This window comes from Mytilus galloprovincialis, chromosome 6, assembly GCF_965363235.1.
Source record: "Mytilus galloprovincialis chromosome 6, xbMytGall1.hap1.1, whole genome shotgun sequence".
NCBI classification, from domain to species: Eukaryota; Metazoa; Mollusca; class Bivalvia; order Mytilida; family Mytilidae; genus Mytilus; species Mytilus galloprovincialis.
In genome coordinates this window covers 76,609,076-76,681,164 of record NC_134843.1, presented here as the reverse complement: position 1 = coordinate 76,681,164, position 72,089 = coordinate 76,609,076, and the positions used below count along the sequence as shown (strand labels likewise).

General features: G+C 32.2%; 3 protein-coding genes and 1 long non-coding RNA gene across 7 annotated transcripts in view; 1 reads left to right on the top strand and 3 right to left on the bottom strand.

Moving 5' to 3' along the window:
• The window catches only part of LOC143080363 (uncharacterized), an 18,228-nt gene extending 15,071 nt beyond the window's left edge, over positions 1 to 3,157 (top strand). Inside the window, exons 10-12 of one of the 3 annotated variants that reach the window (XM_076256178.1) lie at positions 1 to 98; positions 2,390 to 2,428; positions 3,001 to 3,157. The exon at positions 1 to 98 is cut by the window's left edge and continues 66 nt beyond it. In XM_076256178.1, the coding sequence (XP_076112293.1) occupies positions 1 to 98; positions 2,390 to 2,424 (133 nt within the window). In that variant the 3' untranslated portion in view covers positions 2,425 to 2,428; positions 3,001 to 3,157. Of the gene's footprint in view, positions 99 to 2,389 lie in introns of all 3 variants that reach the window. The other 2 variants (XM_076256179.1, XM_076256177.1) reach the window with 2 other exon arrangements.
• A 12,130-nt stretch (positions 3,158 to 15,287) lies between these two features.
• Positions 15,288 to 17,420, bottom strand: LOC143080360 (uncharacterized). The gene has a single exon (XM_076256174.1). The coding sequence runs from the start codon at positions 17,187 to 17,189 to the stop codon at positions 15,471 to 15,473; it is 1,719 nt and encodes a 572-aa protein (XP_076112289.1). The 5' UTR covers positions 17,190 to 17,420; the 3' UTR covers positions 15,288 to 15,470.
• Positions 17,421 to 18,942: 1,522 nt separating this feature from the next.
• LOC143080361 (selenoprotein S-like) lies at positions 18,943 to 57,856 on the bottom strand. Of its 2 annotated transcripts, XM_076256175.1 has the most exons (6): positions 57,687 to 57,854; positions 55,268 to 55,405; positions 51,303 to 51,409; positions 50,817 to 50,900; positions 22,484 to 22,541; positions 18,943 to 20,207 (listed from the first exon to the last, which is right to left on the bottom strand). In XM_076256175.1, the coding sequence occupies exons 1-6, from the start codon at positions 57,775 to 57,777 to the stop codon at positions 20,134 to 20,136; spliced, it is 552 nt and encodes a 183-aa protein (XP_076112290.1). In that variant the 5' UTR covers positions 57,778 to 57,854; the 3' UTR covers positions 18,943 to 20,133. The 2 variants fall into 2 exon arrangements, with proteins under 2 accessions (XP_076112290.1, XP_076112291.1); XM_076256176.1 differs by lacking the exons at positions 18,943 to 20,207; positions 22,484 to 22,541 and adding an exon at positions 37,870 to 39,893 and having other exon boundaries at positions 57,687 to 57,856.
• A 3,743-nt stretch (positions 57,857 to 61,599) lies between these two features.
• LOC143078328 (uncharacterized) lies at positions 61,600 to 63,435 on the bottom strand. The gene is made up of 2 exons (XR_012979175.1): positions 63,178 to 63,435; positions 61,600 to 62,907 (listed from the first exon to the last, which is right to left on the bottom strand). It is a non-coding gene; the product is annotated as an uncharacterized LOC143078328 (long non-coding RNA).
• Positions 63,436 to 72,089: the final 8,654 nt, after the last annotated feature.

Here is a 72,089-nt window from a genome sequence, read left to right as displayed (position 1 = left end):
TGATATGCCATTTAAGCAAAGGAAGTTACCAGCTTTTATTTCAATATTATCTGAAAACAAGGAAAAGTCTGACAATGCTAAAAAGAATGAAATTGCAGGCAAGTATTTTTCCATTTGGTTTTTAACAAGATATAAGTTTTAACATGTGTAACATGTATTATTTTAAAGTAAAACAACTACAGAAACTACACAAGCAGGTGTTTTTACATCATAAAAATTTATATATAATGGATCTTCTTATGAATATTGATTCTTTAGTTTCATCCTCTGTTCTTTTTTTACAACCATGGTCGTAATGGGGGTACCTTCATTACTAATAACGGGAAAATTCTTGCCAAATGATGTTAACGGTAATTTGTGATACATGGCGATAAAATGTACACTTTCTTCAGACGATAAAAAAATCAACTGGTTTTGACAAATCCAGGGATCTCCATGGCCTGTTTAACGATGGCGCTCCGCCATCGTTCAAATGTCTTGCGCCATCGTCAAATGACCTGCGCCATCGTTCAAATGTCTTGCGCCATCGTCAAATGACCTTCGCCATCGTTCAAAATTGTTATCGTTTTTATAGCCCGACTCCATTTTTTTAGCAACTATAATCAAATGCATGTAATTGCATAACCCTCAGGCTTTTTTTATATTATAATCCAATACAGTTCTAACGCCTGAGGGATATCCGGAGTAAGATCGCTAATCACTTGTACCTGAGCTTGTACAGGTAGATCAACAAACCAGACAGGAGAATACTATCTGAAGATAAACGATTCATCTGTCGAATTATTCAACCAAGTTTCCGCAAATTCTATGATAATATAGATTAAATAAATAAATTAATAATCCAGTTACAAAGAAAACAGTTTAAGAAGTCGAACACGTGCTTTTATTTTGACTTACGCAATCAGCATCCCCCTTTTTTGAGAAGTATAAAATAAGACGTAAAACAGTAATTATTATTTCATCGCAAATAACTCAAGTACTGCTGTATTGGAACGATAATATAGAATAACTTTAAAAGTTAAAAAGTAAAAACTTTTATTTTCTGTAAAGAAATGTCGTATCGTAATTCCGAATTCATTTCGTAGTTTACAATCAAATTGATACATCCGCGTTTCCGGTTTCTATTCAGACTGGAAGGATGCATGTTGCATAGCATCAATTTGCTAGATAAAGTAATTAAAAACCTTTTCATTTGTCAACGTTTGCTTTACAAATTTCTTTAACCTTTTACATAACCCGTACGAATTGTTTTGTTGTTGCTGCAAATCAGCCATACCGGTAATGTGTTCATGGCTTCTGAATTTGACAAGTGTCCGTGAAAAATAAGCTCTATCATGATTTTTAACCCCCATAACAATTACCAAAAATAGCAAGAAAACTACATGGGGACCTTCATGACAGCTTTTAATCATCCTCGAGGGGGGGGGGGGGGGTGGGCATGGAGGCTTGGCCTTTGAAGGTATTGAAAATATTTATACTTCTATTTACAATGAAAATTCAAATGAATATAATTTAAATAAGCAATGAATTAGCATGTTCACCAATCCTTATGTGGAGGGATGTTATACTTTCGATCACGCTTTGCTGTACGGCGTACACACGGTTTGTGATGGTGAAAATTCCAACATTGTTCAATTTTCATCCATGGAGATCCCTGGAATCATGTTATTTTAAAAAAAAAAAATAAAGGTAATGATTATTATTTGAAACTTTTGACGAATCATAATTAAGATATTTTGACAAATCATGGTTTGATTTTTTAATCAATTTGACGTTAACGGTAGACGAAAATGAACGCTTGACAGCTAACGGTAAAGGGCATTACTACCCTCTTCTGTGTTTCCCCAAATCATTGACGTTCTTTCATGCCTTTTCATTCAAGCAGAAGAGGTCATATGATGACCAAGGTATATGAGTAATATAAGTGTAGCGACACCAAAAAGACAGCAACCTAACAACATAAGGTATTCTAAAGGTCACAATACAGCTATCATTGATTGATTGTTGGTTGCTTAACGTTCTCTATCAACATGAATGGATGCTAACCTGTAAACCCAATGTACCCAAATACCTGACACCTTAACGTTCTCTATCAACATGAATGGATGCTAACCTGTAAACCCAATGTACCCAAATACCTGACACCTTAACGTTCTCTATCAACATGAATGGATGCTAACCTGTAAACCCAATGTACCCAAATACCTGACACCTTAACGTTCTCTATCAACATGAATGGATGCTAACCTGTAAACCCAAAGTACCCAAATACATGACCATGACACTAAAAGCAAAAATATGTAGATTAATTCCTTTTATAAATGTTTTTTATTTAATTAATGTTATCATGTCCTACAAATGCATTCTCTAACTTTTAACTTCTTTATAGTTTCAGTCATAAAAATCAGACCACATCTTGGTTGAACAGGTAACTATAACAATGTAATCAGCAAAGTTTGTTTACAGTTTAAATACTTAAAGTTTTATTACTTATTAATTAAAATAATGATGTGAGTATGTTTTGTATATTTTTTCTGTTAAAAATTAAGGTTAAAATGAATGCAATATACTATTTGAAAACCAAATTATATGAAATTTTCAAAGATGTTTTAAGTTAGTATTAATCTTTGAAAAAGCATGTTTGGTTGTTTTAATGAATATTTAGAAGTTTCATTAGTTAATTTGAAATTGAATTATGAGCATTGCAAATATAATACCTTACAGTTGTAATCACCTTTAAGTTAGAAATGAATTTATTATTAGTTTTCACATAAAGAAAATCAATGATAATTCTTAGATATTGGCTTCTCTATTTTTCATATTGAAATATTTAGATTTTTAGCATGATAGTGATATTAAAAAAAAAATGGACTGTCAGATAGCAGATACACTGTATTATCATATATTCAATTTTGTTTTCTTATGATTTAGACCATTTAACGATAACAGAACTTCAGGACTACCTTCATAATCAAAAGTAGATATATTTGTTTGTTTCAGGTGAAAGTGCAATGGAAAGGGTAAACCACCTTCAAATAATTTAAGTTATAAATCATTTGAATGTGCAGATTTTATTTTCAGAACTTTTTTTTCTGTATGTTATACATATTTTATTTTGTTAAATATTTAAAAGATTTTAATAAAGAAATAAATCTTATTATGTTTTTGGTGTCTACTTTTAAAAGTAAGGTGATGTGGTATGATTGCCTTTATATGAGACAACTACATTACCAATCAGAGACCAAAGGACAAGGATGTAAAACAGGTGCCACATGTGGAGCAGGATCTGCTTACCCTTCCAGAGCACTTGAGATCAACCCTAGTTTTTGGTGGGATTTATGTTGTTAAGTCTCTAGTTTTCTATGTTGTGCTTTGTGTACTATTGTTTGTTGGTCTTTTTCTTTTTTTAACCATGGCATTGTCAATTTATTTTTCGATTAATTATTTTTGAATGTCCCTCTGGTATCTTCGGTCCCTCTTTTTGAATGTTTTGATTTAATGCTACTGTTACACAATTATGTAATTGTTTGGCAGTCTTGAATACATGAAGTAATTTCCTGTTCTTAGGGTTATCCATTAACAGCTGTTAGAAACTGACAAACTTGTATTACTGGTAGATCCGAGTCCTTGCCATTTTTGCTAGCTCAAAAAGAGAAACCTTGTAATTGGTTTGTGTGATCTGCAGATAGTTATTAACATAGATTGATAAGCTTCCAAGGCTTCTTTGTTGTAACAGTACTTGCAATATTTCTGAATGCACCAGTCTGATTTTGGCTCTAAAATTATAGCATGAAATGATTTATCTTTCTTCCAGCAAGTTCTTGTTGGGTACACTAAATATCAGTAAATAGACCGTGCAATACACATTATCACTGTTTGGGTATCTGTCCTGGTTTAAAACTCATATCTGTTGATTTCTTGAAAGGGTAATTTGGTTATTGTAATACCAATTTATGGCATAGAAATTATAGATGGAGAGACAGAGTTAATAATGTAGACCAGCTGAATTTGGTGATTCCTCAAAAATTTGTATTCCTGGATTTTTCTCAAAATCTCAAAATTCTAATTGCATTTTGGTCTAGAATCGTAAAAGTAACTGCATGTGGTACTTTTACATCTTCGCATTTCAAATGTTTGGCTTTGAACGTTCCTGATGAAGAAAAATCCAGAAAAAGCGCTTCAGATGCAAGAAATTAATAAACGTGTTGTTTTCAATTTTCTAATTTCTGAATTTACAGTATCATCGAGAAACAATTTTCCAGTGACACATTTATTGATAGACATTGTTATTTTACTGTTGAACTGCCCATCTCAAATTCTAGTCATCTCTCCAGTTTAATTTCAATCATTTCAGGGAAACCTTTATGACCAATTGGAAATATAAAAAAAAGAAGAAGTGGTATAATTGCCAATGAGACAACTCTTCACAAGAGACCAAAATAACACAAAAATTAACAACTTTAGGTTATCATACGACCTTCTGGCTTCAACAATGAGCAAAGCCCATGCCGCATAGTCAGCTGTGAAAGGTCATGAAATGACAATGTAAAACAATTCATACAAGAAAACCCAGCGGCCTAATTTATGTTAAAAAAGAGAATGAAAAACAAATATGTAACACATAAACAGACAATAACTGAATTACAGGCTCCTGACTTGGGACAGGCGCATACATAGAGAATGTGGCGGGATGAAATATGTTAGCAGGATCCCAACTATATGTAAATTCATTCTCAAGTGAATCTTTACAGTGATATTGTTGGCTTTTTTCAAAACTACCTCTACCCTTTTTTATTGGGAAAAGATGCGTCATTTTCATCAAATTGGGAAATTAGAAAACCTATATGCCTTTGAAAATCCTGCATCCGCTCCTCGAGATATTTATAAGATTGAGAATGGAAACGGGGAATATGTCAAAGAGACAACAACCCGACCAAAGAGAAGAAAACAGCCGAAGGCAACCAACGGGTCTTCAACATAGCCAGAAAATCCCGCACCCGGAGGTGGTCGTCAGCTAGCCCCTAAATAAAATTGTGTTCTAGTTCATTGAAAATGGACGTCACACTCAACTCCAAAACATATAAAATGAACTAAAATAAAAAAAAACGAAACAAACAAAAAAACATACAATTACAAAGGACAGAGGCTCCTGACTTGAGACAGGCGCAACTGAAAATGCGGCGGGGTTAATTAAACATGTTTTCTGAGATCTCAACTCCCCTCCTTTATATCTCTAGCCAATGTAGAATTCTAAAGAAACACATAGCAATACGCACAGTAAAACTCAGTTTGAAAAAAGTCAGAGTCCGATGTCAGAATAGGCAACAAAAGAAACCAAGAAAAATGACAAAGATAAATAAATTAACAAAGGACTGACATGCCAGCTTCAGACCTCATTTAAACTGATTGAAAGATTATGTCTGCATCATAACAACTGATTTTAGAAAAATGTGTTTATTTCCGATGCATACAATATGAGTGAATCAATATCAATACCGAAATATATGCAATCCTTAATGACCTCACAACAGTATCGTAACTATATTCTTTCCGAATAAGTCTATTTCCATTAAAGGTTTGAAATCAAGCCAGAGGACGTTTGCAAAATCTCAGCAAGGTCTGCAGTAACTGTCTTTTCCAACTCGTCCAGAAAGCGATCTTTTCATTGGTGAACAAAACTTTTAGCAAATTGAATTAAGGATAGACTACAGAGGCGGATTTAAGGGGGGCCCGGGTCCCCCTTTTTCAGAAAAAATGTTGGTTGGTTATATAGGGAATCACTGAAGCGTGACGAAATCGCCCCCCCCCCTTTTAGGCAGTCAGTGGGCCCCCTCTTATGAAAATATCTATTATAAACTTGGCCCTTTAGTTACAGAGGAAAATATTTTGTAATAATTTACAAAAAAATACCAAATTAATGATAACTGTTAAAAATTGACTATAAAGGGCAATAACTCCTTAAGGGGTCAACTGACCATTTAGGTCATGTTGACTTACTTGAAGATCTTATACTTTGCTGAACATTATTGCTCTTTACAGTATATCTCTATCTATAATAATATTCAAGATGATAACCAAACAAGAGGCTGTCACAACGACAGCAAACCGGATTTATTAACATTTATTTGTGTCCTGGCAATATCACAAGAACCATTACTGATGAATGGTGAAAGTGAAAATCGTCAATATCAAATTTGACCTCCATTTTGTCATCAGTATCAACATATTAAAATTTGAAAAGCTTAGATTGAATGGTTCATGAGTAAATGCAACAACCTGAATGGAAACGCCATTTTACGATCTTTCAAGAACCATAACTCCTGAACGGTAAAAGTCAATATCGTCATTATTGAACTTGACCTCTATTTTGTCATCAGTAACAACATATTAAAATTTCAAAAGCTTTGGTTGAATGGTTCATGAGAAAATGCACGGACACGACGGGAAAAACCATTTTTCAATCTTTCAAGAACCATAACTCCTGAACGGTAAAAGTCAAAATCATCATTATTGAACTTGACCTCCATTTTGTCATCAGTAACAGCATATTAAAATTTCGGAAGCTTTGGTAAAACAGTTCATGCATAAATGCACGGACACGACTGGAAACTCCATTTTTCAATCTTTCAAGAACCATAACTCCTGAACGGTAAAAGTCAAATGCGTCATTATTGAACTTGACCACCATTCTTTCATTAGTAACAACATATTAAAATTTGGGAAGCTTTGGTAGAACAGTTCATGCGTAAATGCACGGACAACTCCATTTTTCAATCTTTCAAGAACCATAACTCCTGAACGGTAAAAGTCAAAATCGCCATTATTGAACTTGACCTTCGTATAGTTGTCAGGAATAACATATTAAAATTTTAAAAGCTTTGGTTGAACGGTTCATGAGTTAATGCACGGACAACATTTGATTGCCGCCCGCCCGCCCGACAGCCCAACCGCCCGCCCGCCCGCCCGCCCGCCCGCCGTACATCCCCAAATCAATAACCGACATTTTTGTCACAAAAATCCGGTTAAAAACCGCAAAATTTCTGTAAAAATTATCAATTGGGGGGCAGCAACCCAACAAACCAGTTGTCCAATTCATCTGAATATTTCAGGGGAGATAAATATTGACTTGATAAAAGGATGTCAGATTTGCTGTAAATGCTTTGGTTTCAGAGTTATAAGCCAAAATCTACATTTTACCCCTATGTTCTATTTTTAGCCATGGTGACTTAGTCACCGCACACATTTTTTTAACTAGAAACCGGTTAAATTTGGCGCAGTAGTTTCAGAGTAGAAGATTTTTGTAAAAGATTACAAAAATTTACGAAAATTGGTAAAAAGGGACTTTAAAGGGCAATAACTCCATAAGGAGTCAACTGACCATTTTGGTGATGTTGACTTATTTGTAGATCTTACTTTGCTGAACATAATTGCTGTTTACAGATTCTCTCTATCTATAATAATATTTAAGATAATAACCAAAAACAGCAAAATTTCCTTAAAATTACAAATTCAGGGGCAGCAACCCAACAACCGGTTGTCTGAATCATCTGAAAATTTCAGGGCAGATATTGACTTGATAAACAATTTTACCCATGTCAGATTTTCTCTAAATGCTTTGGTTACAAAGTTATAAGCCAAAATCTACATTTTACCCCTATGTTCTATTTTAAGCCATGACGGCCATCTTGGTTGGTTGGCCGGGTCACCGGACACATTTTTTAAACTAGAAACCCCAATGATGATTATGGCCAAGTTTGGTTAAATTTGGCCTATAGTAGTTTCAGAGGAGAAGATTTTTGTAAAAGTTAACGACTACGACGACGGGCGAGAAAAGCTCACTTTGCCCTTTGGGCCAGGTGAGCTAAAAAGGACTTACGATGCTTTATAATTTCTGTCAAAAGTTAGAATGGTCTCAGAGAAGATGACGATAATATAAAATGTCCAGCGAAGGACGAATGGATTGACAAAATGATAGTGATGCCACGTTAATAGCTTGAAAGCAAGACGATTTAAATTTCAACAAGAATGTGTCCATCCACTATCATTTCCATGTTCAGTGGATCATGACATTGGGGTAGCAACTCGAATTTGGCGTTCAAATTAGAAAGATGATATCATAAGGAACATGTGTACTACGTTTTAAAGTTGATTGCACGTCAACTTCATCAAAAACTACCTCGACCAAAAACTTTAACCTGAAGCGGGACAAACGGACAGACGGACGAACGGACAGACGGACGAACGAACGGACGCACAGAACAGAAACATAAAGCCCATAAATGGAGCATAAAAAGGTGCTAAACCTAAGTTATCGATGCCCCTCTCTCTTTCATAAAAAGAAAAGCACAACAAAGGAGTAACAAGAACCCAGGAACTAAGCAAACTTTGCCTGCCCGATAATTGGAGTTTGCTGCTTTAGAGCTTTACTAAATTGATGAGTAGAAAACATTGATTTGGTTGGTAGCTCGATCGGTTGACGTTTCATTGGTAAGTGTTTTACGCTACTTTCAGAACTGTTGGTTATTTAGTAGAAATTTTATTGTTGGAAGAAGCGGTCAAATCTTGTAGTTTAAGCGAAATACGTTGAATGACACTGGTCGAATATTTGAAATGTTGAATTTCCACTGAGCGCATTCATATATATATATATATGTGAAATTTGTCACTTATATATATAGTGAATAAAAGTGACATATCAAAAGGACCTACGGGATGGCTGACACACCTCAGTCTCCTCACAGACTCGAGTCTTAAGACATGCTGGACAAACATGGGCCTTAGAAATATATATTAAAAAAGTCAGAACTGTTTTAAAACTGTCCGTTTATTACTCTATAATTTTAAACGTTAAACAAAACGGAATAATGCAAATTGCTTGTAGACACTCTTGTGCTTAGTTGTCACGAATTTAAAATGAAACGTCATCGTTCTATCTATTGAACATTGGTAATTGTAAAATATATCACTGTAAAGTTTCTGTACATACAAACACCAGGACAAGGCTAGACATCAGAGATTTCCAATTTCAAACAGGTTAAATTGGGCAATTTGTGTTTTTTTGCAAAGTCCTTGTTCATCCTGTCGTTCGCACAACCCACCCATAGAAATCCTTTTGAGTCTATAGCTAATGCTCTAGGTAATACAATGCCCATTGTCCTCAAATCACAGAAGGTAAGAAAATCTCCACCTAGTGACAGTAAGTATATTCTATGGGAGATAACCTCAGATAAGACGAGGTATCCAGTTTGAGTTGATGTTATATCATTAGGATCGAAAGCTTTTTTTTGTTTAAAATCAAATTCTCCTTCGTAGGTCCACTTGATTTCCCCTGCGCGTCTTCTTATCGATAAAACCCTTTTTGTGTCCTTCGTCATAGAATCTATGACTATTATATCACCATTTACATCAGTGCATATCCTTACAGGAATGGTAACCAGTCTCGTCTTCTTTTTGTCGAATTCGTACGATTCTTTCTGATTTCCATCCATTCCAAATATAAGAATTTTTCGACAACTTTCTTCTGTAATCTGAAAAGGGTCACCATTGTCTCGAACTCCAAGTATGATCTCGTTTTTTTTGTTGACATGAATTCCTCGTGTAATAAGAGGCGCAACGTTGATGAATTCTTCCAATCTACCATTTTTCCCAATGCGTTTGACCTCTGGGGTCATATGGACGGAGGCAATGACAGTGTCATCTGTTGTTAATGCCAAATCGAAAACATTTACTTCGACAGTTTTACACCAATTTATGACTTTTGAAAGAGTACTTTTAATCAAATAAGAATCGTCTTTGTCATTGTTATATACTGACGCCCAATAACTTCCATCGGTACACATCCTCATTTTATCTATACCTTGTACATTGATGGTGTAGTTACAATCATGTTTAACGGCTACATAGGCTGGAACCGAAAAATGATTGATCTCTCCAAATATAACAGCCATTCTCTTGGGGGATAACTTTGGTTTAGGAAGGTCAATAATCTCTGTTGGCATCTTGGTATTATCAATCAAAGTATTCAGCTTTTCTTTTTCAGAAACCGTATTGAAAATGTCATACCCTTGGTCTGATTCTAATGCTTTCTTTATCTTTCCTCGGAAATCAGTAAAAAGGGCTTCTTGTTCACAATTGTTCTGTTCCCTCTCATCGAATTCCTGGTTTCTGTTTTTTCTTTTCTCTTCTACATTTTCACGCAGTTCTTTCGCGTACTTAGTGACTGCCTCCTTTATTTCACGTTCATTTTCATCAATATATTTTTTAACTTGATCTATCTCACATTCCCATGTTTCCTTCTTCTTTTTGAAATTTTTATTTATTTTTCTCAATTTATAAACTTTTTCTTCCATAAATGAGTCAAATGCTGAGAGTTCGCTAAGTTTATTCTCACAAGCTTTTTCCAATGGTTCGAATTCATGCTTCGTATGGATACTAGAGACACAGTCCGGACATACAAGTCTGTTGCAAGTCCGACAGAACAGACAATGAAACTTCTTGGTATGGTTGTCACATGGCATAGAGTACAGTTGTACTTTCTGAATCATGTGTTGAGGTACGAATTGTTTTTCAATGTTGATAATTAGGTGGTTTGATAAGACCGGAACTTTAGCGTGTATTCCTTTACATCTATCACAAATAACCTTTTCACATTCTACGCACTTAAACTGCAATATTGATTCTTGTTCACAGAGTTCACAAGGTTTTGCAGACGAGTTCGGCGTTTCTATTTCAACAAGAGATGCCATGCTGTCTCTTTACGTTCCTTGTGTGATGTGCTATAAATAAACCGCTTAACTAAAGGGCGCATCTCAAAACCATCAATATTTCTGGTTATTTACTGACCTAAATAATTTATCTCCATTTAAAAATATTCAATCGGAAAAGAAAAGATAAAGTTGAATCAGAGTAAAATAACAACAAAATATATTCTGTTTAAATATAAACTGTTTCTTTTATTATAGAATATAGTAATACACATCACACGTTTAAATAACTATAAATTTAGATTTGGTGAGTGGTCGTGAGTCATCATCGGTTACATGTTGCATAACTTTATTTTGCATCCTCATGTACACAATATACACGACCTCTCAGTGAAATATTTACGTAATTAACATGTATATACACACATCATGTAGTTAAATTATTGTCTAACGGTGTTCTCTTATCTTTGTCATTCCGAATAGTTTTTCTCATATCTAAAAAGAGAGAATTGGTCTAAAAAAATAATACAGAATACAGGAGTGAAGACCCCCTGACAGAACCTCATATCTAACTAATGTGTCCTATAACTATAATACAATTTTAATGAACTTCTGTTTATGTATATTAATTCGTCTAAAAATCGCGTTTAATAATGTCTGAACACATTTATTTTCAGTTATTGCCAGGGTTTAAAGGGGGGGGGGGGCAACTTAATTTTTTTGGGGGTAAAATTATCTCCAACTGAATAATTTTAACATGTTTAACTTCGTAAGAAAGATGCTACAGAGCATCATAATGCCAATGAAGAAAATGCACTAAAACGATCGAAAAATCGGCCTCGTTATCAAAACAGGACATCCACCATTCATAATGTTGACTTTATTAATGGTTTCATTTGCAAATATATTCTAGAGTCTTTTTAATTTTTTATAGTTGATTTGATGTTATATGCTTTTAAAAATATTTTGGTCTATTTTTAACTTTGTAATTTCGTGTATGTACGAACTTGTGTACTTTTGTTTTAACATGTAAAGCGCTTAGAGTAATTGAAGTTTTATATAATGCGCTATAAAAAATGCCTTGTAATAAACATCGAAAATCTTGGATGATTGTAGAAAAGATATCATCTAGATTAATGGTATCACAACTAGTACTAGTAAAGACATTTTACTTTCATTGAAACTATATAGAGATTTGTAAATCTCTATACAAGAATTTGATTTCGGTTTATATAGCATAGATGTAATACATCTATGGTTATAGTGTCTCATCATAGATGTAATACCCATAGGTATTAAATCTATGGTCTCATAAAGCCAACGGGACTGGAAATAGTCCAACAACTTATTCTGTTTGGGCTTTTAAAAAATGGAGTATTCAAAAATACTATAAGTACTTGGTTTTAAATGCGTCTGATATTTTTAGGATACAAATTAGTTTGCATATTTTTAGGATACAAACTAGTTTGCATATTTTGATTTAGTCAGTAAAAAGATTTTTCGACAATTTTGTATGTCACTGAGTCGTTAATATGAGACCTTTTTTTAATTAATTTTCATCCGGACAGGATATTTAATGTAGGAAGTTAGTGTTGATTACTTAATTAATCAGCGACTTGCTTTCAGTAGACATTTGAACTTTCTGAAATGCACTAATATATATCATTTTGTGTTTTTTTCTGATCTATCTTGCCAACGTTAATTCATATATTCAAGTCGAGCAATATTCCTTAGCTGATTTTTATTGATTGCTTATTTTTGAATAACACATATTCAAAAGGGAGAATATTGATCTATGTTGGATAAACTTGCTCTGCTCCGTAGCGTTAATCCCGCAACATATCCATATGTCTGTCCAAAGATTGACAATTTGGACTTCATCAGTGGTTGCATGTCTAATGTGACATCTGAACTGGTTCCCTTTCCTTTATCTGTTCGGCTCGATCGAAAACAAGAGAGACTGAGATATACCGGCATGTTGCCGCAGGGAGTTAGACGGTGGTTAACGTCCCTCGATGGTTAGATATTCAATGTGAATTTACTCTTGCCACAAAATTTTAGTGTAGACTTTCCTGTGTAAACCTAAAATAACTATATCTAGGAAAAGACAGTTATTACCGTTAAGAATCGTTTTCATAATAATGTGGACGAGAACATTTCTTGTTTAAGACATTTAGACTGTCGGATTGCCAAAGATATAAACGAATACATCAAATAATACGAATAACTAGCAGATGACTAAACATTGTGTGTTGTATTTAAGTTGAATACTTTTCTTATGCACATGCATGAATTTTACTCTTTTATTCTGGAAGGCATCTGACAGTCTAAGTGAGCGTAAAATCATTGTTATTGATAGCCGATAACAAACAAATTAGAGGTAAATGATTCAGTATTATTACCAACATAAGTATATTGCAGTTGTCACACTGTTACTGGAATACCTCTATATGTGATTTAAATCAATTTCCTTTGTGTTAATTTCGGCAGCATAAAAGTATAACAAAAACAACGAACTCCAAGACTAATTCAATCAACGAAACAATCGAAAAACAACTGCTACATTTCTGACTTGGTACAGGAATTTCAGAAGAAATAGAGGATTAAACCCGGTTATAAGCTATCTAACTAAACCTTCCACGTATTGACGAAATTGGATGAAAAATCTAAACAGACCGAGTCACGTCAGAAGTTATAACACCAAAAGAATATAAAAGCATAAGGTCAAATATTGGGGAAAGAAAAGATAATAAAAAGATGCACAATGTCAGAACCTATAATCTCAAGATCATCTTGTATTACTTGTGAAGTAAACACTGACTAATTATCTATTAGATCTTAGTACTGTCCGATAGAATATTTTGCGAAAACGGACGAGACGTTCTTTGACAACACCAGACTCGTTTATTGTTTTGCCCAGACACGGATGACGTTACACAAAGCATGAGTAGCAGATGCGAAGTCTTAGACATCAGATGATTTGAAAATTGTATACTTCATACCCAAGTGAATATGGTTTATAGCTGCTAAGGTGTGAAAATTTTAAAATTCCAAATTGCAATCTTCTCTATTTCGTAAATTCTAGTACTGAGGTTGTCAAATTCGAGGTACATGTCTAAACATGATGCGGATGAAGCTATATCTGTGGTTTCTTCAATCTCTACTTCAAGAGGATATATTAATGGGAACCAATAAAAAAAGGTTTGGATATTTGATAGAAAGAACATCACCGATATACCTGTATGTGAAGTTAAATAATCTAGTTCATCTGATGAGTAAGCCTTTTTCAACTGATTTTTATAGTTCGTTCTTATGTTGTACTGTTATACCACTGTCCCAGGTTAGGGGGAGGGTTGGGATCCCGCTAACATGTTTAACCCCGCCACATTATTTATGTATGTGCCTGTCCCAAGTCAGGCCTGTAATTCATTTGTTGTCGTTTGTTTACGTTTTACATATTTGTTTTTCGTTCATTTTTTTTTTAAACATATTTAAGGCCGTTAGTTTTCTCGTTTGGATTGTTTTACATTGTCTTATCGGGGCCTTTTATAGCTGACTATGCGGTATGGGCTTTGCTCATTGTTGAAGGCCGTACGGTGACCTATAGTTGTTAATGTCTGTGTCATTTTGGTCTTTTGTCTCATTGGCAATCATACCACATCTTCTTTTTTATAGCTTCTTTGATCTTCTTGTTTTCCTACAAGTGTCTGAACTTCATAAGACTGTAAGAAAATGCCTCCCAGCAGAGGTACATAGATGGTTCCCATAGGAATGCCGACAACCTGCCGGAAAATTCTACATCCAAATTCAACAAATATGTTGTAAATGAGAAACTACAGCCTACTAATCACTTGTTCTTGTGTATAGCATGTTTTATTTTCTGGCTCATTTAAAAAATTGGATGTAGAATTATATCCCAAAACAATAAATGTGTAGCCTTTAGTACCTTTTTATGGAGGAAAAGCATTGTGAATTATTTCTTCGAAACGTGTTTTTATTTTTTTAAGTGGTATAGTGGTGTGAAAGGTTGAAATTGGAAAGTTTTGATATAACTTATTTCAGAAAATGACGTTAGAACACTGATAATGTGTTCGACCATGACCAAGCTTGGATCTTAATCTAGTGTTGAATTAATTCATTATTTATATCATTGCTGGCTGGACTAGACGTATTTTTTTTTACACCTTTGATGTTATCATTACAACCGTATAGCATTGCAGTACCTTTTCCTCTTATCCATAAATTCTCTGCTTTTGTTAGGAAAGGTACAAAGTATATTACATATATATGTCCTTTTCTAAATTTTATGATCATGGACAACAGAATCCCAGATCTATGACAAAAGCGATGATTTTAGTTATCTTATTGTTATTTTCTTATTCTTAAGCAACAACATAACATCTTCGAAAGAAGCTTAAAGCTTTTACATATCTTTCTAATTTTGGTTCATAGCCATGTCAAGTACGTGTTTAAGTCAATATTAATGTTAGTATTAATAAAAGGTGCTTGGGACAAAGGTCAATAAGACAAGTTAGCCACGCAATAAAATCGTAAAAGACATCTTCAATAATAAAAAAGCATAACTTTGCCATGTCGAGTTCTTTATTTGTTAATAAAGTGAAGAACTAATTGGTTTAAAGTTGTCGAAATGACCTTTTGAAACAAACAAAAATAACGGAAATTCTTGACCGTTATTTAATTATTACATGTACACAAACATATAAAAAGTATTGGTGGTTATGATCGATGGTTTATTACATAGTTATATTAGATACCCAATTTAACAGCGTAGATATTGGCGCCAGATTTGTCTTCTGGGAAGGTAGAACATCCAATCCAAAGGTATCCCCAAAAGTCAAAACAAAGCGCTTTTGGTAACGTTATTCCTATCTCATCCACAAGTTTGCAGGCAATTAATTCCCCAGCGCCATTCAATAGGTGAAGCGCATGATTATTTTTGTCGGCAACAACTATGTATCCTTCCGGTGATGATACAATGTCGTAGGGTCTAAATTTACTTGTGTCCGAGTTTACTTTAGAATTCCCATTGTATGTCCATTCCAGATCACCATTACGGTTAAGAGCAACCAACCTTCCTTCGATATGAGTTATCCAATCACCGACAATGATTAAATCTCCGTCAGATAGTGTAGTTATTCTGCACGGACTAGTAAATAGTCTCTGCTTGCTCTGGTCATATTCGTAAGAGACATTTGACGTAAGAGACGTTTGTTTTCCATCTGAACTTTTGTATACCAGAACTTTTCTGCAGCTTGATTCTGTTATTTCAAAAGGGTCTCCGCTTTCTCGTACACCGATATAAAAGTCGCCATTTTTAGCCACATGAACTGCTTTTACTAAGAAGGGAGACAAATCTAGAATCGACTGAAGCTCACAATTTAAAGAAACACGCACAATCTCTGATGTTGACTCAATGGAAATTATTAGGTCATTGTTTGCAGAAAAAGCCACGTCAAAAGCATGCAAGTCGAGTTGCTTCACCGTTCCAAAGACATCTGTCAAATGCATTTTCTGAACGGAAGCTTTGTTGTTTTCAAATGTACTAACCCATGCAGTTTCACCTTCAGACACGACTAAATTTTCAATATTACTAAAATTGGTGTTTAAACTTCTATCGATTGTGATATTCATCGTATAAGGTACACCCAGAAGGATCATTGATCCAAACAATGTCGATATTGTTTCCTCAGATGTTGATCTTTCAAGATATTTTATGTTCTTTCTCAAGATGATACTCTCACTTACACATGGCATTTGATAGTTCAAAACTTTCTGTTCAAATTCAAAAATTTCTCCTCCAGCAGATGATTGCATGGAATTTAATATTTCTAGTTTGCAATTCAATATATGCTCCACATTTTCACACCTCTTTTGTTTTAGCAACATATCCTCAATTCCGTCCCGTTTTTTCTCTGTTACATCATCTCTCATCTTAGCTGCATATTTTGTCACAGCTTCCTTTAGTTCACCTTCTTTGTCATTAATCTTACTTCTGATGTCGTCTAAACTGTTTTCCCATTCAGTTTTTGCGATGGCGAAATCACCATATGACTTTTGTAGACAAGTAACATCTTTTTCTATTTTAGCTTTATATCGCTCAAGTTTGCTTAGTTTTTCTTCACATGTCTTTTCAAGAGATTCCAAACAATGTTTTTGATGGGAATTAGAAATACATTCAGAACAAACCAGAACTTCACAATCTTTGCAAAACATACATTGAAATTTCTTGTGATAATTACATGGTATATTATCCATTCTCACTTTTGTATTTACCCGACATAAAAGCTCCGATTTCAAGTCACAAATATCATGCAATGACAGTGTAGGTACATTTTTATGTATTCCTTTACACCTTTCACATAAAAACTTATTGCAATCCATGCATTTGTATCTGATATCCGTGTCTTTTTCACATAGATCACAAGTTTTCAGGACCTGTGCCCCTCCTTCATCGTTACACGCCATTGCAATTCAATAAATCTTTATAATTTGAAATTTCATTCACTATTACTATGCCAGAAGCAAGTCAAGTCAACTAGATGTACACTTATATGTCTATGTACATGTATGTATCATAAAATACACATGTTAAACTGGATAATTTCAAAAAATTGTTGGTTCATCTACAAATTGATTTACAAGAAATTGTCTCTTAAACATGTTTAATTAACCGACCTGTTGGTAGTGTATAGTTACTTTTAAAATGCTGATGTATCACGGAGATTGAATTAAGGTAAACAAAGTTCAAGTATCCTTTTCCTTCCTATTTCAATATAAAAATAACGTTAACTTAGTTTTAACAAACTTATATGTTAATTGGTATAACTTGAGAAGATCTGCATTTAATAATAATTAAAAATAAAATACTCCACAGGGCGCAGCTTGATACGACCGCGGAGGGCGAACTATGAACAGATTGGGCAAGTTTGGACACAACATGCAAGCTTGATACAGCTCTGAATTTGGATTGTGATTAAAAAGTTGACACAGCATAGGTTTCTGACACAAAATGAATATGGTCTAAGAACTTAATGTTTTTAAATTGGACTTTTATCTTTATGGTCCACATACCTGCCAACTTTTCAAAATGCCCATGGGGGTTTTACGTGAAAGATGGTTCTTATAGTCCTACAAAACCTTCAAAGGGGACTTCAAATATATTCTAATATGGTTTTTGGTTTCTTCGTGCTTTAACAAGCTCATAACCATTGTTAAATTAATAGTTTTCTTTAAAATAGTGGACAAAATTGCTCTTACAAAATTTCCACTTGGGAGCCTCTATGGGGAAAATCCCCCGCAAATAGTGACAGTCGGCGGGTATGGGTCCAATATCCAAAATCTAAATACATGGTTAGATTCAGCATATCAAAGAACCCCAATAATTCAATGTTTGATGAAATCAAATAAAGTTTAATTTTGGACCCTTCAGACCTCAGTGTGGACCAATTTGAAAACGGGGCCCAAATATCAAATATCTAAATACATGGTTAGATTCAGCATATCAAAGAACCCCAATAATTTAATTTTTGATGAAATCAAACAAAGTTTAATTTTGGACCTTTTGGCACCGAATTCCTAAACTGTTGGGACTGACCAAAATCAATCCCAAACCTTCCTTTAGTGGACCTGGTTATTAACCTTGTGTTAAAATGTTTTTGATTTCTATTTATTTAAACTAAAGTTATTATCTCGGAAATCATCCGTCTTCGGACGACACTGACGACCAGGACGACTACTTGATACCAATATACGACCAACATTTTTGAAATTTTTGCAGTTGTATAAAAATTCGGTTGAGTGTAATGTATTGAGTACGTTTTCTAACTGGTTGTTCTTCAAATACTGTTTGTCTTATGTATTTGTATCTTTTAATATTTATGCTTTAATTTGTTTTATAAATATTTTCGACCTTCAAAACCTTTGTTTTTTTCGAGCTTACCAGAATACAGTCTTTTAAATCATAAAGAAGCATAAAGCGGTTTTCACAAGCACGTCTTGTATAAACTGTGCTTAAAAAATACCAAAAGAGGTCAGATGATGAAATGCCAATTTTGAATTCTGCTTTCTTCTTATATAGAGGTTCCAGATTATGTTAATTTCATTATATTGAAATAAAGGTAAAGTCAACACAAAGTAAATGTAGTTAGAACCAGTAGACGACTAAGCCTTACTTGGCCTAGGAAATACTTTTGCAGGAAATACTTTTGCAACAAAACCAGTCTTTTATAATTTTTTATTTTAAACGTATGTAAGTAGGTTAAAATCCATTTTATAAACAAAATCAATAAATACTAAAAACCTCAAAACAAGTGTACACAGTATTATCATTGTTTCAAATTGTTCCTAGACAAAGTATATCTTTACAGAACAATTGTCATAAAATTCAAAATATTTATGATATCTACATTGAATATGGAGGTATAACACATACACACAGGTAATGTTCATGTACAACCTTACAATAAGCTTACACATAATTCACACAATCAATTGGTAATCTATACCTTACAATTCAAAAAGATGCATAAAATATTTTTAAAATAAATGAAAAATACTGTATACTTAACAGTGATCCTCTTTTTTAAGTTTATATAAACACAGATATTATAATGCGTAAAAATCTCAAAATAAACTACCAGTTATCTAAATGGTCAAAGCTGAGATTCAAATACCATCTAGATGATAGTAATTGAATGAATCATCTTCTGCATTTTTTTTTTTTATCAAAAACTTGGCTTACAAATATAAAATTTATTAAATGTGATATAATTCTCATATTTTTATCAAAACACTCAAAGTGTTTAAATCCCAAACTAAAACAAAATACTGTTGATAATTTTATTAGCTTATTTATAAACAAAAAAGTGTGTTCATTTTTAAATAACAACTAAATGTAATTTTTACAAAAAATATTTAAAGATATAATTAAATGGTTTTATAAGTTTTAACAGCAAAATATTTAACAATTAAAATTGCTGTCTGTTCCCAATCCTGAACAACATTATTTTTCTTAAATTTTATAGTTTTTCAATTACGTAGATCTTATATTTATAATTATACAAATCACACAATGGTCTTTCTTATGTTGGAAACGTTTATAGATTATTTGAAACTATAATGCCTTGATTACATCAGAACAATAACTTAACAATACACTGATTACATACGAACCATAAATAACTTTAAAAATCTGAAATAAAAATTTTCATTGACATTAATGTGTTAATTATGCTAAAAATTCAATAAGACCTTAAGCTGCATTATTTGAAATATATTACAAAAATGTGTTCTATAAACTAAATAAAAGACAGGATCACTTATATAAAAAGTGTGTATCCTTGTTGGCAAAAAGTCCCAACTAATCAACTGGACAACTCATTGCCATATCAACAGGATACACAAATTAACCTCATCCTCCACCACCACTCCTCCTTGGGGGTCTATATGATGCACCTCCCATGTCTCCCATTAACGGATTGTAATCTGAAATAATGATGTATGGTCGATTATTAAAAATGTATAAAACTCTTATTTCTCACTGCAATCTTTAGTACTATAACTGGTTTAACCAATTATTCTTCTAACTTTCATTCAAATTATTATCACAAAAATCACTTCCTTTAACAATCTTAATCGACATATACTTAACATACTTTTTGAAATTGTTTTGTTGCATATATATTTGTATTTACTTATTTGAATGTTTGTTGATATTGAGTTTGTATGACAAGGTGAGAATCCTGTATCAAAGTTTTAAACAGTAATTTGTCTAATTTCATTAAATATAAACCTCTGCCATACAAGAGGGAGGTATATCAAGCTATAAAATGAGTTTTAACCGACCATTTTTTTCTTCAGAAAATACCTGTTCAACGTCAGTAAATGGCAATTGTTTTTTCACTTGCTATTGATTGATAGCGTTTGATTAGGTTAGTTTTTATGGATTTTCCCTTTTGAATTGTCATTGCAGATTAGGTTTTTTTTGCTGAACTTTTTTTTTGCTATACTTTTTATTTTGATTCAATTTAACAGTGTTGCAACATAAACAGCAATACACCAACTAAATACATGTTAGAAAGTCTTTAAATTATTGTATACCATGTAAACAATCTAAGGCTTATCTTTAATCAGAAGAGGATTGAAACAGCAAGACTTCAGTATCTTATACCAGGACTTGTCCTGGAGAATGTTTGAAAATTGAAGTCATTGTTCATACTTCTTAATATTAACAATTTTAAATTATAGCTTCCCATATTGCAATATGCTATATATAACAAATGTTTGGTTTCCAACTTTAAAGCATAGTAAATGCGCCTGTTAATTTTATGAAGACAAAAACATGATATAGCTAATAGCTGTTGTAGCTGGTGTTCCCTAACATGAATGTTAACAATGACAATTTTCTTTTGTATATTTACTACTAGCATGACTAGACAGATTTATGGGCATTTCAACTTCTAATAAGAGGAAGCGAGGACTAATAAATATTTCAAATAACCGGAATAGTCAGCCTTCATCTGAATGGCCAAAGGATGAACTTTTATAGATCAAGAAATATTCTTAAAACGTTATCATAAAAATGAAGTGTCATATAATTAGAAAACTTCCAAAAAGAATATCTTCATTTATAATATAAACAACATTAAGGGACGACATCAAAAGATCGATGTAGGATAAAAAACTTAAATCAAATAGTTTGGGGGTGGGGGTGGGGGTGGGGGGGGGGTGGGGGGGGGGGGGGTCAACATTGCTGCAAGTTTTGTTAATCTAAAATCGATTGTACATATATCGCTATTGGTCAATCAAATTTTCCCAAATTAAGTTAAGAGGGGGGGTGTAGGGGTCAGTGAAAAAACTGTGAATTAAGTTTTTATCCTTCATTGAACTTTTGATGTCGTCCCTAACTGTGAACCGCAATCAATGTCGTTCTGAAAGACACATGATAAAGTTGAAATCATCCATTCAATAGTTTTACAGGACAGACAATGATTAGGTTGACCGTTATAGAATATCTGTAGCTAATATGACCATGCACACGTCATCGCCTCAAACCATTTTTTTCTTAGATTGTGAAAGCACTCTAATTTTTATTGGTTTTGAACACCACAACGTATGCCACTTGTGGTACAGGAGCTGCTTTCGTTTCAATAATTGAGTTTAACATCGGATTTTGTTAGTGTTATAATGCTTAATCAATAGTTTTCTGTGTGGTATCTTGCGGACAATGCTATATTTTATAGTTCTTATGTTTTGTCACGTAGTTGAACGTTCTTCTACTTTATTGTCCCATGATCTCTCTTGATGATTTTCTACATCATCACTGTGACCTTGGTTAAATGATAGAAGTGTGATCAGAGGTATTCCGTATATGTGTCGGAGTCGGTGTCACAGATTGTTCTCAGATAGAACTTTGTTCATAATTAGAGATGTTGCAATGTGGGTGCATGACATTGACTAAGTCAAATTGTTGGGTTTTTTTTCGGTTGTTATTAACAAGATATTTGTTGAATTTCGATGGCTTATTGGTGTTATAGTATCTTCTGATATAGATAAGGCGGTTTGCAGTTCCTCTTGTTCAAGTGTAGGCCAATTCAAATAGTGTAAGATTGTTGTCATTGAACCGTATTGGTAATTGTAGTTGTTTGTGAGCTTTTGTTAAATTATTTTCTTTTCATGCAAAACAAAATTGTGGTCTCCGAAATCACAGTAAAAAATCTTATTATAAAGTATTATGTATTACATTAACAAGAAACATTTACCATTAGTTCTTAATCTTGGCTTAGCTTTCAAAGGTTTGTTTATATCTTGTTCTTCTTTCTGTAAAAGAAAAGATAATGCAACAATACAAATTATGAAGCAATACAAAACACCAGTTGTAAAATTACAGTATTTAAATAAATGTAAGGTCATTTCCAAATGGTACAATATCAAACCGAATTAATTAGATTAAGGATCCGTCAATCTTTTATAATCTCTTGTCTGTGGGAGTCGTACTTGACCAGCATCTTAAAATAATTGTACGCAATGAAAACAAAGAGGACACAGAGAAATCAACAAATATATAAGGTCCTTATTCATTCAAACAAAAGCATAGTCGATATAATATTAGAATGAATGAATGGTTATTTTTATGATTATGGTGGACAGTTCATCTAGCAGGTTTTGTGATGAGACACCTGGTGTACTTTTCGATGGTTAATTTTTATGAAACAAACCATATTGGTAAACAAACCATATTGGTTTTGAATTCTAGTGAAATAAAGTTATCCCAAACGCTATTGGAATGATCTTAAATCAATTTTTGTTGATATTTTTTATTATTTCCTTATCGTTTACATGTCTGTATCTGTCTTGTTTTATCTAATGATTGTTTTTATAATTCAATCGGTACTCTGGTTTTTACTTAAAGATGGGTTTTATTGCACGATTTTTTCTCTAAAATTAACAACGTTTTTGGATTTCTTTTTCAATGCTCTATAACTGGGTTACCAATTAGGATTCCAAAGGAATTAAATATGAACCAAACTGATGTTACGAATCGTTCGTTTGACGTATTTGATTTTCACACAAGATGTAATTGTAGATTCTTTATAATCTCTACTAATATACAAGACAACATTTACTAGTTGATATGGTCAAACAATAAAAAGGACAGTAAACAAAAAATACTTAGTAAATTAAGTACGTAATAGTCTGGGCTCAGTTTTAAGTAACCAGTAAAGGATTAAGTTGCTATAAGCAAAATGAAATGTTGGATACACCTCATTGAGAAACACCTTTCGACTTAGAGCAAACACAAAATATATTAAAAAGGCGAACGCAAGTCATATTATTATAAAATAAAATTAAACAAACCAAAGATTATCAAAAATGAAAAGAAGAAAAAAAAACAACAAAAAAATGAATCAGCTAAGAAATATAGAGAAATCAATTTACAACAATTATAAGTACTATTCACTGTAAACGTTTTTTTGTTTTTTTTCCCAATTCCTTTTTTTCTTACTATCTAAATGTGAAGATACCACATAAGATTCTCAGAAGCAAAATGTTTGTCTGGTTCATAAAACCATCCCCGTTTATGAAGTTTTCCATTTTATTACACGATTCTAATGAAATTATACATCTTTATAACTAATAACACATAGATGTTTAATTAAAACGGAAATAGTCTATAAAATAGTTACATGAAATGGTATTTTTACGATGGATAATGGAGAGGCAGCGGACATATCTATCATCAATGAACGACAAGTATTTAATTGACACGTCCTTACTTAGAGATAATCAATTTCTATTTCATGGTTATTACAGGGGGATTTTTATAATCGGCAGCAAAACGCGAACTGAATCTGGAAATGGCAAAAACAATGGTCTGTCCATGTATTAAGATAAGAAATCAACATACAAAATTAAAGAAAACCTTTCTATACTATGTCTTGCAAATGACTAAATTTACCATGTCATCGTAAACATGTTCAAGTATTTTTTTACAACGATATTAGAAAAAGATGATAACGAAAGTAAAATCACAAAAATACCGAACTCCGAAAAAATCATAACAGAAATTCCCTCATCAAATCTAAGCAAAATCAAAAGCTCAAACATATCAAACGAATTGATAACAACGGTCATATTCCAGACTTGGTACAGGCATTTTAGTCATTATCGTCTAGCTTTTATGTCTATTGTCTGTATATCATAAGTACTGTGTATTGGTCTTGTTTAAATAGAGGCGTATATAATTCATGGTGTTTTTTTTACACATTTCAAGATTTAACATTTTGTTAAATGAACTTTTTTCCGCTAAGCGTCACTGGTTAGTCTTGTGTGGTCGAAACGCATGTCTGTCGTATTAAATTTAAAACTTGGTTCCTTTTGTTAGCTATTATTCGTGTGTTTCTCTGTCCTATATGCTCTCCCATTTATTTGTATTGTAGTCCTTTTATGTAATGATGTCATTTTAATGTTATATTTTGCCATAAAAGCGAGAGGTTTGGCATGCCACAAAACCAGGTTCAACCCACCGGCTTTTTTTCTTAAAATGTCCTGTACCAAGTCAGGAAAATGGCCATTGTTTTATTATAATTCGTTTCTGTATGTGCTATATTTTAATGTTGTGTTTCTGTTGTGTGGTAGTTCTCCTCTTATATTTAATGCGTTGCCCTCAGTTTTAGTCTGTAACTGATCATGTTTTTTTTTCTCAATCGATTTATGAATTTGAACAGCGGTATACTACTGTTGCCTTTATTTACCAGTTCTCGTGTTTGACACCATCGAATGCGGAGGGTTTTCAATGAATTCATCTTGTTCGATCATAGTTTTTTATGCCGTGTTTCGACAGTGAGGTATTATATGTCTGTCAGTAATACCTTAATAGACCTCATTATTTTCGTTTTTTCATAAATTTATGGATTTATCGACTCTTTGTATGTTATCTTTTTTTACACGCTGACATTAAAAGGTTTGTTCATTCAATTGAGGTTGATATCAATATCTACATCACCATTTACAACTCATATATCCAATTATCCAAGTACAAAATTACATTTAAGAGTTGTTCTAAAACAAAACGTTATATTCATGTATAATATGTCGTAAGACCCAAATAGCCGATTGAACAGAAATTTTAAGTGGATCACAGTATGTAATCAGATTTTCATAACAAATCAAATCAGGGTTTTACAATGATTAATTTGCACGGTTTCTTATACCTATAGTTTTTGTCCATTTCGTCACCCTGGCTTTGGAAAAACACAAAAGGAAGAAAAAGGTTAAACAAAGAATAAGTTCAATTAATTCAACTAATGGTTAGATTCAGCATATCAAAGAATCCCAAGAATTCAATTTTTGATGAAATCAAATAAAGTTTAATTTTGGACCCTTTAGACCTCAATGTGGACCAATCTGATAACCGGACCCAAACATAAAGACTCTAAATACATGGTTAGATTAAGCATATATCAAAGAACCCGATATATACAATTTTTGTTAAAATCAAACAAAGTTTAATTTTGGACCGCAATTTGGACCAACTTGAAAACTGGGCCTATAATCAAAAATCTAAATACAGGTTTAGATTCAGTATATCAAAGAACCCCAAGGATTCAAATTTTGTTGATATCAAACAAAGTTTAGTTTTGGACTACGATTTGGACCAACTTGAAAACTGAGCCAATAATAAAAAATCTAAGCACATGTTTAGATTCAGCATATCAAAAAACCCTAAGAATTCATTTTTTGTTGAAATCAAACACAGTTTAATTATGGACCCCAGATTGGACCAACTTGAAAACTGGAAAATAATCAAAAATCTAAGTACATGTTTAGATTCAGCATATCAAAGAATCCCAAGAATTCAATTTTTGTTAAAATCAAGCTTAGTTTAATATTGGACCCTTTGGACCTTAATGTAGACCACTTTGAAAATGGGACCAAAAATTAAGAATCTACATACACAGTTAGATTCGGCATATCAAAGAACCGCAATTATTCAATTTTTGATGAATTCAAACAGAGTTTAATTTTGAACCCTTTGGGCCCCTAATTCCTAAACTGTTGGGACCAAAACTCCCAAAATCAATTTCAAACCTTCCTTTTGTGTTCATTAACCTTGTGTTTAAATTTCATTGATTTCTATTTACTTATACTAAAGTTATTGTGCGAAAACCAAGAATAATGCTTATTTGGACCCTTTTTTGGCTCCTAATTCCTAAACTGTTGGGACCAAAACTCCCAAAAATCAATTCCAACCTTCATTTTGTGGTCATAAACATTGTGTCAAAATTTCATAGATTTCTATTTACTTTAACTAAAGTTACAGTGCCAAAAACCAAGAAAATGCTTTTTTGGGCCCTTTTTGGCCCCTTATTCCCAAACTGTTGGGACCAAAATTTCCAAAATCAATCCCAACCGTCCTTTCATGGTCATAAACCTTGTGTTTAAATATCATAGATTTCTATTAACTTATACTAAAGTTATAGTGCGAAAACCAAAAGTCATCGGACGCCGACGACGACGACGACTATGGACGACTACGACGCCAACGTGATACCAATATACGACCAAAAAATTTTCAATTTTTGCAGTCGTATAAAAAGAAAACAGCTGTAATTTTATTACCATTTATATTTTGTTTTGTTGTACATATTACAATGAATAAAATTGTATGTAACATTAAATTTTGAATACAAATTTACATGGGATTCCACAGAAGTCCATTTCTCAGATTAAAAAGGGATCGAAGATACAAAAGAGAATAAGTCGTGGAGAACCTAACAAAGCCATGACAAAAAACGAAAACCGACAAAAAGACATACAAGTCAACAGAACACTTCATGTAAAGCTAAAGACTGATGAACACAACCTCTACCGAAATCCGACAGTGATCTTAAATGCTTTGGGAGAAACATGTTATTTTCCACAAGTGGCGCCCATCATGTTACTTAGGATTGATTGATATCAAAATTTGCGAGATCGCTATATCTGGATTATAAAGACACTTATGTAAAAGTTTTGTACAATCACAAGAAGGTTTGAGTCAGGAAAATGGTTATGGTTATCTTATAGTTCGTTTCTGTGTGTGTGTTGCATTTTAGTGTTTCTGTAGTGTCGTTGTTCTCCTCTTAAATGTGATATTTTTCCCTCAGTTTTAGTTTGTAACCCGGATTTGTTTATCCTCAATCGATTTATAATTTCGAACAGCAGTATACTACTGTTGCCTTTATTTGATAAAGTAATTAAACTTTTTCATTGGCGAATTGTTTCTAAATGTTGACGCTAAAGAAGTATGTATATGTTAGTCTAAATAAAGTTATCGATGACCCTATACTATATTGAAATCATCACGAGTTTATTCCATTTTAAATTAAATACGAAAACAATTACTATCTCTTGTTCGAACAGAATTATCCAGGTTTCTTTAATCCAATCAACGTTTGGCACAAAAACTTAAACCCGAATTCGTACTGAAACAAAACCATGAAAAAAGACCTATACCAATCCAGAATAGACTTCGGACACGAGGAACTTATAAATTGCTAGTTTCAATATTTTATCAGTAAAATACGGAATAAGATGCTGTTAAAAATGGCAGAAAACTTGGGTCTTCTTTTCGTGAGTGCCAATGTTTAAGCAATCAAGGGCCAATTGTCATGCAGAGCAAAAGTGACAATCGCTAGTCCTGCCATCTTTGTGGTTGTGAGAAAAAACATATAAAACTTTCAAAAGGATTGTTTCAAGCGCACTCGTGTCATCGCATGGAATCGACATATAGCGCCATTTACCAATATATAAAGAACCATAATAAGTGAAAGGCAAAATTGTAAATCATGTACACAGCTTATAAATTTAAGTGGTCTCAATTTTTGTCATGAGAAAGAAAAGTTGAAAACAATTAGCTCAATGGTTTATCAGCAAGGGGCCGCCCATTTGATTTTCTTGGGGTTGGGTGGAAGGGGAAGAATGACTTTGAAAATGGATCACTTGGCATGGTAAGAACTGAACAAATAAATATTCTGCAACATAAAATGCAGGACAAAGATGATACAACTATGAACAAGAAAAATGAAATACATTTTCATGGAAAAATTTTCATGCGTGAATGATAAAAATAAATGACAAATTAAGGGGGGAAAATCCAGTCCCCCCCCCCCGGATACCAGTTGGTCGTCTACTAATTGCAAGATAATAACACGAAGTGACATTCTCCTAAAGGTCCATTACTCCCGAGCGTCAAAAGTAAAAATCGAACTAGACCTTGATGTTGTTATTTTAAATATAATTAAATTTTAAAAAAGCTTCAGTTCAACATTTGTTGAGGTACTGCACGCAAATCACCAACTGTAGCCCACACCCCTATTAATTTATTACTGATTTCTTTCGAAAAATCCGTTTAGAAATGAAATCAAAGCCTTAAAGGCTGTAAAAGCAATTGCTGCCATGTTAATGTTTGGGGACTTTTATTTTTCATCCACATATATACAAGAATTAAACCTGACATGAGTGTTGTCTAGTTAAAAGTAAGAAGGTTTTAACTTTATATAAATAAAAGACTTTAGCAGAAAGTCATTTTTAATATGTTTTATATTTCATAAGGAGACAACACGTTTACCAGGCTAAAGTTGGGGTCAAATATACATGTGCTGAAACATATAACTCAAAAAGAAATCATCATGGATTATCCCCTGGTAGTGTTTGTAACTTCCTTGGCAATAATTTCCTTTATTGATTTAATTTTAACAATTTTCATTATTAATTTATATTTAACCATTAACACAAATGATTAAGTTAAAACATTTCAACTTTCCAGACGCAAATGTTAAAAAACGGGAAAGAAATAAAATATCTTACAAGACATAAACATGTAAAGAATAAATGTATATTTCAGCTTAATAAAAATATTTTCATAATGTTACTTTGTCATCATTTTTAAAACTAAGTTCCAAACATTATTGCTCAGTTGATATGTGTCCTTCTGATGCGGTACGAGCACAGGCACTTGTTTCTATCCAAAGGTCGATTATCCATATAAATAGTTTTATATGGATAGTCGACCTTCCTATGGATAGAAACAAGTGCATGTGGGTACGAGATAACTACAATTCTCATGCAATCCCGAAAAGGGGGGTCATCACAGACAAACATGACATTAAATCGTTATCACTGAACTAGTATATATATTGTATAGGGGCCAGCTGAAGGACGCCTCCGGGTGCGGGAATTTTTCGCTGCATTGAAGACCTGTTGGTGACCTTAATTCTGCTGTTGTATGTTTTTCTATGGTCGGGATGTTGTCTCTTTGACAAATTCCCCATTTCCATTCTCAATTTTATTATACGAACAAGAACAAACAGCTCTACGTTGCTTTGATATTTATCAATTTTCAGGAAACATTGCGAAACATGATCTTCAATATTTCGAAAACATGTGAAATAAAATTGCTAACACGGTGGACCGTCGAGTGTCAACAAACGTAGTAGACTTGTTCACTGAAAAGACGAGGATAATGGTTTCATCTGACATTTGTTATGCAAACCCAGTTTTGATCATGATATTTAAAAAGACGTACTTTTTTTCAATCTATGTATTAATAAACTAGAAAATTCCAAATTGTAAATATCTCTTCATCTGGACCGACTTGGGATAACTTGGCATCTACTACGTTTAGACGGGTCCATTTCATTAGTAAGGTGATCGATAAATATTACGGAGTTTTGACAGAAAAGGAAAACGAACTTATTGTTATGTGTTTTCAACAAGGGTTTCGTTCCGCTAAATTATTTGCGCAAATAAAGTTTGTCTATTTTTAGATTACAGGTAATAATTTGACACTACGCATTAACCTGTGTAGTGATTTTGATTTTACGATAAATGTATGAATGAACGATAATTTTATGAATGAACAAGAGCACCTGACCTCTTAAAGAAACACAAATTAAACATAAAAAACCGTATTTATTAGGAGATAATTCAGTTAAATTTTCAATACTAAATCAACAACTGAAATGAATCCATATTTTGTTGAAACATCGTACGAACGGCGGAAAACGGAATCGCATTTATAAAAATGTACTTTTTTTCACTCGGACTTCTATGTTATTTGATAGTCAAACGGTTGACCCTTTAAATACAAAAATACATCTACAAGAACATATTCTGAAACTTCTTAAATCCACTAACTTTTTTTTAAAGTTTCAAGCTATGTATTGCATTAGAAAACATACATAGGTGTTAAAGAATGACTGACCAGGAGCCTGTTTAACAAAATACTATGGCTTGATCTGGGCGGAGTCTCTGATCTGGGTCACAAAGATGGCCATACGCGACGGCATAAAAGCAATTGCTTTAAAAACAAAACATTAACAAAATGTTGCTTTTGGTATGGTCTTTATACGATGAAGACATTCATGCAATTTCAGAAAGGTTTGACTAAGTAAATGTTGTCTTCAACCACAGACTTTCATTGCAGGCGAGACAAAAATGTCAGACATAGTGTCAACTATATGTCAATCATTATGAGATGATCGTTATTTGTACTTTGTATCTTTATAGAATATAAATTTGATATCAGTTGTATTGAATCACAAGTAGTCCAAATACTCATAAGCCTTTTCTGCTATATCAAAATATCCATATAAAATAAAGCCTCCAATATCATTAACAGCATAATCAAACCCAGCTAATGTTAATGGGTACCAGAAGAAACATCTTTCAATACTATCTTTAAAAAATATTTTCATCTAACATCCTAAAGCACTATCCAGTACATATTAATTCATAAAAATGATCAAAATTATTTTTCTTTGTCTCTCTGTACCTCCTTCCGTGTCAATTGATTACATTATCTAATTTCTATGCTAATATTCAATGATAATAAAACAGTTTTTCAGGCATGATTGATAGTTTGGAGATGAGCTTCTAATTTACAGAATATATAAACTGTTATTTTCAGATATTCATTACCAAATTAATAATAAATAATGACTTTGTAATTAAAACCGACGATCTAGAGTGGGTTATCCCTATAACGTCATTTGGACATAAAAATCTTCATGTATATAACTGATAGACATTGTTTTCTCGTTCACTTGGAACCTGCTGAAAGTAACTGAACAGACAGTCATCATGGTAAGACATGTTTTCATAGACTTAATTTAATTAACTTAATATAATTGTTGTTTTTTTTTTTTTTTGTTTTTTTTTTATATATATATTAAGATTTTATTAAAGATTTTTTTCTCTCAGAATTTTGGAATAACTTCTAAAATTAAAGGTCTAAAAATACATAAAATTATGCTAAATAAAAATTTATATAAATAAAAATCTTATACACACCCCAAATAAGTTTTTGAAATTTATTGAATTATCCAATTGTTTTTTAAATCGTCTAATTCTACCCACAAAAATTAAACTTTTTTAAAATTACATCAACAAACAACCAAATCTAAAGAAGTTCGCTCGAAAAGACAGAAATAATTTTAGTTTGTGGAAAGATGAATTGATGCTTAACATAAGGCATACAATCATCCAAGCAATATTTCTACATCCTCGTATTTTTATATAGGGACACAAATTTTATGTGATTGCAATGTGCAATTTTAAACACGAACATCTATACACATATTTCTCTATGTTGTTCTAAATAATCTGTTTTACCAAGTACAGAATTGTAGAATACCATCTCAGTCATGTCATATGACAGTTGTTATTCATTCGTTTGACGTGTTTCAGCTTTTGATTTTGCTTTTTAATAAGGTCCGTTTTGAATTTTTGTCAGAGTTCCATATTTTGGTGTTGTTTTTTTAATCAATCAGGACACAAAGAGTAACATGGTAAATTTAAATAAAAAATGCACTGCATGAATATATTTACAAACAAGAGGCTGTCACAACGACAGCAAACCGGATTTATTAACATTTATTTGTGTCCTGGCAATATCACAAGAACCATTACTGATGAATGGTGAAAGTGAAAATCGTCAATATCAAATTTGACCTCCATTTTGTCATCAGTATCAACATATTAAAATTTGAAATGCTTAGATTGAATGGTTCATGAGTAAATGCAACAACCTGAATGGAAACGCCATTTTACGATCTTTCAAGAACCATAACTCCTGAACGGTAAAAGTCAAAATCGTCATTATTGAACTTGACCTCTATTTTGTCATCAGTAACAACATATTAAAATTTCAAAAGCTTTGGTTGAATGGTTCATGAGAAAATGCACGGACACGACGGGAAAAACCATTTTTCAATCTTTCAAGAACCACAACTCCTGAACGGTAAAAGTCAAAATCGTCATTATTGAACTTGACCTCCATTTTGTCATCAGTAACAGCATATTAAAATTTCAGAAGCTTTGGTAGAACAGTTCATGCATAAATGCACGGACACGACTGGAAACTCCATTTTTCAATCTTTCAAGAACCATTACTCCTGAACGGTAAAAGTCAAATTCGTCATTATTGAACTTGACCTCCATTCTTTCATTAGTAACAACATATTAAAATTTGGGAAGCTTTGGTAGAACAGTTCATGCGTAAATGCACGGACAACTCCATTTTTCAATCTTTCAAGAACCATAACTCCTGAACGGTAAAAGTCAAAATCGCCATTATTGAACTTGACCTTCGTATAGTTGTCAGGAATAACATATTAAAATTTTAAAAGCTTTGGTTGAACGGTTCATGAGTTAATGCACGGACAACATTTGATTGCCGCCCGCCCGCCCGACCGACCGCCCGGCCGCCCGCCATTTTACGATCTTTCAAGAACCATAACTCCTGAACGGTAAAAGTCAAAATCGTCATTATTGAACTTGACCTCTATTTTGTCATCAGTAACAACATATTAAAATTTCAAAAGCTTTGGTTGAATGGTTCATGAGAAAATGCACGGACACGACGGGAAAAACCATTTTTCAATCTTTCAAGAACCACAACTCCTGAACGGTAAAAGTCAAAATCGTCATTATTGAACTTGACCTCCATTTTGTCATCAGTAACAGCATATTAAAATTTCAGAAGCTTTGGTAGAACAGTTCATGCATAAATGCACGGACACGACTGGAAACTCCATTTTTCAATCTTTCAAGAACCATAACTCCTGAACGGTAAAAGTCAAATTCGTCATTATTGAACTTGACCTCCATTCTTTCATTAGTAACAACATATTAAAATTTGGGAAGCTTTGGTAGAACAGTTCATGCGTAAATGCACGGACAACTCCATTTTTCAATCTTTCAAGAACCATAACTCCTGAACGGTAAAAGTCAAAATCGCCATTATTGAACTTGACCTTCGTATAGTTGTCAGGAATAACATATTAAAATTTTAAAAGCTTTGGTTGAACGGTTCATGAGTTAATGCACGGACAACATTTGATTGCCGCCCGCCCGCCCGCCGTACATCCCCAAATCAATAACCGACATTTTTGTCACAAAAATCCGGTTAAAAACAATACCAATTTTGTAAAACAGTACTTTCAGTATTCAACAAAAGATTTTAGGTCGCTGTTAGCAGAAAGAAACATTTTCCTACAAATCAACGACTAAATTACAAAATGAAAGATGAGTGTAGAATTTGCATGTTAAGGTGGTACCTAACACTACAGGGAGATAACTCTGTAAAATCAGCTAAACGTATGAATTACGTTGTGTTGTTAAGGGAATTCTAAGCTTCTCAAAGATCAAAATTAGTGTTTGTCACTCTGCTATATAACCAGTGTAATTTTTCTGATAAATTGGTTGGTTCAAATTTTTTGAAATTTTTATATTATTGTAAATACTTTGTCAAAATTTTATGAAAATTAAACGAGCCAAATTAATTATAGTGAAGGTGTTGGGTACCACCTTAAAATATATTTTTTTTTTACAAATTACTCGATTTCTACGCAATTATTAAATAAAAAAGATATCGCAGTATTAAATTAATGAGTTCTACAAATGTTCATCCGATTAAAACATAAATTAACTCATCGTAGATACCAGGATTGAAAAAAGTTAAAAAGGCATAAGTCATTTAAGATTATGATATCAACATATATTTACAATTAATGAAAACAGCACTTTTTAAGTGTAATGCATCCGAAATGCCTTTTCTGTATTCACTCTCACCAGGAAGACTGAAAGCCGGATATTTGAAAGTCATGAATGTGTAAGAACCGAAACAGTTAAAGAGCTATTTCACTTAAAATCCATGTAAGACCATATAAACCAGAGGCATATGATAACAATACGCCCAAAATTCGTTAACAAACTTATATCAAGATTCCCCGTCATACTCAATCGAATCTTATAATAAATATATGTCCTTCTTCCAAATGCACTTTTGTTCATTATACGGATCAAATATCACTTTAAAAATTTTGGGTGTATGCGAAGAGTATTTCTGGTTTTACCAACATTAGGAACTCTCACATATATTAAAAACATTTAAAATTAAATTAAAGCCAAGATGTTAAGTTCAGAACATACTTGAATACCTTTGAGGCTACACCACCAAAAAGGGACACAAAAAGATTTGCTTGATGGGATTGAACCATGAATGTATTGCGTATGACGTTACAAACATCAATAAAAACAAACATTCTTTGAGTATTGCATGGCAATACATATAGTCCCCCACCGTTTCAAAAATCATTATAATGGAACGAAAATCTAACTTGCTCTATAACAAGTCACGGTGTAAACTACAAAAATAACAAACCTACCACTGAATTCGTCAAACAATTTTCTAAAACTAGAGGCTCTCAAGAGCCTGTATCGCTCACCTGATTCTACTTGGGTTTTTGAAATCATATAAAAAGAAAAAAAATGGCTACAAAGTAACAACACTTACCCAGCACCTAATTAAGAAAGGAACATTCATGCTGTGTTTGACTTCATTCAATTCAGTGGTTCTCTATAAGAAGACATTTGTATGTATTTCCCATTGGGTCCTATGTTAAACTAAGCCCCCCGTGGCAGCCATCTTGGATGATGGATCCGCTACAAAGTAACAACACTTGGTCAGCACCTCATAGGGAACATTCATGCCAAGTTTGGTTTAATTCCATTCGGTGGTTCTCTAAAAGAAGTCATTTGCATGCATTTCCCATAGGGTCCTATGTTAAACTAAGTTCCCCGCTAGCGGCCATCTTGGATGATGGATCGGCTACAAAGTAACAACACTTGGTCAGCACCTTATAAGGAACATTCATGCCATGTTTGGTTTCATTCCATTCAGTGGTTCTCTAAAAGAAGTCATTTGTATGCATTTCCCATAGGGTCCTATATTAAAATAAGTCCCCCGCTGGCGGCCATCTTGGATGATGGATCGGCTACAAAGTAACAACACTTGGTCAGCACCTTATAAGGAACATTCATGCCATTTTTGGGTTTATTCCATTCAGTGGTTCTTTAGAAGAAGTTCAAAACGTAAAAAGTTAACGACGACGACGAAGGACGACGGACGACGACAAAGGACGACGACGACGGACGACGACGAAGGACGACGGACGCCAAGTGATGAGAAAAGCTCTCTTGGCCCTTCGGGCCAGGTGAGGTACAAAAGGGGGGAATCCAAAATGTCATTTATCTAAATACAATTCTTTTAATTTCCCTCTCAACAAAAATCTAGTAATTAATAAGTATTTCATCAAAAATTTAATTCTAGGGAAAGAGCTTTAACTGAACAAGGAGAAATGCTAAAATCGTGAAAATAAAACTTGACCTTTTTTCTCGTTTAAAACTTCTGTTTTTATATTCTTTTTGTTTGATGCGTCTCCGACCATACTTTCATAAAGAATGTCCAAGCCTAAAAATTGGAAACCTAATGATGTAACGTTAATTATTACTTGAAATCTACGGAACCTCTATGACCAAAAATGTGTATAACATATTTAGCCAAATTAAATCTATGTCAACTCTGCCTTATGAAAGAGGGACGAAAGATACCAGGGGACAGTCAACATCATATATTGAAAATAAACTGACACCGCCTTTGCTAAAAATAAAAGGACAAATAATAGTACAGAAGACACAACATAGAGTTTTGAACCTTATTAATCCCATTACCAATCAATGAGGATATGAAAAATGCATTTCATGGTAAAGAATTTAATTTTGCACCTTCGAGACGTAGCAATCTACCAGTAGAGCAGGAAAAGGAGAATGACACTTACTAAATTAATTGCATCTGAATCAGTTTATGGAAATAAAGTGACCGTTTTCAACAACGGTGTTGTAATTATATGTATTTTCGTCTCTGCTCATAATAAACATGATTAAGCCGGGTATCATCTTCCGAAAATTAAATAGTTATCTGATCTGTAAACTGACCGATCGCAAAAATTGAGATTTAAGTCGGATGGTTGGTGTTACGTTCATGATGATGTATCATGAATGGGTTACAATGTTGACAAGCCGTCTCATTTCTAATTTGGAGATCATGCGATTATCTTCGTAATTCTCGCTTGGTTTGTTTATTCAAAATGGATTTTGAATATTGGTAATCTACTGTTGTTCCATATTTTTATCATGATTTTAGTATTTCTATTGGTAATCCCTATACCACAATTAAAGTAAAACGAGATGTTTTCTTTGAAGAAATGTTTCTTCATATAGTGAATATGTTTCGTTAACTCCTACTCATGAAATGAACATTTATGGAGGATGGTAAAGGGTTATTTTCGTGCAACATGGTTTGCCTTTTTATATTTCACGTGCAGTGAAATTTTGTGAAGAGATATCTCATTGGCAATCATACTATATCTTCTTATTTTTATATATATTTATAATATGGTTCGACTGAGACATGCAGTAATGTTTCAGATTAATATGTAAGCAATATCTTATTACTTTCATAGCTCAATGTGTATATGTGGGAGTTTATTGAGTTTTAAGATAATAAAAGGTGGTATTTCACATCAACTAATATTAAGAATTAGCCTTAAAATCTTCTTTTCTTCCTATAATGCATTCTTATTAGTTTAAAAATAAGAAGATGTAGTATGATTGCAAGGATAAAACCAGATTTTTTTCATTTTTTTCCTTTGTGATACTGTTCTTTCAATCCTTGGACACACTTAAATCAGCTAACAAATGTTGCATCTCCATATTGCAAAGATTGAGGAGTAAACAACTGAATAAACCCATTAGAATACTGCAAACAGGAAAACGTGAACGTGCTGCAACCAGACAATTTGACGTCAGAACTCGTCTTACTATCCTCCCAACAATGATACCAGTAGACGGAATTTGTTGAAGACCATCAATGACCAGATCAACATGTAGTGACAATGCAACGTCAATAGAATTTGATTACGTAACGTCATTTGCGAGACAGGTCTACGGCCGCAACGTCAACTGCTATTCAAATTGCTGAATGAAATGTTGGACAGAGTTATGCAATAAATGTTTCTCATTAACTCAAATGCCAAAGAATCGACTGCAGAAAAACATCAAAAGCCTTAAAGTTTCAACCGCATAATTGCCAAAACCCATTATAATAGGTGGAACAACGGCAAAATCAGAAGGTGCAAAACAGAACTCGAAACGTGCCAAACAGAATTGATTGACCTTTCTGACAATCATTTTGGCGTTTGTTGCAGGCAGTCATTGATTTCGAAGGTGACACGTTCATTGGTAAGGGGAAAACTAGGGTTTCAGTGTATACAACAATATTTGAACATTGAAAATGACGTTATCAATTAAACTTTCGAACTGGCAGTTTTTTAATAATTGAAGTAATGAAAGAACTTTCTGTTCATAAGTTTGTTTCCAAAAAAAAAGCATATTTGAAAATGGGAATTAAAAAGAATAATCTAGTGTTGCGTTTCTAAAGTCGGTCAGTATATAATAGTTTCATAAATCAATAACATTTACTTGAACTGTATTGTTTCTCTGAAAATTGGAAACTAAACATAATGAAATTAATTAAAATAATTAAAATCCTCATGGTCTCGTATAAAGATTTATAGCCACGGTTAAGTTGTTTTTGTGTTTAAATGGGGTTAAGAAAATAACAATCAATCTATGAATCTAAAGTTTTATAATATCACGTTTGCATTTTTCTTCATGATTCCAATTAAATGAAATTTAAGATTGATTATAAGTTCCCATAGTTCATGTTCTGAAATAACCGGACATGTATTGCACGACATAAACAGTTTTTGTGTTTAATCATGTCCAAATTATTGACTATGAATGTTGTTGTTTTTTTTAAATTAACTTTGAAAAAATACCTTAGTTCAAGTTTAACAAGGCAACATAACGTTGTTTAATCGTTTTATGTGCATGAGCTTTTGATTTTGCCATTTGCGTAGGGACTTTCCGCTTTTTTGTTTTCTTTTTTTCTTTTCTTTTTTTTTTAATATTTTACTTTTTACCAGAGTTAGTTGCTGTACAAAACTAAATACGGAACTTATACTCGACTGCAAAAGCATGATCCCTATAGTAGGGGAGTGTTTATTTGGAGTAAGCTTTCTGAAACTGTTCAAATTTTTTGATGTGGTTAGGATTGAATACTTTATGATTATTTTTATCGGTATGGAAGTCATTAACTGGTCTGTCAAAATTTTCAAAATTGATCTTTCATCCCGAAAATTTGGAGCATAACAAAAAAGTATAAGACCCTAATGTCGAACCCGTTTTCATTCTGTAGCCCGCGTGATATGGTTTAATAGTGTTCTGATGCCGTATAACTTAAATAAATAGTGCATTTTCTCATTTAAATAATACTGTGTAGCCAACTATGACCTCTTACTGTTTTCTTAATTAAAAATCATACCCAATGATAATTCAAACAAATACGTGAAAGCATCTAAACTATAAGTTCAGAGCTATTCGGTTTAAAAAAAGTTCACGGCAACCTTTCCGATATGCATGCAGTTAAACTCCAAAGAAAAAAAAGGATATTAACATATTTCCGGAAAACTTTTAAAACAAATCCCATGATAATACTTTATCTGAGTTGCTAAACTTTAATCACCAAATTACTCTTGTGTCTCTTACAAATTGGCAAAGTATTAAGGCTAATCTGAAAGGTCAGTCACTAATGTACAAAGCGTAGGCTAAACGCCTGATAAAGTTTATTGCAGTATATGAATACGTTTCAAATCCGATAAACTTATTGAGAAATTACAATATTAGCTCTATCTGATCTATCCTTTTTAGACTATATACATGACAAATTGTTTTATCTTTGATGCTAATATTCCTCCATAGAGCTATATTGTTTTGTTGGACGATATACACAAGATTACACCGATGTTGTTTGTATTCACATCTTTATTGCTCCTGTAGGCATTAAAATGGTTTTAGTCGACTCGTTAATCAGTTGATAAGAAACCCAAAATGTTTCGAAATAGTTGGGTGTCATCTTTTTCTGGTTATAATTGTGTAAAGATAAATAAAGTGTTCGATTAACGTGTAACTTTATCTACAATGTATGAAACAATGATTAGATGTCCAGGGTACTGTTAAAAATAAGTTAATAATAATACTTCTCTGAAGATTGTTCATCGTTTATTAAATATTAAAAAATGTTCACCGTTTATTCAGCATTAAAAAAAAATAACAGGTTACACATGTCCACAAATTTGAGATGCATGCCATTAAAGTCTATGTGTCTCTCCGTGTGTCTGCCACTTATATCATGTCACACTTAAAATATTTTTTTCTTTTTCTTTCCTGTTATTATATTAGAAGAAAAAAAATCATACTAAAATATTTTTTTTAAAAAAAGAGATACACAATTCAGTACAAGGTCAATATAGTAATGAAATGCTTTCTGTTTGAATTTTGAGCTGTTTGTACTTGTATATATCATGATTAGTGTCTCAAAAAATAAAATATCGAGTTACAAAGGGACGGATTTGATAATTATATATAATTTAATGTCCAATAAATATACATATCGTTGTCTCAACGGCAATTATACTACATCTTAAATGGAATGTCTTAACTATACCGATAATAAAGTTCTAATTTACGTATGTTTAATATAATAAATCAATTCTAAAAAAAAAACACCAACACGAATTCAAACGGGATTTCTGTGAAAGTCAATGCGTCTATCAATATTAATCATATACATTCCAGTTTGTCATTCAGTATAAATTAAAACAGAGTTCCTAAAATATTGTAACTTAGTGAAGTGTTGAATGAAATATATCGATAAAACCCAAGCCAATATTTAGGGATACAATCATCTCTATGACATGCCATGTTTGTTTTTAAATTAACTACTGGTATTAAGACGGCTATCAATAAAATAATTGAGAAAAGTAGAAAAAATAGTATATATGTCTTTTCGTCAAATTTTAAAATATACGTTGTATTATAGAATCCGTATTACGGTCGAATGAGAAATAAAAAAAAAAAAAGATTAGAAGAAAAATTTGGTGACATGTTTCAATATCACTAAAAGCAGTAAATTGATTTAAAGATCAACTTTCCTACTTACGAGAACGTAAGACCTTCTTATCTATGGCTACAGACACTAATATGTTTCTAATGAAATAAGAAAATTTACAAAAGAAAAAGAAGTTTTAAATTAATTACAATCAAAATGAGAACTTATTTAATTTGATTATTGAAATCCATTCCCTTTTTTCTATTTCACTGCCTAATTACAGAATTTAATCATATCAACTATTGTTTATAGATTGATATAAGATTTCAAGCACTTCACAATTTTGTCAGTGGCTATTTTGAATAGGTTTATCATTTCTATATCAATTTCTCAACGCATTAGTACCAATATATCGTAGATCATACTTGTCCATTTATGGCAATCCGACTTTATTACTTGTTTTGTCATGTTCCTTACTTTGACATTTACTTCTGGTGCGACTTTAATATTGTGTGACGAGAAAAAAAAGTATTTTATGAGCTTTAAATAGGAAACTTCAGACATTGACTCCATACAGCATTTCCACACATAAAATATTGACTTTTCAAATACAAATACCGATGCATAGACCTATAAAAGAAATCATAACCTGAAGACTGAATCTTAAAACTTAAGACGAGTAGAATATATCAGACAAATATCTACTTATGCGTAACGAATTTAGAAATAGACCTCCGTTATATGTTGTATTATGAAAACATCAACTTTGTATTTCATTATTCAAGTGTCACTGCTGAGGCTGGTGTTGACGGAACGCAAAATTGACGAATCAAATTACAAGCCTGGTATATTTGATGTTTTTGTACGTTTGCGACTACATATTTGAACAAACAAAAAACATATTCTAAGCAGGAAAACAAAATCAATTAAAAGCTAAAGTTGTGTTTAAATCCGTATTTTTAAGGATAACACTATGGTACGATAGCATTTTTGATTAACCTCTCTAAACGTCCCGCGATTTCGAGATTACTGCGATTCTCGTTTTTTTTACTCCAGTGTTGAGTAAATCAATCATGAATACTTTTTCAATGGCGAAATATTTAACTCGAAATTTAACTTATAAATATATCCTCTTTAATAATCTAAACTTTTCTTCTTATTTCAGAAAGTTGATATAGTTTTACAGCAATGTTTCCTGTTATTTGTAACGATGTTGTCTATTACACTTGTAATTACCGAACCTGTTGATCTGGAAACAGACGTAGCAGATGATACCCCTTCTCAATCAGAAGGACATTTTGTCTATGTAAACACAAATCCTTCAAGACAACGAAGAAATGGACTGTCTTTACTGGCTCCACCGAATATGTACCAGCAAAAGTTTGCTCCATTTTTACACAAAACGCCAGCTAAAAGAGATGGATTTTGGATTTGGATGCCAGCCCAAGGATACGTGTCCGTTCCACGACAGGGTCAAGCAGGAGCAAATGGTAGAGGAGGTGCAAATTCAAACCTTCTTAGATACGGATAAGATGGCGGCTATTCTAACATTCAGTACAAGCAATTGAAACTCAGGATGGTTCACCGAAATTATGTTACCGCTAGACATTTTTAAGATATTCTGTGATCCACGTTTATTTCTAAAGACCGTCATTAGATGGAATGTTTACCATTCAAACAGAATTTGACATTATAAATACTACATTACTTTTAATAAAATTTATAAAATGTCTACTGTAAATAATTCATAGTTTCCTGATACAATAAAAAGATAAAAATAATTTACTGTTAGCAAATATCAACAATGCACACTATTCTTTATTAAAATAACATACATTGTATTAAACCCCTAAAGAATAATAATAATAATACATTACATGTTTCTTATACTATCTTTTTCCAATTGATAGTATTAAAAAAAAAAAAGAGTCCATGAATGGTCATTGACTAACCAGGAATAATAAATATTAAAAAAAAATCTCTTTTCCATCTAGAAAAATTGTGACAGAACATGGATAACCAAATTAAGATGAACCAATAAAATGAGAAATTGTACACCTTCCTTGTTGATTTTACGTTTATATCACGGACTGGTACATTACAACACAACACAATAGCAACAAGCACTATTTCAATCAAACAATACAGTAAGTTTCTTTACATAACAATAAACAATGAAGGAGATAACAGATACAGAACTCATATTTAAAGCTAAAGTTTATGTATTTTGCAGTCGTAGATGTATCTACAATTTTCAGGAAGCTCTTCCTGTTTTAATTGGCCGAAATAGTGGGTTAACTATCTAAATACTTGTATTACTTAAATGCATAAAAAAACATCGTGTGTTGGACAGGGTCATATATTCAATTAAAGAGTCATTTCTCCTCAAAAGTCTCAGAAAAAATGTATTCCTCCAAACTAACATGATAAACAAAAAATGTATTGACTTATCAAATGCTCAAGGGACACATTGAATAACAAATAACACGATTAAATAAAGTTAATCATGTGTTTTAAAATGTTAAAAGTGACATCAAAGGCTCTGAATATTTAATCTTATGTATCAAAAAATATATTATTGTATTATCAAGTTTCAACTTATGTATGTTTGTTTTGGTCACCAATCTTGTCAATAAAATTCGTAAGGTTTCCACGGAACCCAATGTCTCGCCTACTTTTGCTGTTAATTGCAGAATCAACAAAAATGAGGAAAAACATCAATAAAAATTTCCCTCTCGATACTGTCGTTTGATTGAAAGAAGCTTCCAAGTTTGGTAAAAAATCCAGGATAGTTTATGAATCTAATAAATGTTTTATAAACTTTAACTGCAGACTGTATGCAATGTTAACTGGAAGAAAAACTAAGTCCATTTATAAGTAAAATACGGAAAAAGTGAATTTTTTTTTCACAAAATTTACTTCTGAATAATATTTTATGATCAGAAACAAGCTTATGTCTAAGTTTGGTAGAAATCCAGGATAGTTTAAGAACATTATAAAAATTTTAAAAACTTAAACCACAGAGTGAATGTTTTGTTTCTGGCCAAAAAAATAAGTCCATTTATAAGTAAAATACGGAAAAGTGGAAATTTATTTTTACAAAATTTTCTTCTTGATATTATCTTATGATCATAAACAAGCTTCTGTCCAAGTTTGGTACAAATCAAGGATAGTTTATGAAAGTTATTAAAATTTTAAAAACTTTAACCACAGAGTGAATGTAATGTTTCCTCGCAGAAAAACTAAGTCCATTTATAAGTAAAATACGGAAAAAATGGAATTTTATTTTTACAAAATTTACTTCTGGATACTTTCTTATGATCATAAACAAGCTTCTGTCCAAGTTTGGTAGAAATTCAGTATAGTTTAAGAAAGTTATTAAAATTTCAAAAACTTTAACCACAGAGTGAATATTTGTGGACGCCGCCGACGACGACGCCGACGACGACGGAATGTAGGATCGCTTAGTCTCGCTTTTTCGACTAAAGTCGAAGGCTCGACAATAATGGAATTCTATGTGACTATCATACAAGTGATAGGTTTAGCTAGCTATAACACCAGGTTTTATCCACCATTGGTTACATAAGGATATGCCTGTTCCAAGTCAGTAATATGACAGTTGTTTTCCACTCGTTAGATGTGTTTAAACTTTTGATTTTGTCACTTGATACAGTACTTTTTGTTTTAAATTTCCATCTGAGTTCTGTATTTTTGTTATTTTACTTTTTTTTAGAGAAACTTTATCAATAGGCTTTGTTCTTTATTTATATGCTATAAAAAAATCTCTTAGTTTAACAACATTTAATATCATTTAGATTTCAAAATGTTTGGCTGCCAGGTATTGAGGAGTAACTTTTTATATGTATGTGTGGTGCATACAGAAATCTGTTTCTCTAATTATAGTGCAAAACTTCGTATGCATTTCATTTGGCATTCTTACTGTCAAGGCTGATGAAACCCAAACAAATGTATAACATACCAAATTATAGGCTATGGTATCTTTGGTGAGTTTTTACAATATTATAGCTGATAGGTTGAAAAGCCTGGTTGTAGACTATAGGAAGGTTATTGGTTCTATCCCATTGTAGCCAATGATTCTGAACTGCCATCGTTTAACAGAATAATTTGTATTATAAAATTCATTTTCTAAATTTCTTTTTTTAAAACTCTTTTAGGTTGCAGTTCTGTAAATATTGACAATGCAATTTCCCATAGGAACTCCTTTCACGGCTAAAACTCTACCACTTTTACTATGAAGTTTTGAAAAAAATCGTATCCTAGAATTGAAAGTTCATATGCCCCACAGTTTTTTTCAAAGGTCAAAATATAGGGCTGTGCAGCAAATTTTCAAAGTTTAAATGCCCTGAACTTCTCAGAGTTAAAACTAACACTAATTTTCTTAACTATCCCTACCTCCAATGAAAAGTTACCACAGATTTCAATGTAAACAATATACACATGTATATTTACTGGTAACATTCCCAAGTTATGTCTCTGTGAGATGGAACACAGAGAGCATAACTGAGAACCCGTATGTAAACAAAATTAATTTTCTATGAATATTCAAGATCTCCCCAAAAGAGGCGTGTTTTGAGAAACAGCTGTATTTACAAAGTGCAACCTTTTACCATGTTTACAACAAACTTTACTAAAATTGTCCGTTTATTAATTTTGAAATTATTATGAAACTAAGGTTTCAACTCCCTCAGGCAAAGTTGGCTTTAGATGAATCTGGCTGTTTATTTTAGGTATTTTTGACATATAGCTCTTAAACGATTTTCGGTACTTATACATCCTCGGATTTCAAATGTTTGGCTTTGAGCGTTCCTGATGAAGGTAAATCCAGAAAAGCGCTTCGAAAGCAAGAAATTATTAAACGTGTTGTTTTCAATTTTTTACAAAGTACATGCACAGTAAATGAAAAAGAACACAATTGTTTTGGTGTTATGTTTTCTGGTCTCTTTAAATTCTTCCAGACTCTGTATGCTCATTTTTATCTCTTAACATTTTTTCATTGACTCAGTAACTCAATATACATGTACCCCAGTGAACTTGATATTAAAGATGCATTTGTGAACTACCAAAGCAAGAATGTCTACTTCATATCTATATGTCTTTTTTTTTTAAGTGACATAAAGTGACATCGTACTAGAATCTATGACAAACATGATTTCAACTTTCCAATTGTCAAGTTCTTCTGTTTTTCAGTAGTAGCATATCCTTTGACCCATTGATATGTCTCATGTAGCCAAATTATAAGCCTGATATCTTTGATCATTTTGTTATTGATGTAGATCTGTTAAATTATTCAACCTTTTGCTGATGTTTTATTTAATAAAAACTAGAGGCTCTCAAGAGCCTGTGTCGCTCACCTGTTACTGTATTTACTGATGTCGGCCATCTTGCTTGGTAAGTAGGGTCATTAGACACTTTTTTTAAATAGATACCCTAGTAATGATTGTGGCCAAGGTTGGTTAAATTTGGCCCATAGTTTTAGAAAAGAAGATTTTTGTACAAGTTACAAAAATGACAAAGAGATGTTCAATATTGGCTATAAAGGGCAATAACTCCTTAAGGGGTCCTCTGACAATTTTGGTCATGTTTCACTTTTTTGTAGATCTTACTTTGCTGAACATTATTGCTGTTTACAGTTTATCTCTGTCTATAGTAGTATTCAAGACAATAACCAAAAACTGCAAAATTTCCTTAAAATTACCAATTTTAGGGCAGCAAACCCAACAACAGGTTGTCCGATTCATCTTAAAATTTGTTAGGAGATAGATCTTATTCTGATGGACGTTTAAATCTTGAAAGATTTGCCCTAAATGTCTTAGTTTCAAAGATATAAAGCAAATACTGCATTTTACAACTAGGTTCTAATTTTAACCATGTTGGCCATTTTGTTTGGTAGGCAGCGTCATCGGACACATTTTTTAAACTTTATACCACAATGATGATTGTGGCCAAGTTTGGTTAAATTTGGCCCAGTAGTTTCAGAGAAGAAAATTTTTGTACAAGTTACAAAAAATGACGAAAAGTTTTTCAATATTGACTTTAAAGGGCAATAACTCCTTAAAGGGTCCTCTGACAATTTTGGTCATTGTGACTTTTTTGTAGATCTTACTTTGCTGAACATTATTGCTGTTTACAGTTTATATCTACCATTTTCTACATTTGAAAATGACTGTACCAAGTCAGGAATATGACAGTTCTTGTCCATTCGTTTTTGATGCGCTTTGTTATTTGATTTTGTCATGTGATTAAGGACTTTCCGAATTGATTTTCCTCTGAATTCAGTATTTTTGTGATTTTACTTTTTTCTCTATCTATAATAGTATTCAAGATAATAACCAAAAACTGCAAAATTTTCTTAAATTTACCAATTCAGGGGCAGCAACCCAACAACAGGTTGTCTGATTCATCTGAAAATTTCAGGGCAGATAGATCTTGACTTGATCAACAATATTACCCCATGTCAGATTTGCTCTAAATGCTTTGGTTTCAAAGATATAAGCCAGATATACATTTTACCTCTGTGTTCTATTTTTAGCCATGGCGGCCATCTTGGTTGGATGGCCAAGTCATTGGACACATTTTTTAAACTAGATATCCCAAGGATGATTGTGGCTAAGTTTGGTTACATTTGGTCCAGTTGTTTCAGAGGAGAAGATTTTTTTAAAAGTTTACGGACGACGGACACAGACGACGGACGACCGACGACGGACGCCAAGTGATAAGAAAAGCTCACTTGACCTTTCAGGTCAGGTGAGCTAAAAATTATATAAATTCATTTAATTAACCAAAATCTAAACACACTTTAATAGACTGTAGATGTGCACCGGACTCTACTAGTTCTAGTTCTAAGATAAGTTTTTGAAAATTATCTGCTGTCCTTGATTTATTAAAGGTTGAGTTTGGTATTGAAAAAACACATTAAAACAAAAACTGACACATGATCTTCAACATTAGACATACATCTATTCATCTTGTCCTGCTCGCATAACATAAACATTAAAGTCTGTTATCTTGTTTAAGCCAGAACACTGGTACTTTGTAGTGCTTTATTTTTTTTGCGCATCTTGTTTATGTTTAATCAGATAATGATAGCACTAAATACATGCAAGCCCAAATGAATTACATAGATACAGGAGGTTGTAAACACAGGAATTGGTCACCATATGTTTTTATTGTATTTCCAAGGTGAAAAAAACATACACACTTCATGTCAAATAATTTTAATAAATAAATAAGACCTGAAACAAACCTGCATGTAAGTCAAAACAGATAAATATTATTAGTAACATAGTGTGCTATATCATATTAGGTCACTTACATCACAAGCAGACTGTGTAACTAATTTATCTGACCAACTATCTTAGCATGAGGTATTTAGACTAGTGGCCATTCAAAGTCTTCAATATTAAGAACGTACATGTACTTCAATTTGACTATACAAAAACAAATGCCAATAATAACCATGATAACAACTTTTTAACATTTAATGTGTTTTATGAATTTGTTTCAATCGTTCATTATCAATTTATTTATTTGTTGAAACCTTTCAAAGTTTTGTTGTTTTTACAAAGGGACAAAACACAACTTTTAAAGGGGCACTAGCTATCAAATTAATGTTCACCGATTCTAATCAAATTCTCATATTTGATTTATAACAATGTAAAACATTTATCCAAACTATTAAAAGTCTAAATAAAACAATAAACAAGGCACAGGCATGAAAATACGTAGCTTCGTTTTGTGTGCATTTGAGTCTAGCACCATTTTATTATTTATCGAGTTGACCTCTATAGTCATCCGATGACCATATAAGCGATGAAAACATAAATATAGATATAAGTAGATTAAGCAAACACATGCTGTTGAATTATTCTAGGTCTATTTAATTTCTTATTAAAAGATATAAAATAAATGTTTATCATCATTTTTACCTGTATTAGAATGTTTATTTGTGGATTGAATCAGTCAATCAAATGATTTACCTTTGTTTCACTTTCAATGTTGACATTCTCTTCCTTTAAATAACTTTACACAAACAATTTGAAGTGAATAATTCATAATCAATGTTTTTTTGCTTATTTTGACAAAATTGAACCTTAATGGTTACTAAAAATGAATTATTATTTCATTTTTTTCATTTCGTTACTGATTGAGCCAAAAAAATAATTTTTATGGTATTTCATATATCTCGTAGCTAGTGCCCCTTTAATAGTGTATTGAAATAAAGCATGTCTTCAAACCCTGAATGAAATATACACAATCTCCATGTGGCTGCTTTTAAACAATTCTATTCCTATAAATGTATAAGAGGTAAGACAAATTATAATGCAAGATACATGTTTAAATAAGTTACTTCGCTGAGGGCAGCTGAATATGCCATCAGAGGTCCAACCTAGAATAGTTGGGGCAAAAATGAAAACACTACTTGTGATTGATACAGATCTGATTGTTTGGCATTTTTGCAAAACACTATGCAGTTGCTTATTAACCCCTCCCCCTTCCCCCCCCTCAAGAAAAAAAGAAAAAAAAATTATTTCCCTCAAGATATGCACATAATCTCATTTCAAATTTCCAATGGAGTTAGCAATCATAATTACCAATTTAAATACATCATAAAATCTTAAAATAGAAAAAGGCAAACATAATCATGGCTTAAAATTAATATTCCTTAGGCCAGGGTTTTTTAATTTGTTGGTTTACGGATTTTACCCATGAAAAAGTCGGGTCGGTCGGTCGGGAAAAAAAAAAAGAAAAAAAATGTCTTTCAAGACAGAAAAATATGCAAAATAAATATATACCTTTCTAACAATATGTTTGTTATGCAATTTTGTCATCATTTCTTAGATTTTAGTTCGATGAAATCAGCTGTCATAAACATCGCATGCCGTTCTAATAATTTCCTGTAAACAAAGAAAGGGGGGTGGGGATGCACATGATGCACGGACAAAGACGAAATAAAATCGTCATTTCACAAACATGAAAAACAGATTCGCATAGCTCTTAATCAATTCCAGAAAACTTGGTGAATTATGATCTTCAAGCACGAAAACTGATAAAGAAAAAAACATGTAAAAACGTCGTTCGAAAATAAGTTTCAACACACGTGTCAACAAACAAACTTAATAGACTCGTCCACTGGAAAAACGAGAATATCGGGTTAATCTGTTGTCATGTATTCCCGTTTTTTTTATCCAAATGGACGATAATTTTTATTATCTATGAAACAAGAAAATTCCAAATGATTATTTAATATTCAGTACTTTAACTTGAGGTCTTCCACCTGTCCACATTTGGACAAGTCTATTTCTATCAGATGATGCATCTTACGGACTGACGACAAATACGGGAAACAAACTTATTGTGTAATTGGTTTTAAACACAGGTTTCGTTTCGCAAAATTATTTGCGCAAACGCCATTTCAAGGTCAGTTATAATTTATTTGTCTATTTTTAGAAACGTAAACTGGAAGTTTATTTTTTCACTACAGAAAGTGTTATCAATTTTTATAGTGATAAATGCATTTAATTTTATAAAAAAAATTTTAATTATTTTTCAGGGATAATGCATTTGTTAGCGTCGGCGGGAATAAAAAAGCATGAAAACTGAATTTTATTTTTATTCTGGAAATCAGCAAAATCGGGTCGGCAGATCCGTAAACCAACAAATTAAAAAATTCTGGCCTGAATCAGCATTTAATATTAACCTCAAACAATAAATTGACAGCTAATCATTTCGAGACAATCCAACATTTCTATATACATAATTTAAAAGCAGTGTAAGGGAGGTAATCCAAAATGTTGTGTTTGGATTATCTCCCTCAAACTGCTTTTAAATTGTCTTGAGTAATTGTCCATTAAACAGGAAACCCTTGTTTTCCCCCCTTTTTGCCCCTAATTTCTAAACGTTTGAACCATAACCCCCAAAGGCCAATCCTAACCATCCCTTTATGGTTTGGAAACTTGTGGTATAATTTCAGAGATATCCATACACCGTTCCGCAACTTATTGTCTAGAAACTAGAAAAATGCCTATTTGGGCCCCTAATTCCTAAACTGTTAGGACCATAACCCCCAAAAATCAATCCAAACCTTCCTTTTGTGCTTATATACCATGTGTTTTTTTAAATTTCACAGATTTCTATTTACTTATACTAAAGTTATTGTCTGGAAACCAAATGTCTTTGGATGACGCTAATGACAAAGTGATACCAATATATTTTTGCTATCGTATAAAATATGAACTTACTGGTTTAACTTTAGATCTGTAACCCTTTCCTTGTTGATGATTTTCCCAATCTTCTATTTTTAGTTTTCTTTTTTCTTCTTCTTTCTGAAACACAATCAAATAATTATTTTAAAACATGCACAATAATTAACACTCAAGACAGTCATGCAAATACAAAAAATAGAGGTGCTACTTATATGCAGTGACCTCTCACTTCATGTCAAAGTAAAGATAGCTTCTAGGTCAACTAGTTTGTATTCTTCAAAAAGCATTCATTAACATCTAAAATTAAGGAATGAACACTTGGAGGAGAATCTTATGAATTATACGCCTCCTAAATTACAATTTATGAGTTTGACTGTCCCTTAGGACAGGTATCTTTCTTCCCTCTTTTACAAGATAACATTTTTTACTGATGAAGAATGTCAAAAGGAGTGGATTTTACTGTAGTATGCTTAACCAAACAAAAAAAACAAAGTTGTTCCAAAATTTTTTAAAATGACATACAATTCTTTGTTTTTCAGCATATCTGGATGCTTCAGCATCATGCTGTTCTTGTAATCTCTGCCTGGATCTTTCCATCTGTTCCATACGTCTCTGTGCTACATCTGGATCTGTCAAATAATAAAATAAACTTATTAAATCAGACAATTGAAATAATAGTATTTATGCAATTGCCCTAAAATCTTTTCATCCCTCTATAAATACGCTCCAATGGGCAGCAAGATATTTAGCAATCCAAATTCTATCCAGCATCTTTTGGTTCTCCTTATATTACAAACAATAATGTTTTATTTAAAACTCTGTTCAAAAAATTCCATTGAAGTACATGTATATTATAGCTTTACAAAAACTGTATTTTATTCTAGCAATACTACTGTATATCTATCTGTACACAAACTTCTCCCAAAGAAAGAAAACCTATCTCATAAGTCATAAGTACTCTGACAGCTAATGGAATAAAAACTTTCAAGAAACAAATACATACAACCTTAGAATATTTTTCATCATATCTTTAACTGTTGATATAAAAACTTAGTGTATATCAACAATTGAAATGTTCAAACCGTCCATTTCATAAAACACAAGCAAGATAAGTTCATGGACTCTTTAAGAATAATTGTGATTAAATTAAACTACTGTAACATTTTTATTTCAAGTGGAACCAGATGCTCCATAGGGCGCAGCTTTATACGACCGCATAGGTTGAACCCTGAACGGTTGGGGCAAGTATGGACACAACATTCAAGCTGGATTCAGCTCTAAATTTGGATTGTGATTAAATAGTTGACACAGCATAGGTTTTGGACACAGAATGAATGTGGTCTTATGAATTTAAAATATTTTTTTTGTCTTTGAGCAATCACTATGCTGTTGAATATTAATCCTCTCAAAACAAGAATGTGTCCACAGTACACGGATGCCCCACTCACACTATCATTTTCTATGTTTAAAGGACTGTGAAATTGGAATAAATTCTCTAATTTGGCATTAAAATTAGAATGATCTTATCAAAGGAAACATGTATACTAAGTTTCAAGTTGATTGGACTTCTACTTTATCAAAAACTACCTTGACCAAAAACTTTAACCTGAAATTTGCACTATCATTTTCTATGTTCAGTGAACCGTAAAATTGGGGTCAAAACTCTAATTTGGCATTTAAATTAGAAAGATCATATCATAGGGCACATGTATACTAAGTTTCAAGTTGATTGGACTTCAACTTCATCAAAAACTACCTTGACCAAAAACTTTAACCTGAAATTTGCACTATCATTTTCTATGTTCAGTGAACCGTAAAATTGGGGGTCAAAACTCTAATTTGGCATTTAAATTAGAAAGATCATATCATAGGGCACATGTATACTAAGTTTCAAGTTGATTGGACTTCAACTTCATCAAAAACTACCTTGACCAAAAACTTTAACCTGAAATTTGCACTATCATTTTCTATGTTCAGTGAACCGTAAAATTGGGGTCAAAACTCTAATTTGGCATTTAAATTAGAAAGATCATATCATAGGGCACATGTATACTAAGTTTCAAGTTGATTGGACTTCAACTTCATCAAAAACTACCTTGACCAAAAACTTTAACCTGAAGCCAAAAACTTTAACCTGAAGCCAAAAACTTTAACCTGAAATTTGCACTATCATTTTCTATGTTCAGTGAACCGTAAAATTGGGGTCAAAACTCTAATTTGGCATTTAAATTAGAAAGATCATATCATAGGGCACATGTATACTAAGTTTCAAGTTGATTGGACTTCAACTTCATCAAAAACTACCTTGACCAAAAACTTTAACCTGAAGCCAAAAACTTTAACCTGAAATTTGCACTATCATTTTCTATCAGTGAACCGTAAAATTGGGGTCAAAACTCTAATTTGGCATTTAAATTAGAAAGATCATATCATAAGGAACATGTGTACTAAGTTTCAAGTTGATTGGACTTCAACTTCATCAAAAACTACCTCGACCAAAAACTTTAACCTGAAGCGGGACAGACGGACGAACGGACGAACGAACAGACGGACGAACGCACAGACCAGAAAACATAATGCCCCTAAATGGGGCATAAAAATGTTTGAAGAAATTTTCTTTTTATTTATGAAATCTGAAATGAGAAAAATTAACCCCCCCCCCCCCACCACCACCATTTTTTTTTCACATCCCCCTTTCCCTTTTTTCAAAACTGATCTCAATTCAAATTTCTAATGGAGTTTGCAACAATAACTACTCATTTAAATACATCATAAAATATTAAAATGTAACAAAAAGTGCTTGTTATCACTGAATGGTAAAGAGTGTTTTAATTTATCAGTTGGTAGTAAAAGTGAATATACATTGTGCATTGTATAAAACAATGATTTAAGTTGATTCAACTACTATTCTGGACAAAGAAAGATAACTCCAATCAATTGAAAATTTCTTGCTATTGCACAATATTGTGCAATTAGATATTTCTTGCTATTGCGCAATACTGTGCAATTGAAAATATTTGCTATTGCACAATACTGTGCAATTGAAGATTTCTTGCTATTGCACAATACTGTGCAATTGAACATTTTTTGCTATTGCACAATACTGTGCAATTGAAGATTTCTTGCTATTGCTGAATACTGTGCAATTGAAAATTTCTTGCTATTGCACAATACTTAATATAATAATTTTGGATCCTGATTTGAACCAACTTGAAAACTGGGCCCATAATCAAAAATCTAAGTACATGATTAAATTCAGCATATCAAAAAAGCCAAAGAATTCAATTTTTATTAAAATCAAACTTAGTTTAATTTTGGACCCTTTGGTATTTAATGTAGACCAATTTGAAAACGGGACTAAGAAATTAAGAATCTACATACACAGTTAGATTTGGCATATCAAAGAACCCCAATTATTCAATTTTTGATGAAATCAAACAAAGTTTAATTTTGGACCCCGATTTGGACCAACTTGAAAACTGGGCCAATAATCAAAAATCTAAGTACATTTTTAGATTCAGCATATCGAAGAACCCCAAGGATTCAATTTTTTTTAAAATCAAACTAAGTTTAATTTTGGACCCTTTGGACCTTAATGTAGACCAATTGGAAAACGGGACCAAAAATTAAGAATCTACATACACAGTTAGTTCCGGCATATCAAAGAACCCCAATTATTCAATTTTTGATGAAAGCAAACAAAGTTCAATTTTGGACCCTTTTGGCCCCTTATTCCTAAAAACCTGTTGGGACCAAAACTCCCAAAATCAAACCCAACCTTCCTTTTATGGTCATAAACCTTGTGTTTAAATTTCAAAGATTTCTATTTACTTATACTAAAGTTATAGTGCGAAAACCAAGAATAATGCTTACTTGGGCCCCTTTTTGGCCCCTAATTCCTAAACTGTTCAGACCTCAACTCCCAAAATCAATCCCAACTTTCCTTTTGTGGTCATAAACCTTGTGTTTAAATTTCATTGATTTCTATTTACTTATACTAAAGTTATTGTGCGAAAACCAAGAATAATGCTTATTTGGGCCCTTTTTTGGCCCCTAATTCCTAACTTATTTGAACTAAAATTCCCAAAATCAATCCCAACCTTCCTTTTGTGGTCATAAACCTTATGTCAAAATTTCATAGATTTCTATTTACTTTAACTAAAGTTATAGTGCGAAAACCAAGAAAATGGTTATTTGGGCCCTTTTTGGCCCCTAATTCCTAAAATTTTGGGACCAAAACTCCCAAAATCAATCCCAACCTTCCTTTTGTGGTTATAAACCTTGTGTTAAAATTTCATAGATTTCTATTCACTTTTACTAAAGTTAGAGTGCGAAAACTAAAAGTATTCGGACGACGACGCAAGACGCAAGACGACGACGCCAACGTGATAGCAATATACGACGAAAAATTAAAATTTTTGCGGTCGTATAAAAATTGGGAGATTGTAAAATTATTTTGGTGGGAAAAAACTAGCATTTTCACTTACCAAATTTCTTTTGTTCTATCACATCTTCAGCTTTCTTCTTTACTCTTCTGATATGAGGGTCTAACTTGACCTTTATATAAATCAGAACCACAAAACCAAATAAAACAAACCAGCCATATTGCTGTAGAAATTCTATCACTGAAATAAATAAAGCAAACTATCAACATGTACACTTCTCCTGGTAATTATGGTAATCATCAATCACCATTATTACTCAATTAGCTGGACAATATTGACAATTCAAACAATCCATGCACTTAATTCTTTTTCACATGTACAATTATGTAGATCTGAACTTGGGCTTAAAAAGTGAAAATATCTATTCTCATCAATATAAGCATGTAAATCTTTTACATACACTTTTATATGTATCCTGGATTGTTAATGGTTGATAACTGGTGCATTTTCATGTACAGTACATCATGTACATTTTAAGCCTTGCTCCTATATATGTCCCAATGGGATTAGTTGGACATCTGCCTGGCTGTAATTACCCCTGCAGTGATGTACCTGTGTTATACCTTGCTTGTATTTTCTAACAAAAGATTAATATTGTTCATATTTCATCAATAACAGAGTACATTTTCAGATTTTACCCTCTCTGCTATAGTACTTGATTGCCATAATATGTATGCCTTTTTTTACCCTTAACAAAGAATATTTCACAACAACATGAACTACATGTACATTAGCAATGGTTTATAAAGTTGTATTTGCAGTACTTATAGTTTATATATATATATATATATTTATATACAACTCGTCTAAACATCAACCCAACAATGTTAGATCTGTAAATTTGCTTTCGCAAATTTTTTGTTCTTCCCTCGCCGGGATTCGAACCCATGCTACTGTGATATCGTGACACCAAATCGCCTGCACTGCAGCCGTCCCGCTAGACCACACGACCACCTGGGCTCTCATAAAAAGAGCTTTCGCTGGCCGTGTGTTACCTTTCCACGTCAGTTTTTTTAATCTAGCGGCGTACTGCAGTACATGATATATAAGGCATGAAGATGTTATTGTTACAGATCAGCTAAATTATCTCTAGTAAAGGATCCTACAAATTAATGTAAGATACAGTCACAGAAAATAATTATATTTATAAGTACGTCTGAGTCAGTGACAACCCTACAACAGATGTATCCATCGGATCGCCATCAATGATTATTATATTATAGTAATTTAATTGGGTCAGCACTTGAAAATTGTACACTTGTTACTTTTTTTCAAAAACATTGTGTCTTCAGTTGTTTTTTTTCTAAAATACAATGTACAATGTACATGTACTCCACCCATCCACTAATCTGCTAATGTAATAAACAAAAATGCATGTAAACTCTTACTACAATGTATCAGAAAACTGAAAACAGATCCTTTCCTTTCTAGTCTTATGCAAATATACTACATTGTACATGTATGATCCATGAAAAGTACATATGTCATTCACATAATTCAGGGAAACTTCATTTACAAGAAACTTGTTCAAAGAATATTAAATATAATGTAACAATTTATCTATCATGTTTATAAGGTGTCAATAATATCACAACTGATACTGAAAATTGTCCACCATTTCCAGATTTATAAAATGTATTGACTTTCTTCAAATGAATGTCTGTTTCTCAATTAATTGCTTGTACAATTGTAAACCATATATATATGTTTATCATGTTTATGGTGTCAAATATTTCTAATACATTTGTAGGAGCAGAATTGACTTGGGATCTCTTTGAGGGAGTTCTTGACCATGTTGACATACATGTTACTGTGGATATCAGATAAAAAAAAGCTCTACAGAGCTCATGTTTGTAGTATTTCATGTAACCCGACTTAAAATAAAGTTCTTAAGATAAACATATTTACACTTTTGGTATTTAACTGAATTTTGTCTCATCAGAAATTGACTTAGATCTGATCCAAATAACCTGCAACGTCAAGCAACAATCACCTTCTACTTGTGACATCAATTTTGTTTAATTTGTTGTGTAAAATTTAAATTATACAGAAACTTGTGTGATTTTGAGCAATGGCGAACAAATTAGCACAAAAGTGTAAATATGTCTATTTTAACCACAGGCACTTGTTTTCTATCCCTGACAAGATCTACTATCCCTATATATATATATATATATTAAGATAGGGTTAGTAGATCTTGCCATGGATAGAAAACAAGTGTCTGTGATTTTAACTGTGTACTGTCATATAGTTTTTCTTTGTTTCCTGTAAAAACACGATGGTTTTTGTTTATTTTTTTAAAGACTACAAAATTTACCACAGTTTTTGATTTTGTATTGTTATGCCTCAAAAACTATTGACTTGCAGTGAACTGTGAAGTGTAAAACTGAAAGTAAACATTCACTGACTCTTGCAGTCTTGGGCCTAAATCTACTGCAAACACAAATATTAAAGTCCATACCAAACGAAAATGTTTCTGTCACAAACTGTGGATTTTGGTTAACTGGAACCTCTTGTCCTTGCTCTTGATTTCCTTGAGGAGCATCACCCATTGTGAAAGTAAGAGTCAAATCGATTTATTAAGATTACGTGGGCATAATTTTACACCGGAAATAAAACAATGGTGTCTAAATCTCAAAGTCAAATACGGACTTAATCAACAGTGTTGCCAATAACCAGAAAGAAATCGAAAATAAATACATACCAGCATGAACCAAAATCTAAGGGTTTTTTTTGGGGGGGGGGGGGTCAAATTCGAAACACAAAATTTGAGTCGTTTGAACTTGTTCATTAAAAGTGAATATTATTTCCTTTTCAATCAAACTAATTCCAAATTCGGAGAAAGAGAACAGACATCATTTTGACCTTATCATAATGACATTCCACATTCCCTTATATAGAAGTTGACTTAATTATTCAAAATAAACTTCAATCACTCTCGCCTCATTCCCAGTACGTGTAGGCATATCAATCTTTTTTCATTACAGATTAGGACTATATATATAAATAATTACATTGGATGTATGTTTCATTATAATACGTTATTCTGATTGGCTAATTGCACATCAAGTGTTATTCGTGAAATCCATTCCTAAAGCAATTGCATTACACAATATAATTTATCATTCCGATTCATTCACAATAATTCATGTGAGTTATATTAAAAAATAATAATAAAATTCGTGTTTTCATGATCGTAGCTAAAAAAAAATGTAATTATAAGTATTGAATGTTTCTTTTTGTTACTTCAAAAAGGGTTTTAAAAGCGTTGACCGTGTGCACATTTTTAGAATGAAGCGCGGAAAACGCACTTCGGTCAACGCCTTTACACCCCAATGAAGTTACAAAAAGAAGCATTCAATTCTTAAATAACGGCAAATAAATTAGCATTTTTTTTTTTTTTGAGAACCATTATATCAAATAAAAGAATATTTATTTTTGATAAAACCGTAAAATGTTGTACATCGAAATACGGAAAGACTTAACTATGAACCAAATCTGAGACTACTATGACACTATAATAATGTGTTATAGTAGTCTCAGACCAAATGGAGAGGATAATTTGAAGCGTGCAATAAGGTGTAAGGAATCGCTGACCATTTTGCCTCATTAAGAAAAAAAAATTATATATCCGATTAAAATGGCATTCAAAAAGTCATATTAATATTCTTAAACTCTTTTCTGATCTAATATAAGAGCTGCACTTAAACTTTTACTACATGTATATCAGGTTTGTTCGAGTGGGGATTCTGTATACTAGTATCATCGTTATCGGAATTCCAATGGGGACTTACTATGCATCACTAATTGCAGTCCAGTTTCTGTTTTGTACTTATATCTTCGATAAAAGGATGTCGTAACATTCTTAAATATAAATCAATGTGTAGACATCTTTTTCGATCGGATATTTCACATCCCAATTTTATGGTGATATTTCATACAAAGCACAAACATGTCGTCATGTACCTCGAAAGCTTCAGTAACCAAACCTTAAGGGCATACGATACAGTTACAGGGAAGGTAATGACGTTGCTAACGTAAAATGTTATTTTCGCGACGTCAAACTCTGACATATCGGGAAAAGATGCATTTTTCGACTGATTTTTACCATTCAAACTGATTTAATTTGAAAACGAGTGCATGGACCCCTATTTTTTAAAACAGCAATTTGTTTCATTTTGCAAGGAGATTACGTGACCCAAATTTTATAAAACTGTAAATAGCGCAATTTTTTTAATTTTGATAAACATGCAGCAAAAATTGACGTTTTTTCCTCTATTCATGAACATTTGATAAATATAGAGTTATTTCGGAATAAAAATTGCATAATTTTTAATGATACTTATAAAATACAGAAATTACCGATTATTTAACAAAAACCATTTTGTGTTTATCTTTTAAAACAAAAAAGTTATGTCTTTCTTTCGAAAAAGAAAATAAGGACACAAATCTGAATTTTGAGCAAATATACAAAATTTCAACCTTATTTTACTCAAAAAGTAGCACATGAAGGTATATTTTTTATTCCATATTTGATTTAATCAGGTAAAAAATAGCCTATATGCAAATTTTCATCAACTTGTAAATACAGGTTCAAAACTGTATCGTATGCCCTTAAACAAGACTTATTCAAACGGGACATAGTTACGATACTGTTGTCGGGTCATTAAAGATGACATTTAAAAAAATAATTTTGATACACTACGCATAGGGTCTAAACACATTTATTCTAAAACCAGTTGTTGACATGATACGGGTTGTTGTTAGTGTTCATATGATGAAGACATAAGTTTTCGATCACTTTGATCGAGACCAGGAGCAGGAGCAGACATGTCAGTCAGTGCTAGAAATCCTTTGTTCATTAATACTGATCCATTTTGCTAAGTTTCTTCTGTTCTCTATTCTAACATCAATTCGAACTTATACTTTTTGACTGTGCGTATAACTGTGTGTCCGTTTATTCCATACTGACTAGAGGTATATATAGGTTGAGATCGCAACACCCTTCTTGCATTTTTACTCCTGTCTAAAGGAACCTCTAGCTTGTGGTGTCCATTTCGCTGAACTAATACACATGACTGTTTATGGACCAGTCGAAGCCCACCTCCGCCCGTGAAGAACTAGTATCTTATTTCACTAGTTCTTAAAGAAACAAATGTTTTACTATCATTTAGTAAAAATGTTACTTGAATATATTGTGAATTTTAAATATAAATGTGTAAAAATATGTTTATATATGTATATAATATATCTTAAAAGTCTCTCATAAATCTTTTTGAGATTGGTGCATGCAATGCAAATGTTTTAATGTTTTAAATCAATGTATGTGAATCTCATTTTATGTTTGTATGTGGTGAGACTATAATAAAATATTGAATCTGAATCTATGATCATATTTTCTCGCTGCGTTGAAGTCCTGTTGGTGGCCTTGTGCTGTGATTTGCTCTTTGGTAGGGTTGTTGATCTTTTTAAGAAAAAATCCCTGTTTCTATTTTTTAATACAAATTCCCTGTTTCTATTTTTTAATATAAATTCCCTGTTTCTATTTTTTATTCTACTCTGCCAGAAACATGAATTCAAAGAATCATTTTTTTTTACAATAAAAAAAAGTCCAATCCGTTTGTTCATATGACTGTTTACAAAAATTGAATAAAACGTTCTTTAACAGTGATCTATAGTAAAAAGGACAGAACGATAAGTTGAATATCTAGAGACCTATAGATGAAGCGGTATTTGACGGTATTTTTTGTTTTCTGAATGCTCAATACATATAAGGTCCTTCAAATGTCTAGAGAGGTATGAAGATGAGAAGTGGTAGTGATATGAGTGTCTACTGTGTGACGCAATGGAGCATAGGTTTTAAATACGGGACACTTAATGAAATTCAATCATTAAAACGCCAAAACAAGTAAAACAGCTGACCATACAACACCGGACGGAAAGCAAACCTCAAAACACACACACACACAACCACAAGAACACAAAGGCTGTAGTATCATTGACAGTGCAACACATGAAAGATTTATACAAGACCAACTCACAATCAACTATAAAAAAAATCAGAAATATTTCACAGCTTTCAAATTAAAGCATCAGAAAAAGTAAAATTTTAAAAACACTGAACTCCAAGGAAACTTCAAAACGAAAAGTCCCTAATCAAATGTCAAAATCAAAAGCTCAAACACATCAAACAAATGGAAAACAACTGTCATATTCCTGACTTGGTACAGGCATTTTCTTATGCAGAAAATTTTAGAGTAAATATTACTTTCATCTGAAACGTGTGTTCCATAAAACATCTAAATTTCAAATAACTTAAAAACTAATATGTCGTTGTAGCGTGTGGATAAAAACAGTATTAATTAAAGATGAAGTACACATTTTATTTTTTATTCAGTCAGTAACATTCACTTAACAGATGTAATATCATGCAGCACTAGATAAACAAACAAAAAATAAGATTGTTTTAAAGCACAGAATGTTATTTGAAATTATTCCTCCAAATTATATCATCCAATAGTCTGTTTCTGTTTTGATGAGTTATCTTCCTTTGGTCCATTTTGTATTTCTTCTTTTGAATGGGTAAATCCAATTTGTCATTTCGATTAGTATTTAAGCTATGTCGTCTTTTCGGAACGAGGTACAACTCGGAATCTTCGGCAATTTTCTGAACTGGTGTTCGAGGGTATGTATTGAAACGGATTGACGGACTTTTACTCATTCGGAACAAGCTTGGTGAAGAAATCTCATTTTGAGACTGTCTTAAAGACTTTAAAAGTAAACATTTGTGATCTTCGTCAATATCAGAATGTCCCTCACAAAATCCACTGCTAGCGTCCGAATCTGACACGTCTTCTTTGTCTATAGTAAAGGGTTGAAGTGATTGTTTAAGTCCGTGAAGCAAGCGAGTTTGCTCAGCGTTGTCTATGAACACACTGCAATCACTACCCGACTCAGAAATAGCATCGGACTCAATACCTGTGTCACTATCTTCTATTTCAGAGTAAATATTACTTACATCTGAAATTCTACTACATCTTAAATCGAAGTTCCTTTCTGCTGAAAGATCTCCTTCCTTGTCCAGCTTCTCAAAAATTCTCAACTGAACATTGCTTAAATTGTTAGTATTGTTAAATGAATCACGCTTGCTAGTAATTGTTAGATTCTTTCTACGATCCCATGGCTCATTATAAAATGGTTCTGCTGGTTCCTCGTCGTCGTCTGAGCTTACTGGAAACTTACTGTTCCTGGCGAAAGACGGCAGAGAAAATGTTCTTTCTTTAAAATTGTTCCCGTTTGCAATATCCCTGCAGCCACTGACAGAGACAGAGCGGCCTCCTGTTGAAAATGTTCTTGCTGGAAGCTGAGGTGGTTGTGGAATGTTATCAGCGGCACAGTTGAATCTAAAATCCATCCCTATTATTCTGGAAAACTGAGGTGGGAGGCTAGATAAATCGTCAATTTCTTCATAATCGTGCGGTTTGTGTTCTACGTCACACTGAGACATTGAATCTTTCTTGTAAATGAAATCGTCTTTATAAAATCCATAATCACTAGAGTTAGCTCCTCTTGTGTCCTTCGATTTCAAAACTTCTAAGATTTGTCTGTGTTTTTCCTGTCTCCTTTTCACTCGCCTTTCCTTTCTTCTTTCCAGCCACCGAAACATTTTGATAGTTTTGTACCTGAAAAAAGGAAATTATATTTATAATTTTTTTCCATATAAAACAACTATGAATTTATAATACTATAAAATATAAGTTGTAGAGAAAAATTGCATTTATAAATAATTAAATGATAAATAAATAAAAATGAATTAATTAATTAATTAGCAGATAAATTGATAAATAAATAAAATAGTTAAACTGAAATTAAAAAAAAATATATATGCAGTTTGTATGTACAGTTAACTAAAATCTGTTGTTTTGGGATTGTTTTTTTTTTTTTTTACTTACTAGTTTTAAGAATACGTCTTGTAATGAGATTCGTCTTGAATAAACTTATATCCACAGAATAATCCTTGTGTTCTTATATTGTCTATATCTTGACTGATATTTTGAATTATTGTTTAAATTCTACTTTGACTTTTTTATATATTCTTGTTTCGAGATCTGCCTAAGGTATTGAAACAATAGCTTTACTAAGATTTTAGTGAAATATAACTATTTAACTAGATACAGGATATTTTATAGTCTGCGCATGACAGCTTGGGGCTAGAGAAACTCGTGTCAGAGTTGTTCTGAACACTGTCGGAACTTCTCACCCAATATGATTGCGTCTAAAGGAAATTCTATGGTCTGGCTTTGACTGTAATCATAAGTGTAATTACAATTATCATATTGTTTTATGAGTTCGTCAATATTTACTCTAGTTATGATTGAACAATTTTAACATTCAACAAGATTGAGTTGTCTGGAGAAATCTGAAAACTTACACTCGATCTCAAAACAATTCAGTGGAAAAACGAAAATTACTATTTCGGAAGATTTTTATTCCAATTGATTAAAAAAAAAAAAAAAACCCTTTCAATTATACTATTTTTAGAAAGATCTTTATTCTCATGAACTTTTTCATTGTTTTAATTTTTAATTCTAGTTGTTTTGATTAATAACTGGCTTGCAATGCAACTTCTTATTTGGAGCATTGCAACTTCATATTTGATTATTGGAATAATAACCAGTGTTTTATTTGCCTGCAAAAGTTGAAAATTGTCAATTTCTATGTAAAGGATCTATCTGTCTGAAGTATGCATTCCACATCTTCTTTTTTTCATATGACTTTTTGTTGAAATCAAAAAGAAATCATTTTACAACCATAAGCAACGATTCCAAATTCTACACTTGACGATAGATTTATACACTTTTTAATAAAATATACGATCTAATAGCTTCACATGTTCACTTTTAATTTGAAGCATCATCGTGTCGTTTTTCTTTAACTGTAGCAATTCAATCAATTATGGCTATCAATTTTAATTTTAATAAAATACAAATTTCGACAGTTATAAAGCATATATAAATGAATCAAAAGTCCATCAGATAATGTGTTATAGAAGTCCCGTGCAGGTTTCATTATCTTCCTGATTTTAATCCTTAGTAAAATACAAATTTATTAGACTTTTTTTAAAGCGGCCGATCAGAAGTCATTAACTTGTTGACTATCCTTTAGATCCGATATTTGTCTTTAACTCTTTCTTATTCAATCATTGAAATAAGGAGAAGACCAAAATTAATGTCACCAAACCAGATATTTCCTGGATTTTCCGTATTAGTACTAGGCCACGATAACATCTATAAATTTATACATCAAAGTATTCAGTTTCACAAACCAGTTTACCATGAAAGCCTGAAGGAAAATATCGTTTGACGATTTTTTTCAATATTTTTATTTTTTCTAAAAACATTTTGTATTATGGCTCTTTGAAGTTGTTTCGTTTCAATGTTTATTTTGCATGGTTGTTTTTCCTGTTCAAATGAAGAGAGTTCAAACATTCACAATACTTCAACATCTACCGAACAATATGTTGGTTATTAAAAAGAATGTACATGCTGTAGGGAAACTAGAAATCTGAGATATGTACAACAAACTTTCAGAACATTTATTTTCTTCTTTTGTATCTAGATGAACATTTATATTTTTTTAGAAAAATACCTTCTTTGGTAAGGAATTTCACAACCTTACAGTTCTTGGAAAGTGAAAAGTAGTTTAGGCATTGGAGGCAGACTCATGATTATATAAACAATTCCTAACTGTGATTTGAAACTGCCTAGTTATCTAGTAAAAAACTAAATATAGATAGATAGTTTATTTCTCATAAAACCATGCAAGTACAAAGGTTACAGAGAAGTTAAAATATAGAAATTCATAAACAATATTGAACGAAAGTACAAAAATATATAAAATCTCGTTAACTAATTAAGAAATCATTATCTAATTGGCACGTGTAAGAGATTTGAAACATGTAGAATCATAAATCACGCGTGTCATACACACTTAATTATTAACACGATTGTTCTGTAAATATTCAATACTGCAATTACATTTTTACAATTGACCCATATGATCATTATGGTTTTTAAATGCAATTGGTTTCATATTATCGCCTAATTAATCAATGTATTTTTTTATTGCCACCTTAGGGAAAAGTGTCAACATATTAATTACTACTAAGTTACCTGAAAATGGCTCCGATCTAAAAATAAATCGTTATCTTATGTAGTTAATTTTCTATTTTTTACATTAAAATATATTTTTTTGGATGCCATGGAATGTCATTTGTAAGAGATAAGATTGAAAATACTTCAATAAATCCTTATCAATATGTAATAATCATATCGATATGTTTAACCTCTTTTTTATTTCTATACATTGTTTTCTTGTAATATTTCAATTTTAGAAGGTTAAAAAAAGATTTAGCAGATAAGTGTTAATAAATTAGAAAAAATATCACGACTTATTCAAATGGTATTAATCTTTTTCTATACAGAATTTTAGTATCATTATGAACAGTCAAAATGCCATCTAAATTTTCAGTTTTTGTTTCATTTTAAATTTGTTGTATCGGATACCTGTAACAAAGCGAACTAAAATGAATACAGATTTTTAAATCTGAATTATCCCGCTTTGTTTGAAGAAAAATGGAAAATCTCACTATTTTCGTCGCCACCACCTACCTAAATATGTTTTTCTCTTTGGAAATTGCATTGGAAAACTCAAATTTTAAATTGAAAACAACAACTCGGTAAAAAAGGTGGATACAATTTTCTATTGGAATGCCTAAATATGGTAATGGACGGGGTATCCACAAATGCGTCTAACAACATATGCAATGAATATATACAGACAAGTAAAAATATTCATAAAACATTTTCAGACTTAAAATTGGTACATAGTAAAATAAGACATCATCTTTACATAAAACATTAAGTACAGCATGAAAATATGAACTAAACTAAAAGTAACGTAAAAAAAAAAACATTTAACAATGCGGTAAAACATTGCGCAGTTGTCGATCTTTGATCGTAATACAATGCTAATAAATTAATCAATGACCATTGCATCTCGCATTAAGCCTGATCCTACCAGAAAATACAAATATACACTTTACTAATAGACACATATTTCGACCATTAGTGTGGCCTAGAATGATAATCAAAGTCGACAGCCTGACTCGTCACTAAGCTGAAAAAAAATTCGATTGTTGCTAGCCTTATGTTCAGTGGAAAATATGTCCTGGCGAAAATATAGTAATGCAATATAGGTAGGTATAGGTTCTATAAAATGTGTCGACCGTCATGAAGAGGGAAAGTTAGATGATAATGATTTTGCCTTTTATTATTATACATGCATATGAGTAACTTGAAAATACTTAGGTTATCAAACTGCATTTTTTTCAATGCGCATATAATTAAAGAGTTATTGACATTAAAATTGTGTTAACCGAACCAGCATTATGGTCCATTTTTGCACTTGCAGCTTAATTCGAGTTTGCACTGTGTCGAAGGACTGACTTTTACTTTGAGAGAAAAAACATCAACAAAACGTGCTGATATAAATACTTGAAATATAACATGTATATTAAAGGAGACGCGGAATCATGGAATGCCGAAAAGACAACAGTATACACTAAGTCCCGCTTCTGTTTATTATCCCCACTGACTTTTCATTTTACCTTCAATTAAAAGTACAACTATTCATTTTGAATTTGCAAATATCATCATGCAATAAAATGTAAAGACCATTAAATGCTACTGAATCTCTTTTAATCCTTTTCCCACGTGTTATTATAACCATTGAAAGTTAGGTTTATACCTAGAAAAATAAAAGGATTACACTTGCGTAAATATCACAAATTTATGCTAAAGTTATTTTCCAAAAGTCATATATAAGGTTTGATTATGTAACCAAGGGCTCTGTTGGGAATTAGCCTTCGATTTCAACTGATAAAAAAAAATCACATGACGTAACACAGATAGTTTATTTAGTAATAGTTTAGAATTTTGATTTAGCTTAGGAAAATATCTTATTTTTACTGTGTTGTTAAGTTGCGGCTTTAGTGCCTGAAACCGTTTTAATATATAATACTCTTAAAAAACCTATACACATTTAGAATTCAATCATATAAAATATTGAAAGTTTACATTGATTTGAGGCAAATTTATTAATTAAAAACATATTCTATAAAAATGAATATTAATTTTCTCTGGTAACTAATATCGCAAGGAAATGCTTAAAGTGCTTTCTGTAAGGTATTAATTCTCTGTAAATCATGATGCACTACCTTGACAGTTGATTCTAAATCTGATTTCAAAGTTTACTTCGATAAATTATTTAAGGAATGACTGTAATATTTTTTCTGTCTATAAAGAAATAACATAAAAAATTTGGTGCACACTGAATAACGCGCGTAGCGGGTTATTTAACAGTGTGCACCACATTTTTTATGTTATTTCGAATAGACAGAAAAAATATTACAGTCATTTCTTATAATTTAACTCTAAATTCCATTTTAAACCGTAGAAAACCATGAAAAAACGTTGATGACGTCACGGTCACATGACTAAATTATGTCTATGGGCTCATAACAAAATAACGTCAGCCAATCAGAAGACGCGTTACATCCAAAATTAAATTATTTTAAAATGCAAGTTAGGATACCGTGACATAACAAATCAATAGGACTGACTTGAATGCATTGATGGTATACAAATGAAATGTTTATATCTAAAGCAACTTATAAGTTCATGTTATACTATGAATGCTAATGACGTCTTTACACTAAATCCATTGGATGTTGGATGCGTACTGATTGATATTTTAGTCTTAGATACTAATATATTATTTTTTATTAGTTGTTATTGTCTTCGAACTAGCTGTGGGCACAGCTGCGAGTCCTCTCAGATCTGTACATAAGAGTCTTTTTTGGTGTTAGGGGTGAGGGATTGGTATATACCTTGCAATGTCTTGTATGTTTTTTTTTGATGATTTTCTTTCTATCGATCTGATGAGTTAATCCTTTTTCAACTGATTTTTATAGGTTGTTCTTATGTTGTGCTGTTACATCACTGTCCCATTTTAGGGGAAGGGTTTGGCGCTCACAAACATATTTAACTCCGCCACATTCCTTGCGTGCCTGTCCCCTGTATGCATGTAAGTTAGTGGTTGTCGTTGGTTCACGTCTGTCATTTTTGTTTTTCGTAAATTGTTTTGTAAAAGATTATGCCTTTAGTTTCCTCATTTGAATTGTTTCATATTTTTGGGCCTTTTATAGCTGACTATACGGTATTGGTTTTGATCATAGACGAAGGCCGTACGGTTGCCTATATTGCTTACATACACTTTATTTGAACATTGGTTGATAGTTGTTTCATTGGCCATCATACCACTTCTTCTTATTTTTATAAGATAACTGTAAAGTTGAAAACATTAAGGACCAGCACACAGTGATGTTATTTACAGAAATAACAACGACAAAATGAAAAGGATCATACACGCAGACGCCTATTGATTGAAGTCATTTGGGGTATTGACAGAAAAAAAGTAACTACTATATCAACATCTTATTTTTTTCAACGGTTGCGATGTACAAGTTCCCGGCCACGTCTACTCTCTGTTTTTGTTAGACATATTTATATGTATATCCATTTGACGAGTTAAGCCTTAAATCAAATGATGTGTATACTTCGTGTTTATGGTGTACTGTGACACCACTGTCTCAGGTTAGGGAAATCCTGCTAACATGTTTAACCCCGCCATAATCTGTATGTATGTGTCTGTTCCAAGTCATGGTCAGGAGCATAAAACTCAGTAGTTTTCGTTTGTTGCTGTGTTACATATTTGCTTTTCGTTCATTTATTTGTATATAAATTAGCCCATTAGTTTTCTCGTTTAAAATGTTTTATACATTTGTCATTTCGGGGCCATTTATAGCTGACTATGCAGTATGGGCTTTGCTCATTGTTGAAGACAGTACAATTATCTTTAGTTGTTAATTTTTGTGTCATTTGGAATCTTGTGGAGAGTTGTCAAATTAGCAATTCTTCCGTATCTTCTTTCCTGTATCTGAAATATTGATTCGATGACTTTTACATTTTGGCTCTTTTATTGACACATTAAACAGAGAAATTGATCCTATACTTTGTTCAACGTGGGTTTAGGGTTTATGAAGCGTTATCATTATCTTGGAACATAAGGATTTACTTAGGTATTGACATATGCATGGTAACTTGATCTTTTCACATACAGCATTTAAACCCATTATCGAGTAATGTCAGACTTTTTCAAATGTCTTAGTGTTTCCAAAAGTTGGCATAGTTCAATTGCAAAGGCAAATTGGTAGGTGTCTCTTGATTTACTCCTTTAACATTTTATCACAATCGTTATCTATAAATTCTCTTTTCTTGATTCATAACAGTATGTGAATTAAAGTATAAAATGAAACACTAACTGACTTCTAGGAAATAATATATACGAGACCTTTAGCAATGGAGATAAGATAGATATAAAAAAATAAAAAAAATAAAACATAGAAAAAGCTACATACAACACAACACAAACCCAACTAAAATAGCAACGAATGAAGTAGAATTCATGTGCTCCACAGAGATAAGCAGTTCCTGTTGAGTTGTGTATCACCATCTGATCTTCAAATTAATATGTGTACAATTGTGTATTATAAAGGCAATAGTAATAAATCGCCGTTCAATAGTCATAATTCGATAAAGCAAATTGCAAATCCAGTAATAAACTAAAACTGAGGGAAACACATCAACCACTGAGGGAAACACATCAACAATAAGACGAAAACAACGGAACAACGGGAACACTGAATCACAACAAAACAAAACAAGAGAAAACTCCAACATACATAGAAAACAACTGCCATATTCCTGGCTTGTTACAGGACATTTTAAGAAAAAAAAATGGTGGGTTGAAACATTATTATACAAGTATACTACATGTAAAACTTTGCAATGTTGTTTTGTATATTATCATAAAACCATGATGGAGAACAATATTGCAAAATAAGTTATCTTCAATAAAGAATCAGAATCTGAAAAAATCCACTTCATCGTATTAACAGGTCATAGTAATAATCAAGCCAAAAGGGGCGTGGTTCTAGTTACAAACTTTTTGATCTGCTTTTGATAGTTTGTTGTGAATGTTGAACGAATGTGACTACCGAATTAGACTAATTTCCTGGTTTGTAATAACATGAGCAACACGACTGGTGCCATGTGTGGAGCAGGATCTTCTGCCATTCCGAGATCACCCACAGTTTTAGTGGGGTTTGTGTTGCTGAGTCTTAAGTTTTCCTTGTTGTGTCTTGTGTACTATTATTTTTCTGTTTGTCTTTTTTTTTAAGCCATGGCGTTGTCAGTTTGTTTTCGATTTTTGAGTTTGAATGCCCCTCTGGTAGCTTTCGCCCCTCTTTTGCTCCATTGTTCAATATTAGGGGAGGGTTTGATCCACATTTTGTATTTGCTTGTCCTAAGACAGGAGCCTATAATTCAGGGTATTTGTTTTCGTTTATTGAATTGTTTAACATTTGTCTTTTCAGGGCCTTATATAGTTTACTATGTGGTATGGGTTGTGCTCATTTCATTGTTGCGGAAGTTGATTACTTTTAATTCATTTGTTCTCTGGTTGTTTCATTGGCAATCATACCACATCTTTTTTTATATTAACGTTATCTGTGACCAGTATCTTTAAATGAAGTTAAAGGGGGATAGATCATTACTCGTTTTGTAATTAATCAGGCCGCTTTTGTGTTATTGTGAATTGTTTTATTGGACTTTTCAATCGAACAAAACAGGACGTCTTTTTACTTCTCGTAGAAGGCTGTATGGTGACCACGTCATGCGGACTTTGATGCAGAGTTGTTCCATTGGCAATCCTATCAAATTTACTTATTTCTATTAACCAAATATGTTCCATTGAATATTCATAATGATAAGTTGCATGGCGAACACAAATGAATAGAGATAATAATGGTCTTTTACTCAAAAGCAATACAGCTATAGAATTTACCTTTACAAATATCAAAGCATCAGTGATTAACAACATATGTGTTTTATATACATACAAACAGGTGAATCATTGAATCATCAGCTGAGAATGACAACAAAATAATATAAATAATGAAACATGTGCATTATTTTATGAATAATGAATCTTATCCGCTATATATATATACAGGTATTTCCCCAGGTTGTTAAGTTCTTTTATGTTATGCATAGACAATAATTGTACAAACGCGTTTGTTTTTCCCATAAAATGGTTTTCTATACAACATATACAAGTAGATAATCAGTTTCATCTGAGAACTTTAACACCGTAAGTATGTGTGTGAAATAATTGGTTCTTTTAAAAATATAGCTCTTATCAATGCGCCAAAGTATAACACAAAATGTTTCCATAACGGCAAATGCACTTGAAAATTGTTTGAGGATTGTATGCTTTACGTCCAGTGATAAATATTTCATGACTAAATTCTGGCCAAGAAGCATATTAACAATGTATGTACAATAGGTAAGTCCGCCGGAATCAGCTTAAAAGAACAAAACATTAGTCAATAACTGAAAAATAGGTGTATATTTGATAAGTTATTGATGGTGCCTTATAACAGTTGAATTACGGACCTATGTTCAAGTTGCTGCAACGTTCATATAGTGTGATTCTCTCCTTACACGAATCATTGGGTTTTACGTACGGGGCGGCGAATGGGACTCTTGTGGTTTTGTACAAAATTCATTTCTGTCATAACAAAATGATTTTTGTCTTACAAAACTATGTGATACAGACTTGTTTTATGAGAACTTCAATTTTGTGATGACAAAATTCATTTTTGTAGACAAAATTCATTTTT

What these genes read in the sequence shown, in the direction of transcription:
- LOC143080360 (XM_076256174.1), bottom strand. Translation starts at nt 17,189, where the DNA reads ATGGCGTGTAACGATGAAGGAGGGGCACAGGTCCTGAAAACTTGTGAT.
- LOC143080361 (XM_076256175.1), bottom strand. Translation starts at nt 57,777, where the DNA reads ATGGGTGATGCTCCTCAAGGAAATCAAGAGCAAGGACAAGAGGTTCCA. An exon ending in GACAGAAACATTTTCGTTTG is followed by an intron (nt 55,406 to 57,686) that starts GTATGGACTTTA and finishes TATTTATTTCAG; the next exon opens with TGATAGAATTTCTACAGCAA. An exon ending in GCCAAGATTAAGAACTAATG is followed by an intron (nt 20,208 to 22,483) that starts GTAAATGTTTCT and finishes TCATTATTTCAG; the next exon opens with ATTACAATCCGTTAATGGGA.